At 39.1% G+C, this 72,089-nt stretch overlaps 1 long non-coding RNA gene across 1 annotated transcript; it reads left to right on the top strand.

Annotated features, from left to right (window-relative positions):
- Positions 1-23,155: 23,155 nt before the first annotated feature.
- LOC132658465 (uncharacterized) lies at positions 23,156-29,795 on the top strand. The gene is made up of 2 exons (XR_009598138.1): positions 23,156-23,598; positions 24,464-29,795. It is a non-coding gene; the product is annotated as an uncharacterized LOC132658465 (long non-coding RNA).
- The last annotated feature ends 42,294 nt before the right edge of the window (positions 29,796-72,089 follow it).

Below are 72,089 nucleotides of genomic sequence, written 5' to 3'. Positions count from 1 at the left end.
TGGTGAGACTGGGCACACTTTTCTTCTTCCTGATTTTAGAGGGGATCCTTTCAAATTCTCACAATTGAGAATAGTGTTTGTTGTACATGGCCATTATTATGTTAAGGTAGGTTCCTTCTATGAGCACTTTATGAAGAGTTTTATCATAAATGGGCATTGAATTTTGTCAAAAGATTTTTCTACATCTATTGAGATGATCATATGGTTTTTATCTTTCAATTTGTTAATATGATGTATCAAACCGATTGGTTTATGTATATTGAAGAAATTTTGCATTCCTGGGATACACCTGACTTGATCATGGCGTATGATCTTTTCACGTGCTGTTGAAATCAATTTACTGGAATTTTTTTGAGGATTTAACATCTATGTTCATCAGTTATATTAACATGAAATTTTCTTTTTTTGTGTGTTGCCTTTGTCTGGTTTTGGTGTCAGGGTGCTGGTGGCTCCCTAGAATGAGTTCAGAAGTGTTCCTTCCTCTGCTAAATTTTTTGGTAAATGTTTCAGAAGGATAGGCATTAGCTCTTCTCCAAATATTTGATAGAAGTCCCTTGTGAAGCCGTCTTGCCCTGGGCTTTTTTTTGGGAGAAGTTTTTTTTTTTTTTTTTTTTTTTAATCACATTTGTAATTTCATTGTTTGTAATTGGCTTGTTCATAGTTTATATTTCTTTATGATTTATTCTTGAAAGGTTGAACTTTTCTAAAAATATGTTATCTTCCTCTAGGTTGTCTTTTTATTAACAGATAGTTGCTTGTAATAGTCTCTTATGATCCTTTATTTTTCTGTGTTGTCTGTTGTAATCTCTCCTTTCTCACTCTTAATTTGTTGATTGATTTTTCTCCCTTTTTTTCCTTTATGAGTTTGGCTAATGGTTTGCCATTTTGTTTATCTTCTCAAATAACCAGTTTTCAGTTTTACTAACCTTTTTATTGTTTCCTTCATTTCTTTTCCATTTATTTCTGCTCTGAACTTTATGACTTCTTTCCTTCTACTAACTTTGGGGGTTTTTGTCCCTCTATTTCCAGCTGTTTTAGGTGTACAGTTAGGTTGTCTATTTGATTATTAATTCTTGAGGTAGAATTGTAATGCTGTAAACTTCCCTCATAGAACTGCTTCTCATAGGTTTTGGTTGTCATGTTTTTGTTGTCATTTGTCTCTAGGAAATTTTTGATTTCCCTTCTTATTTCTTCAGTAATCTTTTCATTACTTAGAAATGTATTGTTTAGTCTCTATGTGATTATGTATTTTACATTTTCTTCCTATATTGATATCTACTCTAATAGTGCTTTGGTCAGAAAAGGTGCTTGATATGATTTCAATTTTCTTAACTTTACTGAGGCTTGACTTGTGACCCAAGACATGCTCTATCCTGGAGATTGTTCCATGTGCACTTGAGAAGAAAGTGTATTCTTCCGCATTCAGGTGGAAAGTCCTGAATATCAATCATATCCATCTGTTCTAATATGTCCTTTAAAGTTTGTGTTTTCTTATTTTCTGTTTTGATAATCTGTCCATTGGTGTAAATGTAGTGTTAAAGTCCCCTATCACTATTGTGTTAGTGTCAATTTCCCCTTTTATGTTTGTTAGTGCTTGCCTTTTGTATTGAGGTGTTCTTATGTTTGGTGCATAAATATTTACAATTATTACATCTTCTTCTTGGATTGATCCCTTGATCATTATGTATTGTCCTTATCTATTATAATATTCTTTATTTTAAAGTCTATTTTGTCTGAAATGAGAATGGCCTTTCTGGCTTACCTTTGATTTCCATTTACATGGAATATCTTTTTCAGTCCTTTCGCTTTCAGTTTGTATGTGTCTCTTGTAGTGGGTAGGTCTGAAACCCCTCTCTCATTTTGACCTTTCTCAAATTCTTCTAGTTGGTGGTAGGTTTTTAGTTCTATATTCCTTACCAGGACTCCAGTTATAAGATAAATCATTCAAGTGGTACTATCTTACCTGGCCAGAGAGGGAAGTTTTGGTCAGTGGTTCCCTAACAGAATGTCTTTCAACTGAGCAAAATCTTTCCAGTGTCTTTCAACTGAAGATACCCCAGGCAGCTCTTCTTGAAAGTATGTTTCAAGGAAAATCACTCCTCAAGACAGTAGTTTAACATAACCAAATAAAATTTAGGATTATCAGCCAATAATGGGAGATCCAAGACCCAGAAGACACTCACCCAAATTTGTTTGGACTATCCAAGAAGGTGGACAGGCACAAGAGGCCTCTGCTGATGCTAAAGGTCTGGTTCCTTGTAAAGTTCAGCTGAAGGAGAGAAGTCTGCTCTGGATCTCTTTTTGGCCACCAAAACAATCAACCAGGCAATAAAGTGCAAAAGTTTAGGGTTATGTTTATTCCTGGACCTTACTGAGGACCATAGCCCAGTTTCTCAGATAGCTCTGAGGAATTCTTCCAAAGATGTAAGGGAGATATCAGGATATACAGGAGTTTACTGAAAAAAAAAAAAAAAGTCAAACATGAAAATAATACTGCTAATCAAAAAAAGATAGACATCTCAACTTCATAATTTTAAAGATCCAATATCCTGGGATCATTGAAATTATTCTTTTGATATGCATCTTAACTAGGACTAGTGGTAAAAATCCATCTATTAATGCAGGAGACAAGAGATGTGGGTTTGATTCCTGGGTCAGGAAGATCCCCTGGAGTAGGACATGGCACTCTACTCCAGAATTCTTGCCTGGAAAATTTCATGGATAGAAGAGCCTGGTGGGCTAGAGTCCATGGGGCCACAAAGAGCTGGACATGACTGGACAACTGAGCACAATGCTCACAAATTGTCATTGGTCAAAGCATCTTAACTATCTAGGGCCAGTATCCTGTTTTTCTCCATCTTAAATCCCCCTCATTCCCCTAAGGGTACCATTGGAGTGGCTTCAGGGGCTGATGACTTGGTGGCTGGCAACATCTGCTATTTGCTGTTGAAATGACAGGCAGAAACTTTTTGCCCACCTAAAGATGTTCCTTTGTTTCAGATACAGGGAAGGAGGGTACCTCTCAAATGAGAGTTTTAACAGCTGCTTCAGGTGAAAGTTTGAAACCCCTCCCCACACATGCCATTTCTTAAATTCCTTCAGCCTGAAATATTCAGTATGCCAAGGTACTCTATTTTGGGGTAGCATATTCTGAATCCCATCAAAACAGGTGGTTTTATTTTTGATGGTGTACTGATACTCTGCTAAGACTGCAGGCCAGGTTAGAGTGAACAGACTGAAGTGATGGGCAGAGTTAAGGGGAGACAACCATAGCCTACATCTTGCCCCTTAAATTTTGGTCAGCCTTGTAGCTTCTTTTCTCTTCCACAGATACTTTGACAGGACTGGCTTCACTTCCCCCAGCAAGTATGACTGATTATCCACATCATGACTTCTATCCTTACTGAGATGAGATTAAAAGCTCCTAGGAAAATCCACATTGCAGTCTGCAACCCGTTTGTCTGACTTTGCTGTTTTACTCTGAGTAGATTTTTTTCATATATTCTTTTACTGTGAAGGTGTAAATATTCTTCATTGTTATGGTCTGTGCACATGTTGAAAAATAATTTCCAGACATGAGGGAGAATGACAGGAGAATAAAGTTTATTAGAGTGGTAGATGCTGTTAGAACAATGTACTGGCTCAAGGGAGAGCTGACCACCACTTTCACTGGCTAGGAGCCAATTTTTATAGCTTCGAGACAAAGAAAATTCCTACTGGAAGGACGGATTAGGTGTTTTGTTAGGATGCTATGTGGTGAGAATTTTACCTAATATGGGATCAGGGAAATGGCTTGTTTATATCTGGAGGCTCATGGCAACTTTTGCTCTTGGGCTTGGTCAGTTTGGGAGATTTTTGCCCTGTGACCTTGGTATAGGGCGCCATACTTATCATTCTTGGGGATACAGAGGATCGTTCTACTGTTAAGGTCAGCCAGTTTTCCTACAATTAATTCTCTAATCCCTCTCTTTGAAAGTGTATTGTTATGATCTTTGCAGACCGGGACCTGGGGACGAGAGTTGACGAAAAGAAAGGAACAAAAAGAAGGATGTGGGGGACCCAAGTCTCAAGTGAAACAAGGGTGTTTTATTTGAGGGAGTGTGTGCTTATATATTGTTATACAGGAAGCTTTAGGTAGAAAATAAAGTTGAGCAAAAACACCAATACCAGACTCCTAACTACAGTAACTAAGGAAATATCAATCGTCATAGGGCCATAACAACAGTAACTAGGGGAATAACAATGTCACAGGGCCAGAAGACAAACCATATCTTGAGAAATAGGAACATGATAAGTAGTTTTACAGAAAAGTAAAAGGTTACTGAAAGGAATCCATGTATGTGCTCTGTCTCATGAAATCAGTCCTGAGAACTGCGTGCAGCTCTGCTCATTCCTGTTTTCCAGGAACTGATAAGGAAAAGAGGGCTTTTGAGAAACAGAAAACAACATATAAGATTCCTTAAAATTAAATGTTCCCTGAAAGTGTATCAAGGATTTTTTAAGATTCTCTTATGACTGACTTCGGAATCTTCTAATATGTTAGACACTATCCCAAGTCCCAGCCCATCTAGGGGATTTCTCTACAATTCATGAAACATTCTGACCTTTTACATTTTATTAGGCTCTGGATAACCAAGTTTAATTCTTAGATTTCAAAACCAATAGGGTAAAAATCAACTTTTTAATTGCAACTGTGCTTTGACACTTGAATGAATTCTCACTGCAGGAATACTTTTGAAAAGATATCTGGATCATTATGATTGATATATGGATGGAGCTTCTCAGCCAGCTACTTCCTTCAGATGGTAATAGAAGAACACCTCTCTGAGAATCACTGCCAATAGTTGAGATAATCAGATGTCACAAACATGTCAGCTCTGAAAAAATGAACTCCTGAGTGTGGCAGGGGGCAGTATGTGGCCTTTATATTTGTATTGTGTGATTATGTTCATCAAAACTCTCTCTTCTATTGTAAGACAGAAGAAACTTGACCTCAAAGCTATGAGATTAGATATAAACTATAAGAAAAATATTTTAAGAAACCCAAACATGTGACAGCTAAACAATATGCTACTAAACAACCATTGGATCACTAAAGAAATCAAAGAGGGAAAAAAGATATACCTAGAGGCAAGTGAAAATGAAAGCACAATGGCCCAAAACTTATGGTATGAAGAAAAAGCAGTTCTAAGAGGGAAGTTTAGAACAACACAATCTTACCTCAAGAAACAAGAAAAATCTCAAATAAACCACCTGAAACAACCAGAGGACAAACAAATCCTAAAGTCAGTAGAAGGAAAGAAATCATGAAGATCAGAGAAAAAATAAATGAAGAAGAGACAAAGAAAACAATGACAAAGATCAAGGAAACTAAAAACTGGTTCTTTGGAAAGATAAACAAAACTGATAAACCTTTAGCCAGACTCATCAGGAAAAAAGGGAGAGGACTCAAATCAGTAAAATTAGAAATGAAAAAAAGAGATGTTACAATTAACCCCACCAAAATGCCAAGAATCATAAGAGATTACAATGAACAACTGTATAACAATAAAATGAGTAACCTCAAAGTAATTCATAGAAAGGTACAGTCTCCCTAGACTGAAGTAGGAAGAAAAGAAGATATGTACAGATCAAATGCAAGCACTGAAATAGAAATCTTAATTAAAAATCTCCCAACAAACAAAAGTCCAGGACCTAATGACTTCAAAGGTGAATTTTATTGAACATTTAGAGAAAGTTAATGCCAATACTTCTAAAACTGTTTCAAAATGTCACAGAGGAAAGAAAACTTCCCAGCACATTTTATGAGGCCACCATCACCCTGACACCAAAACCAGTCAGATACCACACACACAAAAAGAGAATTACAAGCCAATATCACTAATGACATAGATGGAAAAATCTTCAACAAAATACCACTACTCTGTATCCAGCAATACATTAGAAAGATCATACACTGTGATCAAGTGAGATTCATCCCAAGGATGCTTCAACATATACAAATCAATGAACGTGATATACCATATCAACAAATTTAAGAATAAAAACCATATAATGATTTCAATAGATGCAGAAAAATCTTTTAACAAAATTCAGCACTCATTAATGGGGGGAAAAATGCTCTTCAGAAAGCGAGCAAAGAGGGTACATACCTAAATATACTAAAGAACATATATGACAAACCAACAACTAGCATCATGCTCACTGATGAAAAGCTGAAAGCATTTCCTGTAAGACCAAGAACAGGATAAGGTAACTACTCTCACCACTTTTATTCAACATAGTTTTGGAAGTCCTAGCTACAGCAATCAGAGAAGAAAAAGAAGTAAAGGGAATCCAAACTGGAGAAGAAGAAGCTAAGCTGTCATTGTTTGAAGATAACAAGATACCACACATGGAAGAACCTAAAGATGACACCAGACAACTCATCAATGAATTTTGTAAAGGTACAGGTTTCAAAATGAATACACAGAAATTGTTGCATTTTTATACACTAACAACAAAAGATCAGAAAGAGAAATTCAAGAAGCAATTCCATTTACCATTGCATTGTAAAAAATAAAATACCTAGAAATTAACCTACGACAGAGGATGAGATGGCTGGATGGCATCAGTGACGCAATGGACGTGAGTCTGAGTGAACTCTGAGAGTTGGTGATGGACAGGGAGGCCTGCCGTGCTACAATTCATGGGATCACAAAGAGTTAGACATGACTGAGCAACTGAACTGAACTGAACTGAATTGAACTGAAGGAAAAAAAGACCCATATTTTTAAAACTATAAGATGTTAATGAAAGAAATTGAAAAAGATATAAACAGATAGAAATGTATACTATGTTTTGGATCAAAAGAATCAACATTGTCAAAATGACTTTACTATCCAAAGCAATCTACAAATTAAATGCAATTCTTATCAAATTACCAATGGTATTTTTCACATAACAAGAACAACAACAACAAAAATCTTAAAATTTCTATGGAGACACAAAAGACCCTGAACAGGTAAAGCAATCTTGAAAAAGAAAAACAGAACTGGAGGGATCAGGCTCCCTGACTTCAGACTATACTGCAAAGCTACAGTCATCAAAACAGCATGATACTCACACAGAAATATAGATCAATGGAACAGAATAGAAAACCCATAAATAAACCCATGCACCTATGGTCAAGTAATCTATGACTAAGAAGGCAAGAATACACAATGTTGGAAAGACAGTCTCTTCAACAAATGGTAATGGGAAAACTGGATAGCCACATATGAAAAACATGAAATTAGATTATTCCTTAACTCCGTACACAAAAATAAGCTCAAAATAGATTCAAGATCTACAAGTGGGACTGGACAATATAAAATTCCTAGAAGAAAACATAGGCAGAACCCTCTTTGACATAAATCATACCAACATTTTATTTTGATCCATCTCCAAGAATAATGGAATAAAAGAATAAATAAATAAATAGACCTAATCCAAGGACTTCCCTGGTGGCTCAGACGGTAAAGCGTCTGTCTACAATGACAGAGATCCGGGTTCAATCCAGGGTCAAGAAGATACCCTGGAGAAGGAAATGGCAACCCACTCCAGTACCATTGCTTGGAAAATCCCGTGGATGGAGGAGCCTGATAGACTACAGTCCATGGGGTCGCAAAGAGTCAGACACAACTGAGTGACTTCACTCACTCACTCACTCCATCTCAAAGCTTTTGCACAGCAAAGGAAACAACAAACAAAACTAAAAGACAATCCAGAAATTGGAAGAAAATATTTGCAAATGATATGACCAATAAGGGATTAATCTCCAAAATTTACAAACAGCTTGTGATGTTTAATAACATCAAAACAAACAGCTCACTCAAAAAATGGGCAGATGGCCAATAGGCACATAAAAATTGTTCAACATCACTGGTTATTAGAGAAATGCAAATCACACTACAATGAGATATCAACTCACACCAGTCAGAATGACTATGCTCAAAAAATCCACAAACAACAAATGCTAGAGAGGGTGTGGAAAGAATGGAATCCCATTGCACTGTTGGTGGGAATGTATATTGGTACAGCCACTATGGAGAACAGTATATTCTTCAACTGGGAAGTTGTCTCTGACTCTTTGCACCCCATGGGCTTTGATTTAGGGGTTTGATTTAGGTCATGCCTGAATGACCTAGTGGTTTTCCCTAATTTCCTCAATTTAAGTCTGAATTTTGCACTAAGGAGTTCATGATCTGAGCCACAGTCAGCTCCTAGTCTAGTTTATGCTGACTGTATAGAACTTCTCCATCTCTGATGGCAAAGAATATAATCAGTCTGATTCTAGTATTGACCATCTGGTGATGTCCATGTGTAGAGTCATCTCCTGTGTTATTGGAACAGGGTGTTTGCTATGACAAACTCTTTCTCTTGAGAAAACTGTTAGCCTTTGTCCTGCTTAATTTTGTATTCCAAAACCAAACTTGATAGAGAACAATATGGGGGTTCCTTAAAAAGCTAAAACAGAGCTACCCTATAACCCTGAAATCCTACTCCTGTGCATGTATCCAGAGAAAAATGTGGTCCAAAAAGACCTATGCACCCCAATGTTCATCACAGCATTGTTTACAGTAGCTAAGACATTAAAGCATCCTAAATGTCCATCAACAGAGGAATAGACAAAGGAGATGTGGTACTTATATACAATGGAATGTTACTCAGCCATCAAAAAGAATGAAGTAATGCCATTTGCAGCAACACAGATGGATCCATAGAGTGTCATACTGAGTGAAGTAAGTCAGACAGAGAAGAAGAAATTTATATGACATTCCTTATATGTGAAATCTGAAAAGAAATGATACAATTGATCTTACAAAGTAGAAAGATACTCACAGGCTTAGAAAACTTATCATTGCCAGGGGGAAGGGATAGGCAGGGACTTCAGGAAGATGATGTATGTGCCATGCTTGCCAAGTTGCTTCAGCCATGTCCGACTCTTTGCGACCGCATGGACTGTAATTCATCAAGCTCCTCTGTCCATGGGATTCTCCAGGCAAGAATACTGGAGTGGATTGCTATGCCCTCCTCCAGGGGATTTTCCTGACACAGGGATTGAACCTGTTACCTCCTGCAGCTCCTCCTTTGCAAGTGGATTCTTTATCAGCTGAGCCACCAGGGAAGCCCTTAGGTGATATACACACTGCTGTATTTAAAATAGATAGCCAACAAAGATTTATTGTGTAGCACATGGAACTCTGCTTAATGCATGTGTCAGTCTGAATGGGAGGGCTCCTTCGGGAGATGGTTACATGTATATGTATGGCTGAGTACCTTCACTGTTCACCTGAAGCTACTACAATAGCATTAATCTGCTATACCACAATACAAAATGTTTTTGGTGTTAAAAAAATAAAATTAAAAAACGATGAAAACAAAGAAGAAACTATCATCAGTAGATAAAGTTGGATTTAGTAGTGGGCCACTACGGGCTCAAAATTTTCTGATTATTTTTCTAAGGATAATGAGAGAAATAAATACATCAAGCTGCTTTTATAGATTTTTTTTAAATTTTTTTTACTATTTTGGAAAGCAGATCTCACAGAACTATCTAGTAAAATGGATTTATTATAGGGGAAACTACTACTAAAAACATCAACCCTAGAATCTTCACTCTTGTCTTAAATTGACCAACTCTTCCCACTGTTTTCCTCATTCCAGATATCTCAGGATTAAGAGCTAAAGAGATTTTTATCATAATGACATTTAATTGCCCTGTTAAATTATTAAATAATTGACTCATGGTAACGAAGATTATGGCATCCGGTCCCATCACTTCATGGGAAATAGATGGGAAACAGTGGAAACACTGTCAGACTTTATTTTTTGGGGGTGGCTCCAAAATCACTGCAGATGGTGACTGCAGCCATGAAATTAAAAGATGCTTACTCCTTGGAAGAAAAGTTATGACCAACCTAGATAGCATATTCAAAAGCAGAGACATTACTTTGCCAACAAAGGTCCATCTAGTCAAGGCTATGGTTTTTCCAGTGGTCATGTATGGATGCGAGATTTGGACTGTGAAGAAAGCTGAGCGCCGAAGAATTGAGCCTTTTGAACTGTGGTGTTGGAGAAAACTCTTAAGAGTCCCTTGGACTGCAAGGAGATCCAACCAGTCCATTATGAAGGAGATCAGCCCTGGGTGTTCTTTGGAAGGAATGATGCTAAAGCTGAAGCTCCAGTACTTTGGCTACCTCATGCGAAGAGTTGACTCTGGAAAAGACTCTGATATGGGGAGGAATTGGGGACAGGAGAAAAAGGGGACGACAGAGGATGAGATGGCTGGATGGCATCACCGACTCGATGGACGTGAGTCAGTGAATTCCAGGAGATGGTGATGGACAGGGAGGCTTGGTGTGCTGTGATTCATGGGGTCGCAAAGAGTCGGACAAGACTGAGCGACTGAACTGAACTGAACTGAAGATGTTTTACAATGGTAATAATTTGGAAGCAGGCAAAAGCAAATATCCCTAACTTGTGGGATAAGTGACTTGTAAACAGCCTTTCTATGAAGTGGAAGTAACAGCAGGAGTGACTATCCCCATTGCAGAAAAGAAACCAGTTCTTACTCCATGTTGGAAACTGTTTCTTTGACTTGCTTTTCATTGCTTCTGTTATTATAATCATACTTAATAGCGACTCAGAGGACCCTACCCCTCTACCTGACTGTAAACTAAAGTGCTTTTGTTCAGTTCATAGAGAGATATTGTGACCCTGCCCACCCGTGAATAGAAGAGATTAACACACACCTTCCCAAGGCTGGCCATTCCCTCAGAGATGTTTTGCAAGATTGAAGACTCTTTTACTTTATTTCTCCCACTGCCTCTTACTCTCTATTCTGCCTTTTGACTTTAGTTCCTCGTTGCTTCTTTCTGACTCTACAAAAGAACTTGGAATCCAGACCCTGACGAGATGGTTACTCCGAGACACCAGTCTGCATCTTCTCAGTCAGCTGACTTTGAATAAAGTCAAATTCCTGGCCTCAACACCTTGCCTCAGATTTATTGGCCTGTTGTGTGGTAAGCAGTGGGAGCTGGGACTCAGTAAACATCCCCTCTTTTCTGTTACAGTAAATGACTTTACACAATATAAATGTTATTCAGGCCCTAATGGTTCAAGGTTTCTTTAAATTCTTTCACAGCTATTTCTAACTCTAGACTCTCCTTTTTAAACATTTGCATATTAGTAGTAAGTATTCCCACACTTCTGGAGGATACAGTATATAAAGATATACTCATATCATAAATTCATTGAAATATTAATCATGAACATAATTACAATTACTATAGCAATCTCACATATGAACAAATTTGTGGCTCAGTCATACTAATTACCTATGTAGCATCAGCCATCTAGTATGTAACTAGGATTCACATGCAGTTCTCTTGGACACAATAGGTTCTTAATTCACTGAACAAGCTTCAATTCTCTAGCAGTATGTTAGTCTCTGTTATAGTGAGAGTTGCTTGATTTTTCTTAATTAATTTAAATCAAAACCACAATGAGGTACCACTTCACACCAGTCAGAATGGCTGCGATCCAAAAATCTGCAAGCAATAAATGCTACTGTTGGTGAATGCCAATGGAGTATTACTCAGCCGTTAAAAGAATTCATTTGAATCAGTTCTGATGAGATGGATGAAACTGGAGCCGATTATACAGAGTGAAGTATACTAACACATATATGGAATTTAGGAAGATAGCAATGACGACCCTGTATGTATACTATCATGTGAATTGAATCGCCAGTCTATGTCCCTGTGATTGCCTTTAAAATCTATGTGTTTAATAATCAACTCTAGATTTTTGCCTGCAGTGGACATTGAGCTCCTTGAAAACAGCTGAGTATCACTATGTTTTCTATCCTGGGATTCATTTGCGAATGTGAATGTCCTGCACATTCTTGTTAGGATGTAGCATTCTTTAGAGCAAAAGACATCAAAGTAGGTGTAGGAATCTCTTTCTTTACCAGTGTTGTCTGATCTTTAGTTAGAGTTGATATCTAGGATTGTAGCACTCCCAGGTATCAGTAGAAACATTACAGGGATTTCTCCATAATTCTCCCAGTGACATTTGACTTGATCAATCTGCTTAAGTTTACATTTAAATTGAATATCAAAAGTAAAGTAAACATAAAATTAGCACTATCTGTCAACTGAAAATTGGCATTTGCCATTGGCACTTGCCATCTACCTCTACAAGGATTAAATCACATGCTGCTGCAGCTGCTGATTTTCAACAAACCCTGAAAGGAGTTCAGGATGGAGAGCAGAAATGAGGCACTGTGTCCTCTGGGGAAAATTGGCAGAACAGGTCTTCAGATAGATATTTTTATGAACTGATTTTATGAGTCCATTTTTTAAAAATCTCATATCCAGAAAAACAATAAAATCCTTCATGACTGTTCCTCATGAATAGCAGAAATCTTCTGGAAAAATAAATGTTTAATTGCATGTACTCCCCCTTCACCAAATTCACATATATGCTGACATTGCCCTGTACCTCTTTGGAGCAGTTTCTTAGAATTATCTGAAATGCTGTCTCTTGGGCAATAGTGCTCATTCTGCCCTCAAATAAAACTTAACTCTCAACTCTCACATTGCACATTTTGTTTTTAAAGTTGGCAATTGATAACAGGTGCATAAAAGCTTATTTAAAAATAATCATGAGCCTGAATATCATTCTTTTTCCACAGGAGCCCTTCCTGAATTAAGACAAGCGCCTTTCTCTTCTGAGCATATTTTTGTTAACAAGGAATGAATGCAATATTCAACGGAATGCATTAATTTTTTTCCCTTCATGTTTGAAATACAAGTTGGAAAGGGCAGCTGTCACAAGAGGACTTTTATTCCCAGGACATTCTCTATGCATTCATCTCAGGAATGTGATGGATCATGTGAAACATTACAGTTTATCTGTGGGATAAGGTCTAGTGGGAATCCACAAAGCAATTCATGCAGTAATGCTCTGGAAAACCTATTTAGGCTAAACTTGAATATATTCTATTTCTTTTGCCTTTGCCAGCTGCTCCTTTCTGAAGCCAGCCTTCTGTTTTCAAAGAGCTTATTATTAAAATGGAGCTAATTACAGCCCAGTTTGTACCATCTGTTAGAAGAAGGATCACTGCCGATGTGTTTACAAACTACCTCATACATTCTTTATCACCAGTATATATTTTAAGAATAATATACATATATCCTTTCTTGATTATTTTTATGAAGCATTTTGGGTAATAATATGACATTTTACTTGGTCAACACTTGGTGTAAAGAAAAAAATATTTAAGTTGTTCCTGGTGGCTGATATATAAGTATTTTTACAATTGTATGCAATAGCCAGACTGAGTGTAATCACAGCACTTTAGCATTTATGTATAGTGTCTGGGTTCTAGGGATCTTTTTGGATCCAACCCTTTGATACCCAGACATCAGTTTGATGAAGAGTCAACCATCAACATCTATATGTTTTCTTATTTTAACAAAAGCATATTAAGAATAGTCAATCTCTATTTTTCCAGAAATGTGTTTACAAAACAATAGTCCAATCACATGAACAATCTGCTTAATCAAAATTAACCATTTTATATTTAGATTATCGGTTTTGGAATCAATGTCCATTAAAATGCTGTGGAATATCATTAACATGTTAAGCAATCTGAAGACCTTTCCAAAGCTTTAGGATCATTCTAAAGATAAATTTAATTACATAGACTATTAGATAGAAATAAGAAACTTGTGGGAGTTGGGTTGTATTTATTTATTTTAGGACATATTCTGAAAGTTTTCTATTTCCCTTATTGCATTTGTCAGATCAAGTTTGGGACTTGACTGTAAAAGCTAAGTTATATAAGAACAAAATCAGATATCTGAACTCTAGTTCAAGTAGATATATCAGTGTAAGAAAAATTCAGATTTATCTTAAGATATAGGTGATTTGGAAGCCCTAAAAAAATATATGAGAAACTGTATTCTTTGATGATCACATGTGTTTATGAAAGATAGTAAACATAAATTTTTCCAAAGACAGAAACCAATGAAAAGAATTGTTGCTGTTTTGTATATTAGTGATAAGGAAGAGAGAGGCCTTTCAACAGGAAATGCTTCTCCTGCTTTCTTCCTGCGTGCCTCATGCAAAAATCAACATTTTCAGGGAACTTATTCAGATACTCAGTTTAAATATAAGTTCTGTATAATGTATTCAAAAGCCTAATATGTCTTTTGGAGTGACCATTCTTTGAATTATTCCAAGTCATTTTACTTCCAACAATGACAATACTTCATTTTAACTTTAGGAGCATTTTCCCATCCTTGCTCTCATGAGGTTTTATAAGATAACTTGAGGTACTGTGGGATACAGTTGTAATTCCCATGCACTGGTGAAAAATCAAACAAACAAACAAAGAGTCTCTAAATTCAGCATAGACAAGAAAGAAGTGTTTAAACATCCACCAGGTGAGAAAAAGGCATGTTTTGGCTAGTGAGAGAGAAATAGTTACAGCATTACCATTTCAAGTGACCTAGAACAATGACATTGGGCATTAAAATGCGTTATTCATGTCTTCTTCTTTAAGTTACATGTTAGGTTTTCTTTATGCTATTATTTTTCAACAACACTTTAATAATTATTATAATTAGTAGTCTCCTCACTGAAATGGCCACTGCCCGTACTGTTCTTCCAAGTGGGAGAGCCCTGCACTGGCAGATCATTTTACTCACAGCAAACAGCATGGAGACACCTCTCCACCAGTGCATTGGAGTCCAAGGTCCCCATTTAAACACTTTTTTTTTTAAAAAAAAAAAAGAGGCTTTATTCTCCCTGTTGTAGATAAGAGTCTTCTCATTCTTCTATTTTATTAGAATATTTACTTTAGAAAACTTGTAAGTTCTTTCACTGTCTCTTTAAAATGTATGTCAATCTTTCTAGAAAATAAATAAGCCTTTTGCCAGCTTCATAACTTAGGGATGCTTTTCTTAAGGGTCTGGGAGATATCTCTTTGAAAAGTAAACATCAATTGAAATAGTACCCCTATTTTGCAGTTTCTGTGGGACAATAAGAGCCTAACTTCAGTGGATTCCTGGCTCCAAGTTGAAAAAATATCTCTTGCCCAAAAGGTATAAAATATTTGTTTTTCCATTGTATAAACCAATTAAATAACATGGGTGGTCACTCCAATTACCATGTAAATTTAGGGTAACCATGTGTGTAATAAATGGTGCTATTGTATTCTCTTATTTGAGGACTGCTGCTGCTAATTTGCTTCAGTCATGTCCGACTCTGTGCAACCCCATGGACAGTAGCCTACCAGGCTCCTTCGTCCATGGGATTTTCCAGGCAAGAGTACTGGAGTAGGTTGACATTCAGTTCAGTTCAGTCGCTCAGTCATGTCCAGATCTTTGTGACCGAATGAACTGCAACACACCAGGCCTCCCTGTCCATCACCATCTCCCGGAGTACACTCAAACTCACGTCCATCGAGTCGGTGATGCCATCCAGTCATCTCATCCTCTGTTGTCCCCTTCGCCTCCTGCCCCCAATCCCTCCCAGCATCAGAGTCTTTTCCAATGAGTCAATTTTTTGTGTGAGGTGGCCAAAGTACTGGAGTTTCAACTTCAGCATCATTTCTTCCAAAGAACACCCAGGACTGATCTCCTTTAGAATGGGCTAGTTGGATGTCCTTGCAGTCCAAGGGACTCTCAAGAGTCTTCTCTAATACCACAGTTCAAAAGCATAAGCTTTCTTCACAGTCCAACTCTCACATCCATACATGATTACTGCAAAAATCATAGCCTTGACTAGACGGACCTTTGTTGGCAAAGTAATGTCTCTGCTTTTGAATATGCCATATAGGTTGGTCATAACTTTTCTTCCAAGGAGTGTCTTTTAATTTCATGCCTGCAGTCACCATCTGCAGTGATTTTGGAGCCCCAAAAAATAAAGTCTGACACTGTTTCCACCATTTCCCCATCTATTTCCAATGAAGTGATGGAACTAGATGCCATGATCTTCATTTTCTGAATGTTGAGCTTTAAGCCAACTTTTTCACTCTCCTCTTTTACTTTCTTCAAGAGGCTTTTTAGCTCATCTTCACTTTTTGCCATAAGGGTGGCATCATCTGCATATCTGAGGTTATTGATATTTCTCCCAGCAATCTTGATTCCAGCTTATGCTTCTTCCAGCCCAGCGTTTCTCATGATGCACTCTGCATATAAGTTAAATAAGCAGGGTGACAATATACAGCCTTGACGTACCCTTTTTCCTATTTGGAACCAGTCTGTTGTTCCATGTCTGGTTCTAACTGTTGCTTCCTGGCCTGTATACAGACTTCTGAAGAGGCAGGTCAGGTGGTCTAGTATTCCCATCTCTTTCAGAATTTTCCACAGTTTATTGTGATCCACACAGTCAAAGGCTTTGGCATAGTCAGTAAAGCAGAAATAGATGTTTTTCTGGAACTCTCTTGTTTTTTCCATGATCCAGCAGATGTTGTCAATTTGATCTCTGGTTCCTCTGCCTTTTCTAAAACAAGCTTGAACATCAGGAAGTTCACGGTTCACGTATTGCTGAAGCCTGGCTTGGAGCATTTTGAGCATTACTTTACTAGCGTGTGAGATGAGTGCAATTGTGTGAAAGTGGAGAGTGAAAAGGTTGGCTTAAAGCTCAACATTCAGAAAACTAAGATCATGGCATCTGGTCTCATCACTTCATTGGAAATAGATGAGGAAACAGTGGAAACGGTGTCAGACTTTATTTTTTGGGGCTCCAAAATCAATGCAGATGGTGACTCAGCCATGAAATTAAAAGATGCTTACTCCTTGGAAGAAAAGTTACAACCAACCTAGATAGCATGTTCAAAAGCAGAGACATTACTTTGCCAACAAAGGTCCGTCTAGTCAAGGCTGTGATTTTTCCAGTGATCATGTACAGATGAGGGAGTTGGACTGTGAAGAAGACTGAGTGCTGAAGAATTGATGCTTTTGAAGTGTGGTGTTGGAGAAGACTCTTGAGAGTCCCTTGGACTGCAAGGAGATCCAACCAGTCCATTCTGAAGGAGATCAGCCCTGGGATTTCTTTGGAGGGAATGATACTGAAGCTGAAGCTCCAGTACTTTGGCCACCTCATGCGAAGAGTTGACTCACTGGAAAAGACTCTGATGCTGGGAGGGATTGGGGGCAGGAGGAGAAGGGGACGACAGAGGATGAGATGGCTGGATGGCATTACTGACTCAATGGATGCAAGTCTGAGTGAACCCTGGGAGTTAGTGATGGACAGGGAGGCCTGGCATGCTGCTATTCATGGGGTCGCAAAGAGTTGGACACGACTGAGCTACTGAATTGAACTGAAGTACTTCACTTCCACTGTTCACTTTTATGCATTGGAGAGGGAAATGGCAACCCACTCCAGTGTTCTTACCTGGAGAGTCCCAGGGACGGTGGAGCCTGGTGGGCTGCTATCTATGGGGTCGCATAGAGTCAGACACGACTGAAGCGACTTAGCAGTAGCAGCAGCAACTGTTTATTTAGAGAACATGTAGGCAGTGGGTATTATCTACCTGGTTATAAATGGATAAGACTTCTCTCTGTTTTGCAATCTCACAGTGAATGACATTCTGGTTTAATGATTATTCAGTAAGTTATTTTCTTTCTCTGGAACTATTCTGGAGAGGTTTTCTGTCTTGGCAGAAAATTTTACTTTTAATTAATAATTTTCCCAGCTATTTAACATGTAACTTTGGGGCTCTGTGAGGAAACATCTTCATTATATGATGAAATAAGGTGATAAGAAACAATTCATTCAGATAGACACTTTTCTTACTCTAACCGAACTGGGAGTCCTGGCTGACTAGTTAAAATTCTGGGTGGAGGCACTAATTGCCACCTAAGTGAAAATGGCAGTACTGACTAGCAAGCTGCCCTCAATTTGATCCCTTCCATGGACATTTTCAAAATGTCCCTTATATGTGACATGGAGAAGGCCCTGGCGACCCACTCCAGTACTCTTGCCTGGAAATTCCCATGGACTGAGAATCCTGGTAGGCTGCAGTCCATGGGATCTCTAAGAGTCGGACACGACTGAGTGACTTCTCTTTCACTTTCATGCATTGGAAAAGGAAATGGCAAGCCACTCCAGTGTTCTTGCCTGGAGAATCCCAGGGATGGAGGAGCCTAGTGGGCTGCTGTCTATGGGGTCGCACAGAATCTGACACGACTAACGTGACTTAGCAGCAGTAGCAGTATATGTGACATCCACTCCATCTACTTGTCTAGGCACTTACCAGGCTGTAGACTTTATTCCAGAACTCTCCTGGATTGGTTTCCAGACTTCTGGATCTTTTCACTCAAGACTAGCACCTGTCTTTATTCCACAAGAGATGTCAAATGACTTCAAAAACAGTTAATAACCAATTAAAACAGAACTCAAACCCTTAGCATCATGATTTTTTGAGGCTTTTCTGTTCAAAATTCAATAGGAATGAAGATAATAAGGTAGTGGTAGCATGTTGGGAAGGTTGGGTGTTTCTCCAAGCACATATACATAATAAACAAAATTAAACAACATTGAAGTGTTTATATTTCAAAAATATTTTAATTTGCCAACACTTTTGCAAATGAATTTAGTTTATTGCCCACTGCTACTGCTAAGTCACTTCAGTTGTGTCCGACTCTGTGCGACCCCATAGACAGCAGCCCACCAGGCTCCCCGGTCCCTAGGATTCTCCAGGCAAGAACACTGGAGTGGGTTGCCATTTCCTTCTCCAGTGCATGAAAGTGAAAAGTGAAAGTGAAATCGCTCAGTCGTGTCCGACTCTTAGCGACCCTATGGACTGCAGCCTACCAAGCTCCTCCGCCCATGGGATTTTCCAGGCAAGAGTACTGGAATGGGGTGCCATTGCCTTTTCCAAGTAACATTACCTGAATTTGCACCTGTCTTTTGGAGCAAATTTGTGCTTCTTAATTCACTTAGTCAAGATACAGTTTCTCCTCTGTAATAGTGCATCTGAATTCAAGTCTTCTCACAGATTTGGGCATTTCCTTGTCTTGATTTTCTATCTTGATGTGTCCCTCCTCTCCCCAAAGTGACATAAACATTAAAAGTCTCTGAATTATTTAAACAATTTGGGTAAAATTTAATTTTATTGAATGTTTTTCAGTGTGTGTGTGTGTGTTGTAATTAACACCTAATAGACAGGAGGTGTAACTTAGCATCTACCTCCAGGCTGCTTGACTTCTCAGTTTTGCTTTGGCGTTTTCCCAACTATAGAATGGCTCATTCTTCTCAGTGATTTCAGGAGCTAGAACCAGAAGAGGTGAGTGATAGTCTTCAGTCATGCCACCACTGAGTATTAACTTGACCATTCTGTGTAATGCTTTTACCTTTTTTTCTACATGCTGTACATGCTATAATAATAACGCTAATGTAATAGGGCACTTTCTGAACTCTAACATCATACAAAGAATTGAAATAATTTTATATACATTATTTGACTCCTAAAACCATATGAAAAAAATTCCTATTTGCATCTCTATTCCTAGAAAAGAAAGAGGGTTAGTGAGTTGAAAGAGCTTAGCCTAGATTACGTTGACACAGAGCTGGACCTTTTAGCCACGTTGCTATGCTTCTATAGAGTTTCTATTTAGTTATTAACCTTATTTTCAAAGGATTCAAAATAGCACAGTTCCACTTTTATGTACAGGAAGCTGAGTCAGTACTGCATGGTAATTAAGAACATAACTTCATTGTCTGAAGGCCTGTGCTTTTTTCTATTACTGTTTGGCTAGTATTAACAAATAATAGAGTTAAAAATACTCCTTAAGTTTGGTAAGGAAATATTTACAGCCCAGGATATGTGTGTTTCTAACATGCCACATTCTTTCTCTGGACTGTTATCACAGAAGGGACCATTTTGTTCTTTACAGACATCCTAACCCACCAGGTCCATCCATGAACTTAAAATCAGTAATTTGAAGAACAAAATGAATTCAGCTTGTCTAAAAAAGAGACCAATTTGAAACTAAAATATGAAATGATTTCAAGACAATATCAATGGAGAAATAAACCTATGATTTTGCAACAGTGAAATTCAACTATTATGTCATTTTAGTTAATCTGTTTTTTGTCACCATAATTTTAGGTTGCCAGAACCTCTTCTAAGGATCTTGGCACTTCTGAATAATAACTGCAAAGAATAAAATGTTTAAATTCCCAGCTATTGAATAATACTGACTAATAATCCTTAGTAGGTTATTATTGGAATCTGACAGATAAGGGATATCAGTCAAAATGAAAAGAAAAAAGAAAATTGGTAAAGTTCATGAAAGCAAGAAGTTGACAGACACTCAGGGCCTTTATCTATCAGCGCTAAGAAAAATAACCCATCTGTTCTGTCTGCCTAATACAATGGCCACCCCTTAGCAAAATGCATTCTGGGTTTGAACTGCGAGGTCTCTTTAATGCTTTATAGAGTTTTTGCTATACTCCATTTATAAACATAAAACAACAAGCATACTGGCCTGGAGAAAAGTTCATTTTTTGCAAAACTGCTTTTTAATTCAGGTATAACACAAAGCCCCAAGACTTCACTTTTCCTGGTAGATATTTTCGGATCTATTTATCATGGTCACAACATGAAGCAGTTTCTGATTTATGTGGTGAGCTTCCGACTTTTGGTATTTTCTTTCTCAACCTCAATCCATCAGGAAGCAGGTCTGAATGACATTTAACACTAATACGGCACTGTCAATAATGCCTAGTACCCAGTATGCATAACAAGAAAGCCTCTGGAAGATATAGAGGGTTCAGGATGTGAGCTGGAAGTCTAAGCAGCCTAAACTGATTTTTCAAGTTTATGGTGTTTTTATATATTTGGAGCAAAATAATGCAAGCTGTTGAATTAGGAAAAAAACAGAGATTTAATGGATAAATGGAGAATTACAGCAAAACTCCATGGTTTTGGTACTGTTTGAGCAAAAGGCTTTTAGGATATTTTGGTGAGAGAGAAGGGCTTCTTCAGAAGTCTGTATCAATCAGACCATTAACCTCAATATTATCATATTCCCATTATCTGGCACAGGTCCTGCATATTAAAGATACTGATAAAAACAGATTGGATATAACTCAAAATCAAGTCCTTCTATAGTTGCTATAACCCCTAGATCCCTACTAGTACTATACCATTATTTCACAGCCACATTTTACTTAAGGTGTCAAACTACTTTCTTGTCTGGTTTCCCATTTTGGGTAGGGGGATTGTGTTATATGCCCAGACTCTAGCTGAGGTTATTTTGGCTGAAGAAAGACATTAAAAAAGTTATATATTTGTGTTTGTGTGTTTAGTTGCTTCCATCTTACCTCTTTTTGACCCTGTGGACTGTAACCCGCCAGGCTTCTCTGTCTATGGGATTCTCCAGGCAAGAATACTGCAGTGGGTTGCCAGTTCCTCCTCCAGGGGATTTTCCGGACCTGGGGATCAAATCTGTATCTCCTGCATTGCAGGCAGATTCTTTAGAGCTGAGCTACTGGGGAAGCCTGTATTTGTAACTGGGTATAAACATATTTCCTGAAACCTAGCTAAATGCTCATGACATTGCACTGTATCTCTGCTCATTCTAGAAACTACATGCTCAGTAAACTTGGTGACAGGTTTAGACAAGCGTAATGAAAAAATAAGTAGGACTGTCATGTAGCTGCTAGAGGGTTTATAACAAACACTGTCCAAAAATCATTTGTTTATTTAACAAATGTTTACTGAAGACATAGTATATGTCAGGCACTAGACTGAAATCTAGTCTCGACACTGGGAGCTCAGTGTATTTATTGCAGTAACATCCAGATTAATAAGTAATTATGACCCAGAATGGTGAAGTTATGCTAAAACATCACAGAAGACAGAGGACAGAGCAAGCAAATGACATGGGAATTTGGAAAGAGTTGTTTAATCTGTCAGTCATGTCCTATTCTTTGCAACCCCATGGGCTGTAGCCTACCAGGCTCCTCTGTCCATGGGATTTCGCAGGCAGGAATACTGGAGCGAGTTGCCATTTCCTTCTCTAGAGGATCTTCCCAATCCAGGGACTGAACGGACATCTCCTGCATTAGCAGGCAGATTCTTTACAGCTGAGCCACCAAGGAAGCCCGATGGAAACAGTCAGTTCAGTTCAGTTCAGTCGCTCAGTCGTGTCCGACTCTTTGCGACCCCATGAATCGCAGCACGCCAGGCCTCCCTGTCCATCACCAACTCCCGGAGTTCACTCAGACTGCCTCCATCCAGTCAGTGATGCCATCCAGCCATCTCATCCTCGGTCGTCCCCTTCTTCTCCTGCCCCCAATCCGTCCCAGCATCAAAGTCTTTTCCAATGAGTCAACTCTTCACATGAGGTGGCCAAAGTACTGGAGTTTCAGCTTTAGCATCATTCCTTCCAAAGAAATCCCAGGGATGATCTCCTTCAGAATGGACTGGTTGGATCTCCTTGCAGATGGAAACATTAGACAAACTCAAATAAAGGGACACTGCAAAATAAATTGATCTGTACTTTTGAAAAATGTCAATGTCATGAAATTCTAAGTCAGACTAAGGTACTGTTCCCTACCAAAGAGAGATGACAACTGAATGTAAAGGTGACAACTGGAGTAAGGCCCAACACCGTATTTTCTGTTGCTTAAAAAAGACACTGGGACAATTGGCAAAATCTGAATTGATAACTGGAGTGTAGCAATAAAAAAGAGAGAATGACTGTTTTTAAAGAGAGACTATAAAGGGGAATAGAAAGGAAAGACTATAAAAGAGTGAGAGGAAGAGTGGGATAAAGTGAGGAAAAGAGAGAGGAAGATTTTTTTTTTAAAAGGAAGACGAGAAGGGAAAATCCTCCAAACAGAGCCAATCCTCCGTACAGGGCATCTAACCAGGGGCCCAGAGCAGGCGCCGCCCGGCGTCTCAGAAAACCGCGGCGAGGGCGGCGTCCACGGGCGGGACCAGTCTCCATTTCGCCTAACGGCGGGAAATACGCATCGCAGACCGCGCTGCCCGGACCTGGGTGAAGCTCTCGTGGGAAGGGGCGGCGGGAGCGCGTGGCGCGGCCCCGCGGCGGGGAGGCGGGGCGGGTCTGCTCTCCGGGCGGGTTGCGGTGGGGCGGCCGCCATCTTGGAGAAGGGCGAAAGGAAGGGCAGTCGCGGCCTCAGGAGTGTGCGGCGCGGTGGCCTGAGAGCTGCGTGTTGCTGGGTATCAGTCTGCAGACTCCAAGGGGAAACTCCTGAAATCTGATTTATCCGTTTATAGTGCGAGACCTTGCACAGGTGGAGACCGCAACAGTCCAAAAGAACAAATGCAAAGAGACCTCAAACTTATCTCTGGGCAAATTTAGAAGGTAACAGTAGTCTTTGGTTTCTGCCCACCTCATCTTTTCTCTTGGTGCCTTTTTTTTTTTTTTGGACGATGGCAACTCTTTTGTTTGGTTTCCTGCTGGAACCCCTATGGAGTGACTTTTCCCTCCACTGGATCAAGTCTTCCCTCTATTTGAGTGGCATCTGCTGGAAAGGAAAAAGAAAAAGAGGGGAGAATGGAGTTTGATAGCCAAGAATAAAGTAAGTAGAGTAAAAGATTAATATTTGAAAGTATTTGAGTGAAGGATATTTTGTACTAGAGAGCTAGCCTTGCTCAAAGAGAGAAACTGTTTTGCCTTCAACCTTGTGGAGGCACCCTGTGTCATACTGTTAGGGGAAGCGCACTGACTGAAACCCCTCATCCTGGCCAGACACCATAGTAACCATTTGCATGAGTTGTTTTAGGACAGGAGGTCCTGGTAAGGAACAGGGAACTAATAAGCCACCACCAACTGAAAGAGTTCAGGAAAGGTCAAAAGGAGATACCACGTGTCTGACCACCTCTCAGAATCCTTCTCACTGGCATCCATCTTGGTTGAGCAAGGTGTGAACCACCAGCAAGGACTCTGAGTCAGAATGATTGGATAAAGACAACCCAGAAACTAATCCCAGCACCATAAACTCGGAAACTGCGAGCCACCTGGCAGAGCAGATCTCCTAGGTTCTCTTACCCTACTGCTCTCTGCTAGGGTGCCATTTCCCAATAAAATCTCTTGCTTTGTCAGTATATGTTTCTCCTTGGACAATTTATTTTGGAGTCTTAGACAAGAGCCCAGTTTTGGGCCCTAGAAGGGGTCCTCCTTCCTGCAACAAATGGCTACTCTGCCGGGTCTCTGATGCAACTGACATCCTGACTACTCGGGGTACTCAGGGACCAGCTTGCCTGCTGATGGACCAGACCCAGCAGCCACAACTGGGATCCTTTTGTCCCTGGTCTCCTCCTGACACAGACAACTGACCAAAGTGCCCTGACAGGGTAAGGAGCAAGAGACTTTATTGACCTCTCTCCCCTTCCCTCTCTCTTTCCCTCTCTCTTTCCTCTCCTATCCTACCCTTTTTTTTCTAGTGCCCTGGTCCTGGACACGGGAATCTGGTTGAAGGGCCTCAGCCTGACCTGAAGATTGGAGACTGAGCACCTCCTCTTGGCAGAGAACTCAAATTTTGGTTCTGGTCTGGTCTGGTCTTGTTTCTGGTAGGGCTGAGTTCAAGTTCTCCCTTCTCTGGAGGCCCAGGTTAAAGTCCTGTAATGCCTGGGTATCTGCAGGTGGCAGGAGATGTCTGTAAGTCTAACCCCTTTGCCCTCCTCATCATTCAACTTGGCTTCCTTTCCTTTCTTTGAAATCTTTGAAGACCTGAGATATTTTCATTTACTCTGTTAGTACTTGAATATGAAGTTCTGTGTCTCTATAGGAAGTTTTCTGAGAAACTGTAACCTTGTATTTAAGGAATGTCTGATGAGGACTGCCAGTCTATGTGTGTGTTTTATACTCTGTGTTCTGTGTAGAGATTTGTGATGGCCATTTTGCTTTGTCTGGCCACCATTTGGTTTAGACCTGCCATCATTTTGTTAGAACTTGATTTTCTTTCTCTATACCTTGAGACCAGGGCTGTGGGAACAGTTATCTAGACCATCTCTAACTCCCAAGGCTGAGAAAAAACAGGACATTTTTATTTATTTTTTTTTAAACTTAAAACATTTGTTTATTTTAAATTTTATTTATTTTAAAATTTTATTTATTGCAACTGTTATTTATAAACTAGTGAATTTTATATTGTTATATCTAATTCATGACTAAGCTTTGAAAATGAAGCTAGATCTTGTGTTGTGTCTGTCTGAATATGCCTCTGTATGTCTTTGCGTTGGATAATATTTTTGAGATTAATTTGTAAATGAGCTCTATTTAATTGGCTTAAAAAAAAGTAAGAACTTACAAATGAAATCATTCTAAATTGAATAATGAATTCCAGGTTCATGTGAACTGGGTTCCTGATATTAATGTTTGTTTGTTGAACTAACTAGTAATGTAGACTAGTCTTAGAGTAACTAACATTAAGTAGAATACTCTCATTGCACCTAGGTTTAATATGTTAAATATTATTATATCTGTTACAAGTTTGTCAACAAGGAAATTATCTCGAGTGAAGAAACTTCTAAAAATTGTAAATGAGATGTGATCTTTTAGATAAGCTCTATTAAGAATAATTATGCTTTAGGAATGTCAATCTAAAATAGTCTCTCCATATTGGAGTAACTTAAATCTCTAAGGGTTGTGCTAAACTAAGTGTTGAAAGTCCATTGAATAGCTAGGTCATTTCCAAATAAAATAAGATTTTGAAAGATTTACTACTAAACACTAATTTTCCTTTACAAAGAAACTACAGAGATTTGGGACTATAAATGAATAATGTTTAGTGCTATCCTAAAATGTTCTAAGAAGGCAAAGGTTTTAGAAAAAAATCACTGATATTTATGCTCACCAATCTATAAAATGCTAATATAAAAATTAGTTCTTGGCTTCTTAAGGAAAGTAGGAAGAGTGTTTTCAGTAAAAGAAGGTATGAAAAAATACTAAAAAGAATTATGCATGATCAGGATTTTCTAAAATTAGATTACAATTAGTTAGATAAATGGATTTTGTTAGGATTGACACAGCCATAGAAAAACTGATTAGAGGCAGCTAGGTCCAAAATGACAGAGTTGACTTTCAGTAGACCTTGAGCCTTGATGTATAGGACCATTGTGATGTATCAACAAGCTAAATGATACAACAGTCAGCATTGACCAAATCTGACCAAATGTTCTAAACCCTTTTATTTATTTATTATTATTTTTTAATATCATATAAAATAGATTTTTGAAAATTTATTTATTTTAATTGGAGGCTAATTACTTTACAATATTGCAGTGATTTTTGCCATACATTCACATGAATCAGCCATGGGTGTACATGTGTTCCCCATCCTGAAACCCCCTCCCATCTCCCTCCCTATCCCATCCCTCAGGGCCACACCAGTGCACCAGCCCTGAGCACCCTGTCTCATACATTGAACCTGGACTGGCAATCTATTTCACATATGATAGTATACATTTTTCAATGCTACTCTCTCAAATCTTCCCACCTTCACCTTCTCCCACAGGGTCCAAAAGTCTATTCTTTACATCTATGTTTCTTTTGCTGTCTCACATATAGAGTCATTTTTACCACCTTTCTAAATTCTATATATATGCATTAATATACTGTACTGGTGTTTTCCTTTCTGACTACTTCATTCTATATAATAGGCTCCAGTTTCATTCACCTCATTAGAACTGATTCAAATGTATTCTTTTTAATAGCTGAGTAATATTCCATTGTGTATACGTACCACAGCTTTCTTATCCATTTGTCTGCCTATGGACATCTAGCTTGCTTCCATGTCTTGGCTATTGTAAACAGCACTACAATGAATATTGGGGTACACAAGTCTCTTTCAATTCTGGTTTCCTCTTCTAAACCCTTTGAATTGATTTTTTTTTTAACAAAACTTCCTAAATCGAATTCTGTTGAAGTTCCTTTGACCTCTAGCTAACTTTGGGGTGCTTCAGAGGGCCTCTGAAACATTTGAAATAGAGATGTTAAACTAATTATGTTTATTTGGTTGGTTAAATTGCATTAAAATATTATCAAATGAGTAATAAATCCTCTCGTGTTATAATGTATGGTAAATATTACCAATGTAGGTATCCTAGAAATTCTGTGGAATTCTTAACACTCTGTTATGCCCCGGTATTCTAATGGAAAACCTGATGACTTCACAAAAGTTAAAGAAAGGACTGAATGAACCAGCGAATATGCTTATAGCTTTTATGGTTTCTATCTGAAAAATTACAGGTTTGAATCTTATGTTTTCTGGGAGTAGGGGAAACCTTCCTCTCAAACTAATTATGACAGTAATTTGGTAAAATTATATGTTATAAACAAAACAATTACATTTTCTCTCTATCGATTCCTCCAGAGATTGGAAACTCTTAGGTTTCCAGTAACTATATCAGATGAGTTAGGAAGGTTATCTCACAAACATGTACAAAAATCTTAAGAAATTTCTGAGACCTTGGAAAGGGAAGAATTCACCTTGATTTGTTAGGCTAAATCTGTGATAAGCCTTTGGTGAATTTCCCAGCCCTGTTTTATTTTAAAATTTCAGTCTGAGACTCTATAAATGTTTCAGCAAAGCAAAAAGTCTATGATCAATTATGTTTATATAAATCATCAGGCCAAAATTACTGAGAACAGACCTATTTTGCAAGCAAACTAGCTTTAATTTGGTTATATTTGATAAAAATGAGGGTAATTTTAGGGAGAAAAAGGTGTTTCATTAAATGTTAAATCCCAGCTTGTTAATGGAAGTCTGCTTCTAGTAAGACTCATTACTTGATAGTTCTTTGCTGTTATGTGATATTAATGTAAAATTTAATTGAATTCTTAAAGACTACCCTAAGTTTGTTTTTGAAGCACATATCAGTCATCTATCTTTGGATAAAGATCAGATGCCTCATGAGCTGCAGCCAGGACTGGAAAAAGACATAATTTAAGAGACTGTCTCCAACCTGGATGGAAGGACCTGTTTATAAGGTATTCTTAACTGGCTCATGCACTGTGAAACTGAAGGGAAACTGACTCTTAGATTCCCACTTCCAAAGGCCCCTACACTGGACTGGTCTATAGAGAGGACAGCTGACCTCACTTTAAAATGATGCTCAAACAGAGAAGAAAGTACACTACACCAGGATGAGAAGAAGATGACATCAGAGGTAAACAGCTTGCCCAAGATGCTGGACCTGATTCATATGATCATTTAAAATGTTTTCTTGACTTCATAGACCTTTGCATATAAATCAAATGCCTGATCATAGACCTGATCCTATGCTAGTTTTAGAAATCAATCCAATTGTTGGGTTTGTGGCCAATTACCTGTGTCTAGTTCTGGGTTACCTTGGTGAATTTCTCTACTCTGAGACTAACTGGTTGGCCCTGAGGAAATTTACTTGAAAAAAAAATATAGTCATATTCAAATCACTATTGATATTGCTAGATGGGATCCCTTCACCCAGCCAATTAACAATGCCTGCTCTGACTCTGGCCATAAATTTGAGTTTTCTTCTATTACTAAAGCTCAATCAGAGCAACAAGCAAAGTTTTAGCAAAGGAAAAAATCTCTCACAATTATGGGATGGATTTATATAGATAACACCAGGGTATGGTAATTTAGATTTAAAGTCTCCTCTGTGTTGGAAGCAATAAAATCAGAGAAAGGATAATCAATCTAGTAACACTAGAAAACTGGGCTGTGTGCCTTATAGACTGTACCAATATATAATTTCCCTGGAAGATAAAGATTCATACAGAGTAGACTGAGTTCAATGACCTGGGATATACTGGGCTATATCTAATGGAAGCTCTTAAGTCTTATGATTTTACTGATACTGCTGACTGTGTTATTTGTATTTCACTTGTTTACAAACTTGCTCTTTCTTACACTACTAAATGTGTGACTGAGGGCTCTGATAAAATAATATATAATTCCATATAAGATTGATGATGGTAACAGTGTAACTCTAAATATGGGAAGAAGCAACAAGAGGGAATGTTTTCCTGGACCAAGAGGCTAGTAAGACAGGTGGTCCAGAGAATTTTGTATATTGTTTTATGGCCTAGTCCAGTAACAGCACATTGAGTGTCCTGTCAACAAAATCTTTGCCAGAACTTGAGAATGGACATTCTCAGCACCATGGGATAAAATGATCATGAAATGCCCCTCTCAAAATCATGGTCAAGTTTATGACCAAGAAGTGGCTCTGCCAACTAAAAACGGACACTTGCCATCTGCCTCTACAAAGATTAAATCATGACCACTGCAGTTGCTAATCTTCAACACCCCCAAAAGGTGTTCAGGATGGAAATCAGGAATGAGGCACTCTGTGCTCTGGGCAAAACTGGCAGAACAGGCCTTCAGGTAGTTAGATCTTTTCAGGAGAAGATTTTATGAGTTCCAATTCTTTCATCTTCTCCTACCTAGAGAAATGCTGACATTGTTAATGGTGACATCTCCTTTAGCTATTAAGGAGAATTTTACAATTAAAAGTCAAAATAGAATAGCTATGGTTCAGATATCCAGGAAAATAACTAGGGGATACTATGGGTGTAATTTCAGGCTAGATTTTGTATTTCTAAACACTTGAGTTTTCTGAGTTGTGTCAGGCTTGGATACCACCAGACATTCTCAAAACAATGTCTGCTGGCAGCTAGCAACTACAACTTTACTTGTTATAAAACTAGAAAACTGGCTACCTGGTTACAAGTCTTCCCAAAGTGCCAGGTCCAGACTGGGTTTCAGGCCTATTCTTCAAAAAAAATAAATGAGATTTATTTTGTCTATTAAAATTTCAGTGGTCACTCCTCCAACTACTTCTAATTGTGTCTGTTACACTAAAATGGCAGACCAAGGCATTGAAACTTTAATCATACAAGACTCAGATCTAGGACTTGGAATTAGAAATACTTGAAATTCAGTGTCTATTCTGCAAGCTGAGGCAGTCCTATGCCCCATTTTGATAGGAAGTTATCAAAGTCATAGTTGCGCAGTTCCTTAAATTAAAACTGAGCAGGACTCCATGGGGTTCTGGCGTACAGATCTCTTCTGTGTTCTCTGTTTCTAGTTCTTGGATAAAAACATTCATCCAGCTTCCTTGACCTTCTGTAAGTCCCACAGTGCATTGAAGTGAATGTTACTTAGTCATGTTTGACTCGTTGCGACCCCATGGACTATACATGGAATTTTCCAGGCCAGAATTCTGGAATGGGTAGCCATTCCCTTCTCCAGGGTATCTTCACAACCCAGGGAATGAACCCAGGTCTCCTACATTGCAGGCAGATTCTTTACCAGCTGAGCCTAAAGGGAAGCCCCAATTGTCTCAAAGAGCAGATTCAAACAGTTGCTAATCAAGGAAGGGAGGGGATACAGAAACAGAGAAACAATCAAATGGTGGTACAGCCTTGAGACAGGGTTCTGGTTCCTACTCCAGTTCAGTTCAGTTCAGTTCAATCGCTCAGTTGTGTCTGACTCTTTGCGATCCCACGAATCACAGAACACCAGGCCTCCCTGTCCATCACCATCTCCCGGAGTTCACTCAGACTGAAGTCTATCGAGTCCGTGATGCCATCCAGGCATCTCATCCTTGGTCGTCACCTTCTCTTCCTCCCCCCAATCCCTCCCAGCATCAAAGTCTTTTCTAATGAGTCAACACTTCACGTGAGGTGGCCAAAGTACTGGAGCTTCAGCTTTAGCATCATTCCTTCCAAAGAAATCCTAGAGCTGATCTTCTTCAGAATGGACTGGTTGGATCTCCTTGCAGTCCAAGGGACTCTCAAGAGTCTTCAACACCACAGTTCAAAAGCATCAATTCTTCATCGCTCAGCCTTCTTCACAGTCCAACTCTCACATCCATACATGACTACTGGAAAAAACCATAGCCTTGACTAGATGGACCTTAGTCGGCAAAGTAATGTCTCTGCTTTTGAATATACTATCTAGGTGGGTCATAACATTTCTTCCAAGGAGTAAGCGTCTTTTAATTTCATGGCTGCAGTCACCATCTGCAGTGATTTTGAAGCCCCCCAAAAATGAAGTCTGACACTGTTTCCACTGTTTCCCATCTATTTCCCATGAAGCGATGGGACCAGATGCCATGATCTTCGTTTCCTGAATGTTGAGCTTTAAGCCAACTTTTCGCTCTCCTCTTTCACTTTCATCAAGAGGCTTTTTAGCTCCTCTTCACTTTCTGCCATAAGGGTGGTGTCATCTACATATCTTAGGTGAGTGATATTTCTCCCGGCAATCTTGATTCCAGCTTGTGTTTCTTCCAATCCAGCGTTTCTCATGATGCACTCTGCATGTAAGTTAAATAAGCAGGGAGACAATATACAGCCTTGACATACTCCTTTCCTATTTGGAACCAGTCTGTTATTCCATGTCCAGTTCTAACTGTTGCTTCCTAACCTGCATACAAATTTCTCAAGAGGCAAGTTAGGTGGTCTGGAATTCCCATCTCTCTCAGAATTTTCCATAGTTTATTGTGATCCACACAGTCAAAGTCTTTGGCATAGTCAATAAAGCAGAAATAGAAGTTTTTCTGGAATTCTCTTGCTTTTCCATGATCCAGCGGATGTTGGCAATTTGACCTCTGGTTCCTCTGCCTTTTCCAAAACCAGCTTGAACATCAAGGAGTTCACAGTTCACGTATTGCTAAAGCCTGGCTTGGAGAATTTTGAGCATTACTTTTCTAGCCTGTGAGATGAGTGCAATTGTGCGGTAGTTTGAGCATTCTTTGGCATTGCCTTTCTTTGGAATTGGAATGAAAACTGACCTTTCCCAGTCCTGTGGCCACTGCTGAGTTTTCCAAATCTGCTGGCATATTGAATGCAGCACTTTCACGGCATCATCTTTCAGGATTTGAAACAGCTCAAATGGAATTCCATCACCTCCACTAGCTTTGTTCAGAGTGATGCTTTCTAAGGCCCACTTGACTTCACATTCCAGGATGCCTGGCTCTAGATTAGTGGTCACATCATCGTGATTATCTGGGTCGTGAAGATCTTTTTTGAACAGTTCTTCCATGTATTCTTGCCACCTCTTCTTAATATCTTCTGCTTCTGTTAGGTCCAGACCATTTGTGTCCTTTATCGAGCCCATCTTTACATGAAATGTTCCCTTGGTATCTCTAATTTTCTTGAAGAGATCTCTAGTCTTTCCCATTCTGTTCTTTTCCTCTCTTTCTTTGCATTGATCACTGAAGAAGGCTTTCTTATCTCTTCTTGCCATTCCTTGGAACTCTGCATTCAGATGCTTTTATCTTTCCTTTTCTCCTTTGCCGTTTGCCTCTCTTCTTTTAACAGCTATTTGTAAGGCTTCCCCAGACAGCCATTTTGCTTTTTTGCATTTCTTTTCCATGGGGATGGTCTTGACCCCAGTCTCCTGTTCAATGTCATGAACCTCATTCCATAGTTCATCAGGCACTCTATCTCTCAGGTCTATACCCATAAATCTATTTCTCACTTCCACTGTATAATCATAAGGGATTTGATTTAGGTCATATCTGAATGGTCTAGCGGTTTTGCCTACTTTCTTCAATTTGAGTCTGAATTTGGGAATAAGGAGTTCATGATCTGAGCCACAGTCAGCTCCCGGTCTTGTCTTTGTTGACTGTATAGAGCTTCTCCATCTTTGACTGCAAAGAATATAATCAGTCTGATTTCAGTGTTGACCATCTGTTGATGTCCATGTGTAGAGTCTTCTCTTGTGTTGTTGGAAGAGGGTGTTTGCTATGACCAGTGCATTTTCTTGGCAAAACTCTATTAGTCTTTGCCCTGCTTCATTCCGCACTCCAAGGCCAAATTTGCCTGTTCCTCCAGGTGTTTCTTGACTTCCTACTTTTGTATTGCAGTCCCGTATAATGAAACGGACATCTTTTTTGGGTGTTACTTCTAAACCATCTTGTAGGTCTTCATAAAACCGTTCAACTTCAGTTTCTTCAGCATTACTGGTTAAGGCATAGACTTGGATAAGTGCGATATTGAATGATTTGCCTTACAGATGAACAGATATCATTTTGTTGTTTTTGAGATTGCATCCAAGTAGTGCATTTCGGACTCTTTTGCTGACCATGATGGCTACTCCATTTCTTCTGAGGGATTCCTGCCCACAGTAGTAGATATAATGGTTATCTGAGGTAAATTCACCCATTTCAGTCCATTTTAGTGTGCTGATTCCTAGAATGTTGACGTTCACCCTTGCCATCTCTTGTCTGACCACTTCCAATTTGCCTTTATTCATGGACCTGACATTCCAGGTTCCTACGCAATATTGCTCTTTACAGCATCGGATCTTGCTTCTATTACCAGTCACATCCACAGCTGGGTATTGTTTTTGCTTTGGCTCCATCCCTTCATTCTTTCTGGAGTTATTTCTCCACTGATCTCCAGTAGCATATGGGGCACCTAATGATTTGGAGAGTTCCTCTTTTGGTATCCTATCATTTTTCCTTTTTATACTGTTCATGGGGTTCTCAAGGCAAGAATACTGAAGTGGCTTGCCATTCCCTTCTCCAGTGGACCACATTCTGTCAGACCTCTCCACCATGACCTGCGCATCTTTGATTGGCTCGTGGACATGGCTTGGTTTCACTGTTAGACAAGGCTGTGGTCTTAGTGTTATTAGATTGACTAGTTTTCTGTGATTATGGTTTCAGTGTGTCTGCCCTCTGATGCCCTCTTGCAATGCCTACCATCTTACTTGGGTTTGTCTTACCTTGGGCGTGGGTTATCTCTTCACAGCTGCTCCAGCATAGCACAGCTGCTGCTCCTTACCTTGGATGAGGGGTATCTCCTTACTGCCACCGTTCCTGACCTTCAATGTGGAATAGCTCCTCTAGGACCTCCTGTGCCTGTGCAGCCACCACTCCTTGGGTGGCTCCTCCCAGCTGCTGCCCCTGGCCTCGGGCTCTGGGGGGCTCCTCAATGTCACTGCCCCTGGCCTTGGGTGTGAGGTGACTTCTCCCAGCCGCCCCTGAGCTAGGATGCGGGGTGTCTCTTCCCAGCCACCACTGGCCTCGGACGCGGGTTAGCTCCTCCCGGCCACTGCCCCTGACCTCGGATGTGGGGTGTCTCCTCCCGGCCACCACTGACCTCGGACTCGGGGTGTCTCCTCCCGGCTGCCGCCCCTGACCTCGGATGCGGGGCAGCTCCTTCCAGCTGCCACTGACCTCGGACGCAGGGTAGCTCCTCTCGGCCATTCCTGCGCCGACACAGCCTGGCACTCTAGGCCACTGCCCCTGACCTCGGACATGGGGAAGCTTCTCTCAGCCACGGCCAAGAGGAGCAATATTGCATAGGAACCTGGAATGTGAGGTCCATGAATCAAAGCACATTGGAAGTGGTCAAACAAGAGATGACAAGAGTGAACATCGACATTCTAGGAATCAGCAAACTAAAATGGACTGGAATGGGTGAATTTAACTCAGATGACCATTATATCTAGTACTGTGGGCAGGAATCCCTCAGAAGAAATGGAGTAAACATCATGGTCAACAAAAGAGTCTGAAATGCAGTACTAGGATGCAATCTCAAAATGACAGAATGATCTCTGTTCGTCTGCAAGGCAAATCATTCAGTATCATAGTTATCCAAGTCTATGCCCCAACCAGTAACACTGAAGAAACTGAAGTTGAATGGTTTTATGAAGACCTACAAGACCTTGTATAACTAACACCCAAAAAGGATGTCCATTTCATTATAGGGGACTGCAATGCAAAAGTAGGAAGTCAAGAAACACCTGGAGGAACAGGCAAATTTGGCCTTGGAGTGCGGAATGAAGCAGGGCAAAGACTAATAGAGTTTTGCCAAGAAAATGCACTGGTCATAGCAAACACCCTCTTCCAACAACACAAGAGAAGACTCTACACATGGACATCAACAGATGGTCAACACCAAAATCAGATTGATCATATTCTTTGCAGTCAAAGACGGAGAAGCTCTATGCAGTCAACAAAAACAAAACCAGGATCTGACTGTGGCTCAGATCATGAACTCCTTATTCCCAAATTCAGACTCAAATTGAAGAAAGTAGGCAAAACCACTAGACCATTCAGGTATGACCTAAAACAAATCCCTTATGATTATACAGTGGAAGTGAGAAATAGATTTAAGGGCCTAGATCTGATAGATAGAGTGCCTGATGAACTATGGAATGAGGTTTGTGACATTGTACAGGAGACAGGGATCAAGACCATCCTCATGGAAAAGAAATGCGAAAAAGCAAAAAGACTGTCTGAGGAGGCCTTACACATAGCTGTGAAAAGAAAAGAGGCAAACGGCAAAGGAGAAAAGGAAAGATAAAAGCATCTGAATGCAGAGTTCCAGAGAATAGCAAGAAGAGATAAGAAAGCCTTCTTCAGTGATCAATGCAAAGAAAGAGAGGAAAAGAACAGAATGGGAAAGACTAGAGATCTCTTCAAGAAAATTAGAGATACCAAGGGAACATTTCATGTAAAGATGGGCTCGATAAAGGACACAAATGGTCTGGACCTAACAGAAGCAGAAGATATTAAGAAGAGGTGGCAAGAATACATGGAAGAACTGTTCAAAAAAGATCTTCACGACCCAGATAATCACGATGTGACCACTAACCTAGAGCCAGGCATCCTGGAATGTGAAGTCAAGTGGGCCTTAGAAAGCATCACTCTGAACAAAGCTAGTGGAGGTGATGGAATTCCATTTGAGCTGTTTCAAATCCTGAAAGATGATGCCGTGAAAGTGCTGCACTCAATATGCCAGCAGATTTGGAAAACTCAGCAGTGGCCACAGGACTGGGAAAGGTCAGTTTTCATTCCAATTCCAAAGAAAGGCAATGCCAAAGAATGCTCAAACTACCGCACAATTGCACTCATCTCACAGGCTAGTAAAGTAATGCTCAAAATTCTCCAAGCCAGGCTTTAGCAATACGTGAACCATGAACTTCTAGATGTTCAAGCTGGTTTTGGAAAAGGCAGAGGAACCAGAGGTCAAATTGCCAACATCCGCTGGATCATGGAAAAAGCAAGAGAATTCCAGAAAAACATCTATTTCTGCTTTATTGACTATGCCAAAGACTTTGACTGTGTGGATCACAATACACTGTGGACAATTCTGAGAGAGATGGGAATTCCAGACCACCTAACCTGCCTCTTGAGAAATCTGTATGCAGGTCAGGAAGCAGCAATTAGAACTGGACATGAAGAAAAGACTGATTCCAATTAGGAAAAGGAGTATGTCAAGGCTGTATATTGTCACCCTGCTAATTTAACTTACATGCAGTTAAGTTTCTCATGCATCATGAGAAATGCTGGACTGGAAGAAACACAAGTTGGAATCAAGATTGCCGGGAGAAATATCACTCACCTCAGATATGCAGATGACACCACCCTTATGACAGAAAGTGAAGAGGAACTTAAAAGCCTCTTGATGAAAATGAAAGAGGAGAGCGAAAAAGTTGGCTTAAAGCTCAACATTCAGAAAACGAAGATCATGGCATCTGGTCCCATCACTTCAAGGGAAATAGATGGGGAAACAGTGGAAACAATGTCAGACTTTATTTTTGGGGGGCTTCAAAATCACTGCAGATGGTGACTGCAGCCATGAAATTAAAAGACGCTTACTCCTTGGAAGAAAAGTTATGACCAATCTAGATAGTATATTCAAAAGCAGAGACATTACTTTGCCAACAAAAGTCCATCTAGTCAAGGCTATGATTTTTCCTGTGGTCTTGTATGGATGTGAGAGTTGGACTGTGAAGAAGGCTGAGTGCCGAAGAATTGATGCTTTTGAACTGTGGTGTTGGAGAAGACTCTTGAGAGTCCCTTGGACTGCAAGGAGATCCAACCAGTCCATTCTGAAGGAGATCAGCCCTGGGATTTCTTTGGAAGGAATGATGCTAAAGCTGAAGCTCCAGTACTTTGGCCACCTCATGCGAAGAGTTGACGCATTGGAAAAGACTGTGATGCTGGGAGGGATTGGGGCAGGAGGAGAAGGGGACGACAGAGGATGAGATAGCTGGATGGCATCACTGACTCGATGGAGGTTAGTCTGAGTGAACTCTGGGAGTTGGTGATGGACAGGGAGGCCTGGCGTGCTGCGATTCATGGGGTCGCAAAGAGTCAGACACGACTGAGCGACTTAACTGACCTGAAGTGGAGATGAAGGAATTCCAGCTGAGCTATTTCTAATCTTAAAAAATGATGCTCTTAAAGTGCTCAACTCAATATGCCAGAAAATTTGGAAAACGCAACAGGCTTTCCTGGTGGCTCAGCAGTAAAGACTCTGCCTGCAATGCAGGAAGCCTTGGTTTGATCCTTGGATTGGGAAGATCCCCTAGAAAATGGCATGGCAAACCAGTATGGTACTATTGCTAGTGAATCCCATGGAGAGAGGAACCTGACAGTGTGCAGTCCAGACGGTCACACAGTCTGACATTACTTAAGCAAATAAGCAGCAGCAGTGTCCACCGGACTGGACAAAATCAATTTTCATTCCAATCCCAAAGAAAGGCTATGTCAAAGAACGTTCAAACTACTGTACAGTTGTGTTTATTTCACATGCAAGCAAGGTAATGGTCAAAATCCTTCAAGCTAGTGTTCAAAATTAAGTGAACTGAGAACTTCCAGATATGTAAGCTGGATTTAGAAAAGGTAGAGAACCCAGAGATTAAATTGCCAGCATCCATTGGATCATAGAAAGAGCAATGGTATTCCAGAAAAGCTTCTGCTTCATTGACTATGCTAAAACCTTTGACTGCATGTATCATAACAAACTGTGAAAAATTCTTAAAGTGTTGGGAATACAGACTAGCTTACTTGTCTCCTGAGAAACCTATATTCAAGTCAAGAAGCCACAGTTAGAACTGGACATGGGACAATGGACTGGTTCAAAATTGGGAAAGGAGTATGTCAAGATTGTGTATTGCCACCCTGCTTATTTAGCTCATATGCAGAGTACATCAGGTAAAATGCCAGGTTGGATAATTACAAGCTGGATTCAAGATTGCCAGGAAAAAATATCAACAACCTCAGATATGTAGATGATATCACTCAATGGCAGAGAGCAAAGAAGAATCAGGGACCCTCTTGATAAAGGTGAAATAAGAAAATTAAAAAGTTTGTTTAAAATTCAACATTCAAAAAAGTATGATCATGGCATCTAGTCCCATCACTTTGTGGCAAATAGGGAAATTGTGGAAATAATGACAAATTTTATTTTCTTGGGCTCCCAAATCACTGTAGATGGTGACTGCAGGCATGAAATTAAAAGACATTTGTCCCTTGCAATAAAAGCTATTACAAACCTAAACTGTGTATTAAAAAGCAGAGACATCACTTTGCCAACAAAGTCCCATCTAGGCAAAGCTCTAGTTCTTTCTGTAGTCATGTATAGGTATGAGAGTTGGACCATAATGAAGGCTGAGTGCTGAAGAATTGATGCTTTTGAACTGTGTTTCTAGAGAAGACTCCAAGAGTTCCTTGGACTGAAAGGGGGCTTCCTTGGTGGCTCCACTGTTAAAGAATCCACTTGCAATGCCAGAGAGCCCAGTTCAATTCCTATTTCAGGAAGATCCCCTGGATAGGGATAGGCTACCCACTCCAGTATTCTTGGGCTTCCCTGGTGGCTCCGATGGTAAAGAATACACCTGCAATGCAGGAGACCTGGGTTGGAAATATCCCCAGGAAGAGGGCATACCAACTACTCCAGTATTCTTGTCTGGAGAATTTTTTTTTTTTTGTGGGGGAGTCGGGGGGGGGTAGTGGGGAAGGTGCTTCCCTGTTAGCTCAATCAGTAAAGAATCTGCCTGCATTGCAGGAGACCCAAATTCAATCCCTGGGTCGGGAAGATCCTCTGGGGGAAGTAAATAGCTACTCTCTTCAGTATTCTTGCCTGGAAAATCTCATGGACAGAAGAGCCTGGTGGGTACAGTCCATGGGGTTGCAAGAGTTGGACTACAAGGAGATCAAACCAGTCAATCCTAAAAAAAAAAAAATAACAATAATAATAATCAACTCTGAATACTAATTGGAAGCACTGATGCTAAAGTTGAAGCTCTAATACTTTGACCATATGATGGGAAGAGCCAATTCATTGGAAAAGACCCTGATGCTGGGAAAGATTGAGGGTGGGAGTAGAAGAGGGTGACCAATGATAAGATGGTTGGATGGTGTCATGGACTCAATGGACATGAGTTTGGGCAAACTGTGGGAGATAGTGAAGGACAGGTAAGACTTCCTTCCCTACAAACTAGAGTGTTGCATTTTGTGGATTCACAAAGTCAAACGTGATTTAAATTCTGAACAATTATAGTAATTTTTTTTTTTTTTTTACAGAAATGTCTGTTTAGGTCTTCTCCTTATTATTTGATTGGGTTGTTTGTTTTTCTGATACTGAGATACATGAGCCACTTGTATATTTGCAAATTAGTCCTGACAAAGCACTACTATTAATCAGTAAATTTCATTTATTTACCAATGGTCAGTGCCTTGCAGGTATATTAGCAAAACAAGCCAATTCCAAACTTACTGGAATTAAACTTGACAGTGTAACATATCAAACAGTTCATAGACTGGCACTGCTTTTCAGGTTATTCTTAGAGTGGCACTAATATATGGACATCTGGATCAAGAACAAGAACATGACCAAATCTATTCTGAATTTATAATTATCACTTTCTTGCATTTCTTTATACTTTTCACATGATTTTTGTTGTTTTGTTTTGGCATATCATTGGGATAATGAAGTCTATGGTTTTATGTCTGCATTCTGTCATACAGCATCATTTTGAGAGATTCACCCATTCTCTTAAATACAGTTGTAATTTCCTCATTTTTCATTGCAGTAGAATCTATGCCCTAAATATCCATTAGAATGTTGATGGACATTTTGGTTATTTTCCATTTTTGACTATTAGAATACTATTGTTCTTATGACTTTTTATGTATGTTTTCACAATTTTCTTGAGCATACAACCAAAGTGAAACTGTGATGTGATGGATTATTCACATTTTAAACTTTGGTGTTTATGGCCAAATATTACATCAAAGTGATTGTACAAATTTACCTTCCACCAGCAGTAGAAAATTCCTTTGCTTCAAATCTTTGCTAATACTAACACTGTTAATGTTTAAGTTTTTCCATCCTGGTGAGTGTGCAGTTGAATTTCACTGTGTTTTTAATTGATGTTTCTCTGATTATGGAGGAGGCTGAATACCTTTGACCGCTGAAATAGAGGACCCATTTCCCATCTTTTAAAGGTTTCTGACATTATCTATCACTACTCACCTTGCCTGTTGAAGTTTAGAGATCCCTATATGCAGGACTTTAGACAGGGATTCAAGTGCAAGTGGTTTATTTTAGAGTTTATATCAGGAGTGAAAAAGTGAAATAAGACTGCTAATCAGAAGTTTCCTATCAATCAAGTTACCTTGAAAGTTTAATCCCACTGAGGAATTAATGAATCAGTGTAGAAAGTGTGCATTAGAGCTATCACATCCAAGGAGTAAGCAAATAAAAGTATTTTTTAAAGTTCTGTACACCCGTGCTTGAGATAACTCCCAGGGGTAAATTAATTTCTAGGAGCAAATTACTTTTAGCCTACCACCTGAGTAGATCAAATAACCCCAACAGTGCAAGAAAACAAAGGAATGAAAGTGCTAGTAGTTGGCTGGTGTTTACTGAAGTGCTAAAAGTGAGATGGTATAGACAAAGTGCCATAGGACTTACAAACTTTCTAACTCTTATAAAGTTTGTTTCTCTTGCTTGAGCATACGAGCTAGAATCTCTAGTTCATATTAGATAAAATAAATGATAGTAGTAGTTATCTTTGCATGGATCTTGGTCTCAAAAAGAACACTTTTACTATTTTACCATTCACTATGATGTTTGCTATATTTATAATAGATTTAGTATAAATACCCTTGATCAAATTAAGGAAGCTCTCTTCTACTCATGATTTTTTAAAAATCAAAAGTTGATATTAAATTATATCAAATTTTTCCTGCATCTAATAAGTTATGACCAACCTAGATAGTATATTCAAGAGCAGAGACATTACTTTGCCGACTAAGGTCCATCTAGTCAAGGCTATGGTTTTTCCTGTGGTCATGTATGGATGTGAGAGTTGGACTGTGAAGAAGGCTGAGCACTGAAGAATTGATGCGTTTGAACTGTGGTGTTGGAGAAGACTCTTGAGGGTCCCTTGGACTGCAAGGAGATCCAACCAGTCCACTCTGAAGGAGATCAACCCTGGAATTTCTTTGGAAGGAATGATGCTAAAGCTGAAGCTCCAGTACTTTGGCCACCTCATGGGAAGAGTTGACTCATTAGAAAAGACTTTGATGCTGGGAGGGATTGGGGGCAGGAGGAGAAGGGGACAACAGAGGATGAGATGGCTGGATGGCACCACGGACTCGATGGAGGTTAGTCTGAGTGAACTCCGGGAGATGGTGATGGACAGGGAGGCCTAGTGTGCTGCGATTCATGGGGTCGCAAAGAGTCGGACACGACTGAGCGACTGAACTGAACTGAATATGATAATAGGGCTTTTCTGATAGCTCACATGGTAAAGAATCCGCCTACAATGCAGGAGACCTGGATTCAATTCCTGGGTCAGAAAATCCCTTGGAGAAGGTAATGGTAACCCATGCCAATGTTCATGCCGGAAAATCCCATGCACAGAGGAGCCTGGTGGGCTATAATCCATGAGGTTGCAAAGAGTCAGGCACAACTGAGTGACTAACACATTAAAATGAATGTGATAATGGTATAATTTTTTCTCATTTTTTTCTGTCAATGTGAACTACATTGATTAATTTTTAAATGCTCCAACTAACCTTGCATTCCTGCAATAAACCTGCCTTATTTGTTTTGGTTACTAAATATTACAGAGCTCATTTTGCTCATATTTAGTTAGGAGTTTTGCATTTGTATTCTATATGAGACTTACTTTTTTTTTTCTTCTTAATTTAACCCAAGTTCTTTTATGAAAGTTGTGATGCTTTTCTTAAGCATTTGGGAAATGTTTCTTCTTTTTGTATTACACTGAAGAATTAGCATTTTTTGCTATTTTTCCTTTCTTAAAAGTTTGGAAGAATCTGTTGTTAAACGCTTCTTGCTCGCAAGGAAAGATAAACTGAGATAAATGAGTTCACCTTGTTTCTAATTGTGATGAGTTAGAACCATATTTCAGAGAAGGCAATGGCAATCCACTCCAGTACTCTTGCCTGGAAAATCCCATGAACGGAGGAGCCTGGTAAACTGCAGTCCATGGGGTCGCTGAGAATCAGGCACGACTGAACAACTTCACTTTCACTTTTTACTTTCATGCATTGGAGAAGGAAATGGCAACCCACTCCAGTGTTCTTGCCTGGAGAATCCCAGGGATGGGGGAGCCTGGTGGGCTGCCGTCTATGGGGTCCCACAGAGTCGGACATGACTGAAGTGACCTAGCAGCAGCAGCAACAGAATCATATTTATGGTAAAACAAAAGACACAATCTATTTCGGAATAAAAGGTAATTGTTTATGAAGTAAACGATAAAATGCTGATCTCCTTTTGAGCTATTAAATATCCTGTTCCCATATTTGTATAACCTACTCATTCTCTAAGATCTAGGTAATTTTATGTCTTGGAAAGACACTTGATTATATCTCCAGTCCATAACTATCTGCTTTGAATTTATGTGCTACTTTAAAAATTAATCAATTTATTTTTATTTTGGCTATGCTGCGTCTTTGTTGATGGCAGTTGGGCTTTCTCTAGTTCCAGTTTGTGGGCTCTAGAGCACCTTGGCTCTCTAGATGTGGGCATGTGAGCTCTAGAGTGCATGAGCTTACCTGCCGTACCCACATCATGTGCATTAAAAGGCAGATTCTTAATCCACTGGACCACCAGGGAAGTCCCTAAACTTATGTGTTAGTGATGGACTTTAACTTAATGACTTTCTCCAATTGTTTTAACTTTTTATATGGGAATATTTTAAATTACAGATTCAATTTCTTTAATATTTGTATGAATATTTGTACTTTTTATTCTTTTTGCATCACCTTCATCAAATGTTACTATTTAAGCAATGTTTTTATTTTATCAAAATTTTTAATTTTATTATCTAAGCAATTCATAAGAACCTTTTTATTTTATTTGTAATAAAAAATATCTCTACACTTCAAACACTGGTTATTTTTGCCCTTTAGTCACCAGGACTCTATCAAATTTGTTGGTCTTTTCAAAGAACCATATATGGCCTTATTGATACCATATTATCTTTTATTTTTTTTTAATTGATACATGCTATCTTTTCATTTTCTTTTGCTTTACTCAGCCCTCAGCCACTCAGGGGAAAAGTGACCATAAATATCAGGCTTTGCATTTGGTCCTAATAATTCTTTACTGTCTTAGCTTTCAAAACCTTTTGGGAAATGTTTGCAAATTTTAAGTGTTTAGTTTTTCCAATTGTCCTCAGAGATAGGATTGGTAAAAATTATCTGATCCACTATTACCAAAAATGGAAGTCCCCAATTATTTATTTTTTTTTTACATTTTTGACATTGCATCATCTTATATTTTGTTTGTTTGTTTCTGAAAACTTTTTCAGTGTCTCTTGGAAAGAAGCAAATTCTACAATTAAAATTGCATTAATCAACAAATCAAATCTCCTAGAGAAAAGTAGGGGAGGGAAAAAAATGACTTAAATTCTCAGGCTGTTAACTCATTTATGGGCTTGCATATGTTCTTATGCTCACCATTAAAGCTCAAGAGTGTATCCAAATGCATCATTAAATAAGTACTCAGTGTGATGGAAGATAAAACATATGGGATGAAATGACATTTTTAAGTGTTCCTTGCTCCCTCTCTACCTTTTCATTAGCATCTCCTGAAGTTCTCTTTTATACATCAGACCAAGTTGTTAGACCTCAGTTACCTTCTATAAACTATAAACAAGAGCTGTAAATCATTCAGTTCAGTTCAGTCGCTCAGTCGTGTCTGACCCTTTGAGACCCCATGGACTGCAGCATGCCAGGCTTCCCTGTGCATCATCAACTCCTGGAACTTCCTCAAACTCATGTCAATTGAGTTGGTGATACCATCCAACCATCTCACCCTCTGTTGTCCCCTTCTCCCCATGCCTTCAATTTTTCCCAGCATCAGGGTCTTTTCCAATGAGTCAGTTCTTCACATCAGATGGCCAAAGTATTGGAGTTTCAGCTTCAGCATCAGTCCTTCCAATGAATATTCAGGACTATTCTCCTTTAGGATGGACTGGTGTGATCTCCTTGCAGTCCAAGGGGCTCTCAAGGGTTTTCTCCAACACCACAGTTCAAAAGCATCAATTCTTTGGTGCTCAGCTTTCTTTTTTCTTTTCTTTTCTTTTTTTTTTTTTTTGAGCACTGAGGTCTTTTTATTTTATTTTTTTAATAAATCTGTAATCGTTAGATGAATATACAGTCTCAATTACAGAATGTGAAATCCTATTAAATTATATCATGTAAGTCAATGCCCAGAGGACCATTTTTGATCAGGGTAGAATAACTCATTTTTGAGGACCTTAAAGAAGGCAAATTTCATGTTTCAATGAAAGGTCACATCATGAATCCTCTTTATTCCTTCACTGTAAAAGACATGATCTGTTATTCTTCTTAACTGAGAGTAAAAATAACTTGAAAAAATAAAAAAAGAATTTTGATTTAGAGATGTGAAAACTTGTGTAATTTGTAGTAGTTATTTTGTCAGTATTTTTACTCATAACTATTAGTAGTAAAAACTCTAGGTGACTTGGGATCTATGTTCCAATCTTTAGTATTAACTAAATGAACTCACTCTTCAAATAACACATCTTTTCCCACAATGCTTTCTTTATAGTCCAACTCTCACATCCATACATGACTCCTGGAGAAACCATAGCTTTGACTAGATGGACCTTTGCTGGTAAAGTAATGTCTCTTCTTTTTAATATGCTGTCTAGGTTGGTCATAGCTTTTCTTCCAAGGAGCAAGCGTCTTTTAATTTCATGACTATAGTCACCATCTGCAGTGATTTTGGAATCCAAAAAAATAAAGTCTCTCACTGTTTCCATTATTTTCCCATCTATTTGCCATGAAGTGATGGGACTGGATGTCATGATCTTAGTTTTCTGAATGTTTACTTTTAAGCCAACGTTTTACTCTCCTCTTTCACTTTCATCAAGAGGCTCTTTAGTTCCTCTTCACTTTCTGCCAAAAGGGTGGTGTTATCTGCATATCTGAGGTTATTGATATTTCTTCCACCAATCTTGCTTCCAGCTTGTAGTTCATCCAGTCCGACATTTCCCATGATGTTCTATGCATTTAAGTTAAATAAGCAGAAAAAAAAAAAAGTTAAATAAGCAGGGTGACAACATAGAGCCTTGATGTACTACTTCCCCTGTTTGGAACCAGCCTGTTGTTCCATGTCCAGTTTTAACTGTTGCTTCCTGACCTGCATACAGATTTCTCAGGAGACAGGTCAGGTGGTCTGGTATTCCCATCTCTTTCAGAATTTTTGGGCTTCCCTCAGCTCAGTTGGTAAAGAAGCCACCTGCATTGCAGGAGACACTGGTTCTATTTCTGGGTCAGGAAGATTCCCTCGAGAAGGATTATGTTACCCACTCCAGTATTCTTGGGCTTTCCTTGGGCTCAGCTGGTAAAGAATCCACCTGCAATGTGGGATAACTGTGTTCAATCCCTGGGTTGAGAAGATCCCCTAGAGATGGGAAAGGCTACCCATTCCAGTATTCTGGCATGGAGCATTACATGGACTAAGTCCTTGGGGTTGCAAAGAGTTATCCATGACTGAGGGACTTTCACTTTAAGAATTTTCCATAGTGTGTTGTGATCCACACAGTCAAAGACTGGCATAGTCAATAAAGCAGAAGTAGATGCTTTTCTGGACCACTCGTGCTTTTTTGATGATCCAATAGATGTTGGAAATTTGATCTCTGGCTCCTCTGCCTTTTCTAAGTCCAGCTTGAACATCTAGAAGTTTACAGTTCACCTACTATTGAAGCCTGACTTGGAGATTTGAGCATTACATTGCTAGCATGTGAGATGAGTACAATTGTGTGGTAGTTTGAACATTCTTTGGCATTCTCTTTCTTTGGGGTTGAAATGTGGCTGGTAGCTTGACAGGGATTGCATTGAATTGAAAGCTGACCCTTTCCAGTCCTGTGGCCACTGATGAGTTTTCCAAATTTGCTGACATGTTGAATGAAGCACTTTCACAGCATCCTCTTTTAGGATTTGAAATAGCTCAACTGGAATTCCAATCACTTCCACTAGCTTTGTTCATATAGGTGCTTCCTAAGGCCCACTTGACTTTGCATTCAAGGATGTCTGGCTCTCGCTGAGTGATCACACAATCTTGGTTTTCTGGTTCATGAAAATCTTTTTTGTATAGTTCTTCTGTGGATTCCTGCCAGCTCATCTTAATATCTTCTGCTTCTGTTAGGTCCATACCATTTCTGTCCTTAATTCTGCCCATCTTTGCATGAAATGTTCCCTTGGTATTTCTAATTTTCTTAAAGAGATCTCTAGACCTATCCATTCTATCGTTTTTCTCTATTTCTTTGCATTGATCACTGAGGAAAGCTTTCTTGTCTCTCCTTGCTATTCTTTGGAACTCTGCATTCAAATGAGTATGTTTCCATTTCTCCTTTGCCTTTAGCTTCTCTTCTTTTCTTAGCTATTTGTAAGGCATCTTCAGAAAACTTTTCCTTTTAACATTTCTTTTTCTTGGAGATGGTTTTGATAACTGCCTCCTGTACAATGTCATGAATCTCTGTCCATAGTTCTTCATGCACTCTTTCTATCAGATCTAATCCGTTGAATTTATTTGTCACTTCGACTGTATAAGGGATTTGATATAGGTCATACCTGAATGGTCTAACTGCTGCTGCTTCCTGACCTGCATACAGATTTCACAAGAGGCAGGTTAGGTGGTTTGGTATTCCCATCTCTTTCAGAATTTTCCACAGTTTATTGTGATCCACACAGTCAAATGTTTTGGCCTAGTCAATAAAGCAGAAATAGAAGTTTTTCTGGAACGCTCTTGCTTTTGCCATGATCCAGCGGATGTCAGCAATTTGATCTCTGGTTCCTCTGCCTTTTCTAAAACCAGCTTGAACATCTAGAAGTTCATGGTTCACGTATTGCTGAAGCCTGGCTTGGAGAATTTTGAGCATTACTTTACTAGCCTGTGAGATGAGTGCAATTAGGTGGTAGTTTGAGCATTCTTTGGCATTGCCTTTCTTTGGAATTGGAATGAAAACTGACCTTTCCCAGTCCTGTGGCCACTGCTGAGTTTTCCAAATCTGCTGGCATATTGAGTGCAGCACTTTCACAGCATCATCTTTCAGGATTTGAAACAGCTCAACTGGAATTCCATCACCTCCACTAGCTTTGTTCAGAGTGATGCTTTCCAAGGCCCACTTGACTTCATATTTCAGGATGCCTGGCTCTAGGTTAGCGATCACAGCATCATGATTATCTAGGTCGTGAAGATCTTTTTGTACAGTTCTTCTGTATATTCTTGCCACCTCTTCTTAATATCTTCTGCTTCTGTTAGGTCCAGACCATTTGTGTCCTTTATCGAACCCATCTTTACATGAAATGTTCCCTTGGTATCTCTAATTTTCTTGAAGAGATCTCTAGTCTTTCCCATTCTGTTCTTTTCCTCTATATCTTTGCATTGATCGCTGAAGAAGGCTTTCTTATCTCTTCTTGCCATTCCTTGGAACTCTGCATTCAGATGCTTATATCTTTCCTTTTTTCCTTTGCCATTTGCCTCTCTTTTTTTCACAGCTATTTGTAAGGCCTCCTCAGACAGCCATTTTGCTTTTTTTGCATTTCTTTTCCATGAGGATGGTCTTGATCCCTGTCTCCTGTACAATGTCACGAACCTCATTCCATAGTTCATCAGGCACTCTATCTATCAGATCTAGGCCCTTAAATCTATTTCTCACTCCTACTGTATAATCATAAGGGATTTGAGTTAGGTCATACTTAAATGGTCTAGCAGTTTTCCCTACTTTCTCCAGTTTGAGTCTCAATTTGGTAATAAGGAGTTCATGATCTGAGTCACAGTCAGCTCCTGGTCTTGTCTTTGTTCAATGTATAGAGCTTCTCCGTCCTTTGCTGCAAAGAATATAATCAATCTGATTTTGGTGTTGACCATCTGTTGATGTCCATGTGTAGAGTCTTCTCTTGTGTTGTTGGAAGAGGGTGTTTGCTATGACCAGTGCATTTTCTTGGCAAAACTATTAGTCTTTGCCCTGCTTCATTCTGCATTCCAAGGCCAAATTTGCCTGTGACTCCAGGTGTTTCTTGACTTCCTACTTTTGCATTCCAGTCCCCTATAATGAAAAGGAACAGATTGGTTCCAAATAGGAAAAGGAGTACATCAAGGCTGTATATTGTACCCTGCTTATTTAACTTATATGCAGAGTACATCATGAGAAACGCTGGACTGGAAGAAACACAAGCTGGAATCAAGATTGACGGGAGAAATATCAATAACCACACATATGCAGATGACACCACCCTTATGGCAGAAAGTGAAGAGGAACTAAAAAGCCTCTTGATGAAAGTGAAAGAGGAGAGTGAAAAAGTTAGCCTAAAGCTCAACATTCAGAAAACAAAGATCATGGCATCCGGTCCCATCACTTCATGGGAAATAGATGGGGAAACAGTGGAAACAGTATCAGACTTTATTTTGGGGGGGCTCCAAAAACACTGCAGCTGGTGATTGCAACCATGAAATTAAAAGACGCTTACTCCTTGGAAGAAAAGTTATGACCAAACTAGATAGCATATTCAAAAGCAGAGACATTACTTTGCCAACAAAGGTCCATCTAGTCAAGGCTATGGTTTTTCCAGTGGTCATGTATCAATGTGAGAGTTGGACTGTGGAGAAAGCTGAGTGCAGAACAATTGATGGTTTTGAACTGTGGTATTGGAGAAGACTCTTGAGAGTCCCTTGGACTGCAAGGAGTTCCAACCAGTCCATTTTGAAAATCAGTCCTGGGATTTCTTTGGAGGCAATGATGACAAAGCTGTACTTTGGCCACCTCATGCGAATAGTTGACTCATGGGAAATGACCCTGATGCTGGGAGGGACTGGGGCAGGAGGAGAAGGGGACGACAGAAGATGAGATGGCTGGATGGCATCACAGACTCGATGGACATGAGTCTGAGTGAACTCTGGGAGTTGGTGATGGACAGGGAGGCCTGGTGTGCTGCGATTCATGGGGTCACAAAGAGTCGGACACAACTGAGCCACTGAATTGAACTGAACTGAATGGTCTAGTGATTTTCCCTACTTTCTTCAACTTAAATCTGAATTTGGCAACAAGGAGTTCATGATCTGAGCCACAGTCAGCTCCCAGCCTTGTTTTTGTTGACTGTATAGAGCTTCTCCATTATTGGCTCCAAAGAATATAATCAATCTGATTTCAGTATTGACCATCTGGTGATGCCCATGTGTCGAGTCTTCTCTTTTGTTGTTGGAAGAGGATGTTTGCTATGACCAGTGCATTCTCTTGGCAAAACTCTAGTAGACTTTTCCCTTTTTCATTCTGTACTCCAATGGTTGAGAGTGCCTATTACCCCAGGTGTTTCTTGACCTCCTACTTTTGCATTCCAGTCCCCTATAATGAAAAGAATATCTTTTTTTTGCATGTTAGTTTTAGAAGGTCTTGTAGGTCTTCATAGAACAATTCAACTTCAGCTTCTTCAGCATTACTGGTCGGGGTTATAGACATGGATTACTGTAGTATTGAGTGATTTGCCTTAGAAATGAATGGAGATCATTCTGTCTTTTATGAGATTGCATCCAAGTACTGCATTTTGGACTCTTTTGGTGACTATGTGTGCTACTTCTCTTCTTCTAAGGGATTCTTGCCCAAAGAGTAGATTTAATGGTCATCTGAGTTAAATTCACCCATTTCAGTCCATTTTAGCTCACTGATTCCTAGAATGTCCACATTCACTCTTGCCATCTCCCGTTTGACCACCAAATTTGCCTTGATTCATGGACTTAACATTCCAGTTTCCTATGCAGTATTGTTTTTTACAGCATTGGATTTTACTTCCATCACCAGTCACATCCACAGCTGTAATACTTTTATATTAAATAAGCCACCTCGGGCCTTAAATATGACAGGAAAACTTCAGACGAGTATTTACCAGAGAAAAAGGCACCAAGACTGAAGTAACAATAAGAGAGCATTTTTTTGTATAGCAGGGGGTGGGATTGAGAAATCTACCTTAGCTTGGTATTCCATAATGATATATCATAAATGGAATATTTTAAACAACAGATGTATGTTTCTTACAGTTCTGGTGTCTGGGAAATCCAAGATCAAGGTGTTAGTTGATTTAATTCCTAGTGATGACACTTTTCTTAACTCTACTTAGCTATCTTCTTGCTGTGCCTCCCATGGTGGAGAGAGAAAGAAAGCACCTTTTGGTGCCTGCTTTTATTTTTTTTTTCCTTTTTCTGGTACCTCTTTTATAAGGGCACTAGTTCTCTGTGGGGCTTCCCTGGGGGCTCAGTTGGAAGATTCCCTGGAGGAGTGCTCCAGTTTTCCTTCCTGAAGAATTCCCATAAACATAGGAGCCTGGTGGGCTACAGTCCATGGAGTCACAAAGAGTCAGACATGACTGAGCAACTAAGCATGCTGCACAGTGTAATCCTCTGTGGGGGCCTTACCTTCATGAATTTCTCAATCTAAATACTTTCCAAATGCCCAACGTCTAAATGTCATGACATTAGGGACCTCAACATATAAATTTGGGTTCGCAAACCCTTCTTTATAACAGAAACTGTAAGATATGCCTAAGTAAGACCTATCTGAGTGAGGGAGCTTCAAAGGAGCCAGGTCAGCATGTCTAGTCTCTACCATTACCATGTAGTAAGACTATCTGGCTACCTTGGGTTTGCATAATGTTTATTGCACTTGAAATAGTGTTATCTTCATTGTATGATTCTGCTTTACTGTGGTGCAGATTCTCTCCTGTGGACACCTCACATTTCTTAGAACAAGCATTTTAAGATACCCCTCCACTTCAAGGTTTTTGGAATCCTTTGATGAGTATTGCTAACACTAAGGTAAAACTCCATTTGTGATCAGATTGTGCCACCAGAATTAATTTGGAAAAAATTGTAATGGTAGCAGCAAAACATACCAACTTGCATTCTATATAAATAAAATTTAGACTTTAGTGTTTATATATATAATATTCTTATATATTCACAACTCAATGTTTTTGCCCTTCCAGAATGGAATAAAGAGGGAAGACATACACACACACACACACACACACACACACACATACACACAGAGGCAGAGAAAGGTCATTGGGTTAAATGTCCATCAGTAGAACAGAAATTCAAAGCAGAGAGGGGTAGAATGGGGTTGTAAGGAAGTGTTTTTGCAAGACATGATTTTATCTAGGTCTTAGGAAGGAGAGTAAGGGAGATTCTCCATATATTTCAATCTCTATCAGAGTGGAATAGATTTCCAAGGAATATCCAGCAGAATTTCTATTAGATATTATTGAGTTACATTCCCTAGCCCTGCTGCCAGGCTTGAAAGCTACCAGCATTTTAATGGATGTAGGCATTTCCATTGTCACTCTGCTTATTTAACGTATATTCAGAGTACACCATGCAAAATACCAGGTTGAATGAAGCACAAACTGGAATCAGGATTGCTGGGAGAAATGTCAATAACCTCACATATGCAGATGACACCACCCTTACTGCAGAAAGTGAAGAGGAACTGAAGAGCCTTTTGATGAAGGGGAAAGAGGAGAGTGAAAAAGTTGGCTTAGAAGTCAACACTCAATAAAACCAAGATCATGGCATGTGGTCCCAACACTTCATGGCAAATAGACGGGGAAACAATGGAAACAGTGAGAGACTGTATTTTCTTGGGCTCCAAAATCACTGCAGATGGTGACTGCAGCCATGAAATTAAAAGATTCTTGCTGCTTGGAAGAAAAGCTATGACCAACCTAGACAGCATATTAAAAAGCAGAGACATTACTTTGCCAGCAAAGGTCTAGTCAAAGCTGTGGTTTTTCCAGTAGTCATGCATGGATGTGAGAGCTGGACTATAAAGAAAGCTGAACATGGAAGAATTGATACTTTTGAACTGTGGTGTTGGAGAAGACTCTTGAAAGTCCCCTGGACTGTAAGGAGATCCAACCAGTCCATCCTAAAGGAAATAAGTCCTGAATGTTCATTGGAAGTACTGATGCTGAAACTGAAACTCCAATATTTTGCCCATCTGATGCAAAGAATTGACTCATTGGAAAAGACTTTGATGCTGGAAAAGATTGAGGGCAGGATGAGAAGGGGACAACAGAGGATGAGACAGTTGGATGGCATCACCAACTCGATGGTCATGAGTTTGAGCAAGCTCCAGGATTTCGTGATGGACAGGGAAGCTTGGCATGCTGCAGTCCCATGGGGTCACAAAAAGTCGGACACAACTGAGTGAACTGAATTGCACTGAGGCATTGCCAATGGGCAAAGAAGGTGAGAGGAATTATGACCAATAACAGAATCAATACATTTACATTTAGCAAGATCGATAAGGAGGTGTCCCAGAAATGCAGAAAGGAGAAATGCTATTAAGCTAAATGTAGAAAATTCCAAAACAGATGTTCTGAATTGCATAGTCATGTGGATGTGACTGTTACTATTCCAATCAGAGTGCAGATTTAGGGCTGTTATACTTCTCTTCACTGTAATGTCAGAAAATGTCCTGTTTCCTACATACATGTTGTGAAATGAAATATTTCCTGTCATCTTCCTGGGCAAGAAATGTCACAGCCACCAGGGATTTTTGGATCTCCAAATGTGAGTGAGGGCTTCCAAAAGGGAACACAAGGCCTGTGATCCAGCAGATACCACCACCCCCTACAGTGATGCTGAGGAGCTCAGGTGGGGAGTGGAATGCTGAAGCAGCCATTCATCACATCTGTCATTCCTTACAGTAAACAAGAAATTAAGGATGTAAGCAATTAAGAAATAAGATTTGGCCCCAGATAGCTGTGGTGCATATGAAAGGAATGAATTCAGGTGGCCCAGAGGCTTGCATACATGGAAGAATGCTAAATTTCTTAACTTGATACCTGGTTTTCCTTACTTAATGATAAGCTTTGATGTTCAATTTGCCTGCCCACTTTGTTGCATACTTGTGTATAGCCTGACTCCCTTTCCTGCCTCCTCAGAGCAGTTTTCTTAGGGCTACTGAGATGCTGTCTTCTGGGCTAAGAATCCTTTACATTCCAACCAAAGAAAATATCTCTCTACTTTCAGGCTGTGATTAATTTATTTAGCCAGCAATGCTAAGTGATTGCATAGATAAGAAAATGGCATAGACACCCAAATATATGTGCAAATGAGTTGACAGATCTGAAATTTTGTAAAAATGAAAAGTATCTTAATACACAACCCAATATTTTAGGGAAGGCCATGATGTGCAATGTCACTTCAGTCGTGTCTGACTATTTGCGACCCTAAGGACTATATAGCCTACCATGTTCCTCTGTCCATGGGATTCTCCAGGCAAGAGTACTAGATGGTTTCCATTTGCTTCTCCAGGGGATCTTCTTAACCCAGGGATCTAATTGACATTTCTTATGTCTCCAGCATTGGCAGGTGGTTTCTGTAAATTTATTTTGAAGTATTTTCCACTACCTTGGCTTCCTTAAAAAAAAAGAGAGAGAGAGAAAGAGAGAATAACAGGAATTGCTTCTCTTCTATTGTTTGCTTTGCTATTTTAATCAGATTTAACATTAACAAAATATAGCATCCTTTGAAAGGAGGAATAATGCGTGCCATCTTTGGTAATTTTAACGACTTTTGAGCTGCTTTCTGAAGAGTCCCATCTGCCCGTCTAGTCCAACTGCTAGTTGTTAACACTTTGTCACTTGAAAAATCCAAAGTCTGAACTGAGATAGGGGCAGGAAAGTGAAATCATGGTTTCTGATAATTAAATGTGATTGACGAGCAGATACACATTGGCACACACACACGCACACAAGATAATTCTATGTCAATTTGACTGGGGCCTGGAACAATTTGGTTCAGGAATATACAGTCAGAATGGCTAAGAGAACATACACTGAGACAGATATTTATGATTTTGCTAGGTATTAATTTGTTTAAAATATCAACTTTTTTAAATCTTAGAATTATTGTTGTTCAAATTATTTAATTGTTAAATCATCATTCAGTCAGTTCAGTCGATCAGTCATGTCCAACTCCTTGCAACCCAATGGACTGCAACACGCCAGGCTTCCCTGTCCATCACCAACTTCTGGAGCTTGCTCAAATTCATGTCCATCAAGTCAGTGATGCCATTCAACCATCTCATCTTTGGTCATCACCTTCTCCTTCTGCCTTCAATCTACCGCAGCACCAGGGTCTTTTCCAATGAGTCAGTTCTTTGTTTCAGGTGGCCAACGTATTGGAGTTTCAGTTTCAGCATCAGTCCTTCCAATTAATATTCAGGATTGATTTTGTTTAGGATGGACTGGCTGAATCTCCTTGCAGTCCAAGGGACTCTCAAGAGTCTTCAGCACCACAGTTCAAAAGTATCAATTCTTCCATGCTCAGCTTCCTTTATGGTCCAACTGTCACATACATATATGACTACTGGAAAAACAATAGCTTTGACTAGACGGACATTTGTTGGCAAAGTAATGTCTCTGCTTTTTAATATGATGTCTAGGTTGGTCATAGCTTTTCTTCCAAGTAGCAAGAACCTTTTAATTTCATGGCTGCAGTCACCATCTGCAGTGATTTTGGAGCCCAAGAAAATAAAGTCTCTCACTGTTTCCATTGTTTCCCCATCAATTTGCCATGTGGTGATGAGACTAGATGCCACCATCTTAGTTTTTTGAATGTTGAGTTTTAAGCCAGCTTTTTCACTCTCCTCTTTCACTTTCATTGAGGCTCCCTAGATCCTTTTTGCTTTAAGCCATAAGGATGGTGTCATCTGCATACCTGAGGTTTCTGATATTTCTCCTGGCAATCTTGATTCCAGCTTGTGCTTCTTCCAGCCCAGCATTTTGCATGATTAACTCTGCATATAAGTTAAATAAACAGGGTGACAACATGTACCCTTGTCGTACTCCTTTCCCAGTTTGGAACCAGACTGTTGTTCTATGTCTGGTTCTAACTGTTGCTTCTTGACCTGCATACGGAACTCAGGGGGTAGATCAGGTGGTCTGGTATTCCCATCTGTTTAATAATTTTCCACAGTTTGTTGTGATCCACGCAGTCAAAGGCTTTGAGATAGTCAATAAAGCAGAAGTAGATGATTTTCTGAAACTCTTGCTTTTTCTATGATCCAATGGATGTTGGCTCCATTGGCAATTTGGATACTTTGACAGTTTGATCTCTGGTTCCTTTGCCTTTTTAAACTCCAACTTGAACATCTGGAAGTTCATAGTTCACATATTGTTGAAACTTTGCTTGGAGAATTTTGAGCATTACTTTGCTTGCATGTCTGATGAGTGCAATTGTGCGGTAGTTTGAAGATTCTGTGGCAATGTCTTTCTTTGAAATTGAAATGAAAACCTATCTTTTCCAGTCTTGTGAACACTGCTGATTTTTCTATATTTATTGGGATTTTGAGTGCAGAATTTTTGCAGCATGATTTTTAGGATTTGAACTATTTTAATTGGAATTCCATAACCTCCACTGGCTTTGTTTGTAGTGATGCTTCCTAACCCCCACTTGACTTCACATTCTTGGAGGTCTGGCTCTAGGTGAGTGATCACATCATTGTGGCTATCTGGGTCATTAAGATCTTTTTTTTTGTACAGTTCTGTGTATTCTTGCTACCTCTTCTTAATATTTTCTGCTTCTGTTAAGTCCATACCATTTCTGTCCTTAATTGTGCCCATCTTTGCATGGAATATTTCCTTAGTTTCTCTAATTTTCTTAAAGGGATCTCTAGTCTATCCCATTCTATTGTTTTCCTATATTACATTGATCACTGAGTAAGGTTTTCTTTTTTCTCCTGGCTATTCTTTGAAACTCTGCATTCAGATGGGTGTATCTTTCCTTTTCTCCTTTGCCTTTAGTTTCTCTTCTTTTCTCAGCTGTTTGTAAGGCCTCCTCAGACAACCAATTTGCCTTTTTGCATTTCTTTTTCTTGGGGATGGTCTTGATCACTGCCTCTGGTATACAGTGTCATGACCCTCTGTCCATAGTACTTCAGGCACTCTATCAGATCTAATCCCTTGAATCTATTTCTCACTTCCACTGTATAATCATAAGGGATTTGATTTAGGTCATACTTGAATGGTCTAGTGGTTTCCCCTACTTTCCTCAATTTCAGTCTGAATTTTCCAATAAGGAGTTAATGATCTGAGCCACAGTCAGCTCCTGATCTTGTTTTTGCTGATTGCATAGAATTTCTCCATCTTTGTCTGCAAAGAATATAATCAATCTGATTTCAGTATTGACCATCAGGTAATGTCCATTTGTAGAGCCGTCTCTTGTATTGTTGGAAGAGGGTGTTTGCTATGACCAGTGTGTTCTCTTGGCAAAACTCTGCCAGCTTTTGCCCTGCTTCATTTTGTATTCCAAGGCCAAACTTGCCTGTTACTCCAGGTATCTCTTGACTTCTTCCTTTTGTATTCCAGGCCCCTGATGAAAGGATCTTTTTTTGGTGTTAGTTCTAGAACGCCTTATAGGTCATTGTATAGCCATTCAATTTCAGCTTTTCCATCACGGCATAATACAGAATAAAAAATAAAATCTGCTCCAGTTTCCCAATGGAGGAAAATTTGGCTATTTTAAACCTTAGACTGATTTATTTAACACCAATATCTATCTGATAGCTTACAGTGAATGGTGTCAGATTCATGATCTCCAAAGAAGAAGATTTAGCTTCAGGGCCAGTGACCATGCTTGATCATTAAGTTGCTTTTGTGTGGCAGAATTTTTATTACAATGAAAACGACAGAGACATCATCTGATATAGACATCAGAAGGGAGACAGAATGTGCCCCACTTAGCAAGGGAGCTATATACATTTTCAGTTGGTTATTACAGTAAATTAAAGAATATCTCAAGGTTGTAAAAGTTATTACCAGACCCACTCTGACAATTTGCATTTTAACAGGATAGAACTAACAATAGAAAGAAAGATATTATGAGAACCAATCCCACAACATACACTTTAAGATGACCGGGATTAGTCAGAAAGTTCTTAAGGAGAAACATGTCCTCAAGCAGGATACATTATTGTTAGATAATCATTGGTATAAAGTTTAAGATGAGTTACATTTTATGTATTGTCACCCTGCTTATTTAACTTATATGCAGAGTACATCATGAGAAAACGCTGGGCTGCAAGAAGCACAAGCTGGAATCAAAATTTCTGGGAAAAATGTCAATAACTTCAGATATGCAGATGACACCACCCTTATGGCAGAAAATGAAGAGGAACTAAACAGCCTCCTGATGAAAGTGAAAGAGGAGAGTGAAAAAGTTGGCTTAAAGCTCAACAGTCAGAAAACTAAGATCACGGCACCTGCTCCCATCACTTCATGGGAAATAGATGGGAAACAGTGGAAACAGTGGCAGACTTTATGTTTTTGGCTTCCAAACTCACTGCAGATGGTTATTGCAGACATAAAATTAAAAGAGGCTTACTCCTTGGAAGGAAAGTTATGACCACCCTAGATAGCATATTCAAAAGCAGAGACATTACTTTGCCAACAAAGGTCCATCTAATCAAGGCTGTGGTTTTTCCAGTGGTCATGTATGGATGTGAGAGTTGGACTGTGAAGAAAGCTGAGCACTGAAGAATTGCTGCTTTGGAACTGTGGTGTTGGAGAAGACTCTTGAGAGTCCCTTGGACTACAAGGAGATCCAAGCTGTTCTTTCTAAAGGAGATCAGTCCCGGGTGTTCATTGGAAGGACTGATGCTGAAGCTGAAACTCCAATACTTTGGCCACCTCATGTGAAGAGTCGACTCATTGGAAAAGACTCTGCTACCTGGAGGGATTGGGGGCAGGAAGAGAAGGGGATGACAGAGGATGAGATGGCTGGAATGAATCACCAACTCAATGGACATGAGTTTGGGTGAACTCCAGGATCGGTGATGAACAAGAAGGCCTGGTGTGCTGCAGTTCATGGGGTCACAAAGAGTCGGACATGACTGAGTGACTGAACTGAACTTTTTGTGTAATCATTATCTCTAGGCTTAAGGGAAAAAACATTTTCTGTGACTAAGATTACTGCTACTGCTAAGTCACTTCAGTTGTGTCCGACTCTGTGTGACCCCATAGACGGCAGCTCACCAGGCTCCCAAGTCCCTGGTATTCTCCAGGAAAGAACACTGGAGTGGGTTGCCATTTCCTTCTTCAATGCATGAAAATGAAGAATGAAAGTGAATTCGCCCAGTCATGTCCGACTCTTAGTGACCCCATGGACTGCAGCCTACCAGGCTCCTCCGTCCATAGGATTTTCCAGGCAAGAGTACTGGAGTGGGGTGCCATTGCCTTCTCCGGACTAAGATTAAAGGAGTGTAAAAAAACAAACAAAACACACAAATGTTTGTCCTTTTCTCCTCTTTGAGGGTCCCAGACCCCTTTCTCCTCCAGAGCTCCAGACTCCTTATCAACCTATCTAAGAATTAACTCTCTCGCATCTATATTCAAAACAAATTCTTTAATGTATCATGTGAATATACTTAGGAAGACTATAGAGTCTTCTATTCAAAAGGAGACATGGTAAGTCTCCAGGCTAGTCTTTCTTATTTTAGAGCCAAGACAGCCAATATCCATCAAGGCAAAATGAGTTACCATGGGCTATTTATAATGATTGTCAGGCACTGATTACACAGTAAGCATATTTTTGTCTGGTGGAGTTCAGTTCAGTTCAGTTGCTCAGTGTCCAACTCTTTGTAACCCCATGGATTGCAGCATTCCAGGCTTCCCTGTCCATCAAACAACTCCCAGAGTTTGCTCAAACTCATGACCATTGAGTTGGTGATGCCATCCAACCATCTCATCCTCTGTCATCCCCTTCTCATCCCACCTTCAATCTTTCCCAGCATCAGAGATTTTCTGAATGAGTTAGTTCTTTTAATCAAGTGGCCAAAGTATTGGAATTTCAGCTTCAGCATCAGTCTTTACAATAAATATTCTGGACTGATTTCCTTTAGGATGGACTGGTTGGATTTCCTTGCAGTCCAAGGGACTCTCAAGAGTCTTCTCCAACACCACAGTTCAAAAGCATCAGTTCTTCGGTGCTCGGCTTTCTTTATAGTCCAACTCTCACATCCATACATGACTCCTGGAAAAACCATAGCTTTGACAAGATGGATCTTTGTGAGCAAAGTAATGTCTCTGCTTTTTAATATGCTATCTAGGTTGGTCATAGCTTTTCTTCCAAGGAGCAATCATCTTTTAATTTCATGGCTACAGTCACCATCCACAGTTATATTGAATCCCAAGAAAAAAATCTCTCACTGTTTCCATTGCTTCCCCATCTATTTGCCATGAAGTGATGGGCCCGGATGCCATGATTTTAGTTTTTTTGAAGGTTGAGTTGTAAGCCAGCTTTTCACTCTCCTCTTTCACTTTCATCAAGAGTATCTTTAGTTCCTCTTTATTTTAAGCCATAAGAGTGGTGTCATCTGCATATCTGAGGTTATTGACATTGAGCATCATTTCAAATTACTTTCAAATCTTCTTGCACTACAAGATTCTGAGGTGTGGGAACTCTACATGGGACTTCCACTTGACAACCTATTGCACTTGACAGATTTCCACTCTAGCTTAAAAGTTTTAGAAAAGGGATGGCTTAAAAATAATCAATGATGAGATAATCTCTTTGAAGGCAACCCATTTTATTGGACAGTTTTAATTGTTAGAATTCATTGATCTTTACAGTAAGTTTTTGCCATTTATATCCAACTAATTTATTATTTGGTTATCTGAGGATACACAGATTAGTTTCTTTTCTAACTGGCAGTTTCTTAGATATATGAGGACAGGTTACAATCATTAGAAGAAAGTCACTACTTCCATATCCACATTTTCCAACAAGTTTCCTCTAAGGAAGAAAAGTCATTTCTAGCTAACAGTATCTCCCCCTTTGAAAGTTTACTGTAAGATTAGGAGTTTAACAGCAACAAACATTCATGCAAGATCAAGATGCAAACACCTTAATAAAGAGTAATTTGCATTAAAATATTTATAGACATTAATTTAAGCCAAGATTATTCTGTGATATTAAAATAAGTAGCATTAACTTAGACTTTGCTACTAGCAATTCAGTGTCAAGATGAAGCAAATCAGGTCTTCTACTGAAATGTACATCAGTGAGATGACAATTAAAGTTTTATGTTTTGGTCTGATGACCACACTAACAGAAAATTTGAAAAATATCTTGGAGTCCAGGATAGGCCAAAAGTATGACTAGGATTTCTGGAAGCTATGTTACATGAAGAATAATATGTAGAATAAGAAGTATTGAGTAGGGAGAAAAACACCTTAAGAAAGAAACATGGTAAATTGACTTCAAGTAAATGCAATAGTATTAATTAAAATGAGTTGGACTTAGTTTCTGTCACTTTAGAGAACAAAACTAAGGCTCTAAGTTGGAAGGGACTGTAAAATAGAATTTTTCTTAGTATAAGTAAGAAATATTTTAAAAAGTGGATTGCCTACAGGAGAATGTTTAAGTGCTTCAAATGAAGGCCAGAATGCCTGGCATGACTGGAGTAATAGAGATGTCTTTTGAGGAAAGGTGTCTTTTACATTTCACCTTAAAATCTTAGATGTTAGAATAAGGATTTACCAAGGATCTACTATGTAAAGTGTTCCAATAGATTGTGTGGAGTTTCAAAAAAGAGTGTACAACAAGCTTTCTGTCTTAAAATTCTTATACTCTGATTCAGCAGTCAACATTTTCATATTTTTATATTTTCATGTTTTTATATATAAACATTTACTGTATTATGAGCATTTTAGAGAATGCATGATATTTGATTAAGAGGTTGGGACAGTCACAAAGAGCAGGACAAGTCAGAAAAAAAGAGGAAAAAATGAATAGTAAGGAAAAGAGAAATGGGAACTATTGGGTAGATTGAGTATGGACATATGAATACAGGTGCTATGATCAGAAGTAAGTTTGTACAGGTCACAGGGTTGTTTTAGGAGAGCTGTTACTATAATATTGGAAAGGTGATTGTAGATAGATTGTGTTATTACTTGAAAGATATATTTTGGAGGATGAATTTTACTTTTACATGGTTAGGAACAATTTTGTGCCTTTGCTTAAACAGATAAATAGTTTGATGAAAATGGTACTGAAATGAGTATATCTGGATGTGCTTGCACAATGAAAATCTGCTGTGAGAACAGAGAAATAGACTGCACTCTTGGGAAGAATGGAAGAGATCTCATGGTGGTCAATATGCCAGTAAGTCACTTCAACTACTCCAGGCATTAACTATTGCCTTAATACTCATTTAGCAACTTATCTATATCAAATAAGGAAAATTACCACTTTCAAGCCTTTAGCAACCTAGCAACCACAGCAACATAGCAATGTTGTTTATCCTCTCTTTATCTAGCCTAGTGATTCATGGTTCTGTTGTTTCTTAAACCGAATTAGGAAAAACAAAACAAAACGAAACAAAAAACTATAGGAAACAGTAATATTACAATTTTTAAACAGAAAAGTTTATTAAATGACTCTTAGAACATATAACTTGTTTTCGTCATTAATCAGTGACTGGAATTGTCAGGAAACATGTGTCTTGTCCCTCCGCTATATTTAGAGACTTGGTAAATGTTATGCATCAGGAGTACACACACACACACACACACACACACACACACACACACATATATATATATATACATATATATATATTTCTTTATACCCATCATAATTTCTTCATAATTTCATAGGTTGATAAATAGGATTTAGTTATATTTACATTTCCTGTGGAGATATAAATGTCAGAAACATTCACATAGTTTTCTAACTTGATCAAATCATACCGTTAACTATGATGCAACTCTTTCTTGCTTAGAAAATATGTTCAGTTCAGTTCAGTTCAGTCACTCAGTTGTGTCCAACTCTTTGTGACCCCATGAATCACAGCATGCCAGGCCTCCCTGTCCATCACCAACTCCCGGAGTTCACTCAGACTCATGTCCATCGAGTCAGTGATGCCATCCAGCCATCTCATCCTCTGTTATCCCCTTCTCCTCCTGCCCCCAATCCCTCCCAGCATTAGAGTCCTTTCCAATGAGTCAACTCTTAGAAAGAAAATATGTTACACTTGTTTAATTTCATGTTAAATTTCCTATATTTATAATTTTCTTTCATAGAGGGTAAATCTGAAATATGATAAATTGTAATGTTTTAGACTCCTGAGCTCTATTTCCCTCTACATGATCTGCTAGTAATATTAATGCCCTATTAAATACATGCCGGTAAGTATTCTGCTTAATCCAAACTAATTTGGTTGTAATGTTTGTTTAATTACAGCACGTAAATTTTATAGTTGGTTCTTCAGAGTGAAAGCTTGTTTGATTTTAATTTAAAAGGGAGAGAGAATATTTATTGTGCAGTTGACTTCTCTTGTAGCAATTGTAATTGCATAGTAAGGCAACTGGTTGATATAATTTCCAGGAAGTTCCAGTTGCCTAACCAGAAATTCCCTTCTACATTGCTTCTTAGGATGACTGAAATGTTAGCATTAATCATCATACATTTTTTTCCATAGTAATTAAATTATTATTTTGGTCATTGTGTGTGCCCAATTCTTTACCAGTAATTTGATACAGTGAGAGTGGAATAGCATACAACATGGATAAGAGAGAAAACTTGACATTGAGCAGTTCAAATCAGATAGCACCATAGAAACACAAATTTCCATTTATCATAGAATGCAATGAGTTTTACAAGAAATTTATGTGATGATTATAATGGTGGTGTAGATGAAGAATTAGGGTTCTCCGGTGGTACAGTGATAAAGAATCCACCTGCTAAGGGAGGAGAAACAAGAGATGCATATTTGATTTCTGGGTTGGGAAGATCCCCTGGAGTTAACCCACTCCAGCATTTTTGCCTGGAAGATTCTCGTGGCCAGCGGAGCCTGGAAGGCTACAGCACATGGAGTTGCAAAGAGTCAGGCATTACTGAGTGACTGAGAACACACTTACAGAGGAAGAATTAGCTCACTTTCCCTAGGAAAGATTAGAAGACTCCTTAGAAAAGGGTGGGGAGTTCAAGGCAAGACAATTCCCTTTAAAGACATCATCAAGGCAAGAGCATGAAGATGTGACACAATTAGGAATACTGCCTTATGACCCAGCAATCCCACTACTGGGCATATACACCGAGGAAACCAGAATCGAAAGAGACACGTGTAACCCAATGTTCATTGCAGCACTGTTTATAATAGTCAGGACATGGAAGCAACCTAGATGTCCATCAGCAGATGAATGGATAAGAAAGCTGTGGTACATATACACAATGGAGTATTACTCAGCCATTAAAAAGAATACATTTGAATCAGTTCTATTGAGGTGGATGAAACTGGAGCCTATTATACAGAGTGAAGTAAGCCAGAAAGAAAAGCACCAATACAGTATACTAACACATATATATGGAATTTAGAAAGATGGTAATGATAACCCTGTATGCAAGACAGCATAAGAGACACAGATGTATAGAACAGTCTTTTGGACTCTGTGGGAGAGGGAGAGGGTGGGATGATTTGGGAGAATGGTATTGAAACATGTATAATTTCAAATATGAAACGAACCACCAGCCCAGGTTCAATGCATGATATAGGATGCTTGGGGCTGGTGCATTGGGATGACTCAGAGAGATGGTATGGGGAGGGAGGTGGGAGGAGGGTTCAGGATGGGGAACATGTGTACACCCGTGGCGGATTCATGTTGATGTATGGCAAAACCATTACAATATTTTAAAGTAATTAGCCTCCAATTAAAGTAAATAAATTTATACTAAAAAAAGGAATATTCAGCAGATGTTGAATGGTCCTTTGTGGAGATGGAAATTAAAGACAATGGGGTGGCGAGCAGGGGAAGTTCACAAAGCAGATAGAGTTCAGCTTGTGCATGATTTGAATATAGTGATTCAACAAGTTTTATTTTTAGCTGAAGGAAGAAAAAGAGGCCTCTAGAAAGAAATGGAGGAATTATAGGTGGGGTATGTGATGAACAAAATTCCTGAGGAGATGCAGTATAGTTCTGCTATGACAATGGAGATGACACAGGAAGGAAAGAGGTGAGGCCAAATAAAGATAAAGATGAATTTTGAGATCATGATAATAGATGTGTTTTTATACTGTTTAGTATCCTTCTGCTGCTACTGCTAAGTCGCTTCAGTCATGTCCGACTCTGCGCGACCCCATAGATGGCAGCCCACCAGGCTCCCTCGTCCCTGGGATTCTCCAGGCAAGAACACTGGAGTGGGTTGCCATTTCCTTCTCCAGTGCATAAAAGTGAAAAGTGAAAGTGAAGTCGCTCAGTTGTGTCCGACTCCTAGTGACCCCATGGACTGCAGCCTACCAGGGTCCTCCATCCATGGGATTTGCCAGGCAAAAGTACTGGAGTGAGTTGCCAGCCAAGAGGCAAATCCTCTTGGGATATAACAGGAAGCTCTTTTTAGCAGCAGTTGAGAACAAAGTTCTTGAGGCTGGTGGGTGGGACAACTAACTCCATGGAGCAGCAAAGGTGACAAGGAACCAGGGCTAGGGGTGTGGCAGGGAGGCTAGAGAGGGAACTAGAAGGAAAACCTGTAGGACTTGAAGGATAAAATTCATCTCTTAAAAGTCTGTTTAAAGAGCTGGTTCGTAAGATGCTACATTGCCTAACAAGTTCTTGAGAAATCTGTATAGTAGTATATTGAATCTTGTCAACTCCTCTGAAGCATGATTGGCCCATTAAGCCTCATGAGATTACCCTACTGGAAGTCCATCATGATGTTTGGGCACTTAGAGAGTACAATGGCCCTGCTGCCGTTAACTGTGATTTCTATTCATACTGGGCCTTAAAGGATTATTTGGGGGTGCTGGTATAACTTACATTTTTATAGAAATATGAGCAAACAGAATTTTAGAATCTCCACATGTACCTTACACTTTGTTGTGAATCCCCAGAACTTCACAAAACTCCTTACTAACTAAACATTAGATTTTTTATGTTATCAAGAGAGAGGAACAAGTTGGTATGAAGAGGTTAATCATGGTGGGATTTTGGAGTGCTCTACATTTGCCGCAAGGTCTGAATTTGTATTATAGTTTTGTCAGTTGCAGTCCTTAAATATTTTATTTAGTAAGAACTAAATAAGACAAGGTCTGCCTCAGCTTTCACCTTCCATGGTGGTGGTGGTCGTGGTTTAGGTGCTAAGGCATGTCTAACTCTTGTGACCACATGGACTGTAGCCTGCCAGGCTCTTCTGTTCATGGGATTCTTCCAGAAAGTATACTGGAGTGGATTGCCATTTCCTTCTCCACACCCTCCATGGTGGGGCTACTTAATGCCCATAGATTTCAGGCTTGACTTTCCTGTATTGTCTGAAAAAACCTTTGTATACATCGAATACTTGTACATGTATAAACACATTAGTATTAGTAATACCATTGTAGTTTGTGAGGACACGTGCCATGTCTAACATGTATGTACTAGACATGATCAGTCTCAGACGTAAATACAAACAGAATTCATTTATATTTCATATTTTAAAAGTCATTAATTTTTATTATAAAAATAATGCCTGCTTATGATAGAGCATTTGCTACATAAAAAAATAGACAAAAAGTCATGTTTCTGTCACTCAAAGCCAACACAGTCTGAGGTGTTTTTCTTCAGAGATTTCCTGTGCAAATGTGTAGTTTGTTTGTTTTACATGGCTGTGATCATACTTTGCATCATGTTTAATTCTGACTTTTTAATTTAACATTGTAACATAAGGATGTTCTTGTATTATCTTAACCTGAAAGAAACAACATTTTTAGTAATTTCATAAAATTTTAACCCTCAAATATGTCATAGTCTACTTAAAAGTCTCATAAAAAAGAAAGGGACTGTGATTGCTGCCATTTTAACTTGCTGTTTTGTGAGCGTATTTTAATTTTTCTTGTGTTACAGTATATCTGACTTCATCAGCACAACAGTTTCCCTGAGGCATATTACAGGTAGAGGTATTCTTCACATAATCATTCTAAAATAGAAAATACTTAAGTGGTCCTTTTTATACGCAGGTACAGTTGTAAGTGGATCAGATATATTTATTCAATGAAACTTCAGTAAAGTATAAATTTTGCCCATTGTTGTTAGGTTCACTCATCTAATCTCCGATTCCTCAAAAATCCTTAATCTCCTGCCTCAGCAGCCAGTGAACTTATTTTATCCTCTTCTTTCAAACTTAGGTTGGGTTAGAGAGGATATTTTAGGTCAACTGTAGTGGTAATACCATCAGGAAATAGTATCTTGTGACATAATTTCCCGCTAATGAGAGATCTAGAACAATATTTCTTTGTCCCCACTTCTCACCTGTAAAATGGAAAACATAATTAGATGAGCATTTTTTATGGCTTACTATGAAACAGAATAACTTTGGGAACTTTTTACATTTCTCTGCTTTTTACATATCATTAGGACTGAGAGCCGGACATTTATGCTTATTAAACTTGGATGAATGTATTCTAATCAAGTGGTCCCAGTGGACCTCAAACTTGTCCCATATTGCAGTCATCTGAGAAACTTTATAGATTCTGAACCTTTAGTCATACCTCTAGAGATTCTCATTTCATTGGTTTGGGATTTTTTCTCTGGGTATCAGTACTTTTTAAATTTTCCCAGGGGATTCTAATCTGTAACTACTGAGCTATATTGAAGCTAACCATATGACCACTGTTTGTGGATAAGTTTGGAAAAATGTCAAGAAATTTTCTTTTTTCATTACTGAGAATTTATAGTTTCACATAATTAACTGAAAATACTACAATGAAATATGACATTTAGATTATGGATGACAGTGGTTGTCCAAGGTCTTCTTCATGTTATTGTTTCTTCTGGACATATCCAAACTTACACAAATCATTTTGAGAATATTACATAATTTCTCAGTGCCTTAAAATTTTATCTGTAATGTATTTGGAGTCTAATAAAATTCATAATTTAACACACTATTATCTCATAAAATCAAAATGTAAATATAGCATATTAAATAATTACATTTTTAGAAAAACTGAAGTAATATCCTGAGATTGCATTTAAGGGCAGAGTCTAGTGCTGCTTATTTAAAACTGAATTCAGTTAGAAGACTTAGGTTTGTGAATTTGAAGCTAGAAGCTTCAATAATCAAACTATCAAGAAACTAATTTATATCCTACATTGGTGTGTAAGAAAGACACTATTCTGTGCTATGGAGAATACCAAACTGAAGAAAATTAAATTCCTGTATTGGAGTAATTTATAATCTTACTTGATGATATACCTTAAACATGAAACATAAGTTAGTAAATGCCAAGTGGCAACTGTTATATAAATTTAGAACAGCAAGGCTAATAGGTGGACAAAAAGTAATTAGAGATGACTTAGAACAGTGCTATCTTATATAGTTCCAGTTACTTGTATAAAAGAACACCTGAAATGCTTGTTAAAAATGTAGATTTTTAAGGCACATCTAGCCCTACTCAATCATTCTCTCTGGACTGGGGCATGAGACTCTGCCTTCAAAAACAAAGTCTTCAACTGTTTATTATGTACACAAAATCTGGGTACTGTTCATATAACAGAATCAATATGAGCTGGGCCTTAAAAGACAGATTGGCGTTATATAATAGCAGTTAAAATTTATTGAATTCTAGATATTGTTTCTAATGATTTAAGAGTATTACCTCACTTAATCACACTCCCTACCTAAAGAATATCAGTTAGGTACTTTTATTATTATCTTTATTTGGCAGATAAGGAAACTGAGGCATAGGGAAACTAAGCAGCTTGTCCAAGATCACATGGCTGGTAAATGTCAGTGTCAAGATCTAGGACTAGGCAGTCTGCTCCAGACCTTACACACTAAACCAATTTTTCTCTAAATAAAAAGGAAGAACACATTGATTCATATGGGCACATGAATGAATTACATGTAAACAAAATTAATGAATGTCCTGAAAAGTAAGCACTTTTATTTGAAAATTATGGTTCAGTCCCTAGATACACAGCTCACCCTGGAGTGTCACTTGAGGATGGAGGAGACATGATTAAAAGTTTAAATTTTATGCCCTGATCCTGAAGTCAAACTTCCCAGGGATGAAGAGGTTAGCAGATCTGTTGTAAAGGATCCCTGAGTCAAAGGAATATTTAACAAGACTATAGATTATCAAGAGGCTGCTATTACCTATATGATCCATAGGACCTATGTGATACTGTTACAGTGGATTCCAGAGGGAGAAACCAGATGTAAGCACAAAAACAGAGCAATGTAATTAACCACACTTTCCTCTCTCTTTTGAGGCTGGAATTAGGTAGACTTTTGGTAAAGAATGCAACCTTTTCTTCAGAGGGCAGAGTTAACATTTTGTAGGTATTTTCGGCTTGAACAAGTATCATACTTTTGTGGAATTCTGGGCAAGATCAGGGGAAATGATGAAAGGCTGGCACATGCAGGGCAGCAGCAGTCTTGAGGATGGTAAGTGGGGCAGAACTAAAGCTGGTGGCAGAAGTGCTGCTGGTACAGAGCCAGCTGGATCAGCCCTGCTTTCTTCCTGTGCTGTGAAGCAGCCTGCAGCACTGGAAGTAATCTCTGAACAGGCAAATGCACCAAAGTGAGACAGAATCAATCAGATGGACAATGTTGCTAGGCACATTGAAACCTCCTTTAATTTGGTGATTAGTGAGGAATATTTCTTTTACTTGGATATTTTCATTGGCCTCTGAAATACACTCTTCTTGACACTGAAAAAAACAACTATTATAAAGTCCATATGAAATATGAAGCACATCAGACAAGAACTAGATAGTTAATGTGACATTTGGCATTGCTATTTATATATATCATATCTAATCTGGACCCATCAACAGGTGCTATCTGCAGTCATATATTGTTTGAAAATATAGGTCTTATTATTATGCTAGTATGGTGAAGCCAACAGATCAGAAGAAAATTGCTATTGAAAAGACAGTTACTCACAGTTTCCAAGAGGAGGGGTTAAACCATACCACATAGGTGGCACTGGAATGGATCAAGAGGCAGGGGAAGCCAGGGGAAATGTGGGTAAGAGTCTTCATGGTGGTTTATGACGGAAGCAATGATTTAGGTCATACCTGATGACCTAAATCAAATCCCTAGTGATTATACAGTGGAAGTGAGATATAGAGTTAAGGGCCTAGATCTGATAGGTAGAGTGCCTGATGAACTATGGATGGAGGTTTGAGACACTGTACAGGAGACAGGGATCAAGACCATCCCCACGGAAAAGAAATTTGAAAAAGCGAAGTGGCTGTCTGGGGAGGTCTTACAAATAGCTGTGAAAAGAAGAGAAGTGAAAAGCAAAGGAGAAAAGGAAAGATATAAGCATCTGAATGCAGAGTTCCAAAGAATAAAAAGAAAAGATAAGAAAGCCTTCCTCAGTGATCAATGCAAAGAAATAGAGGAAAACAACAGAATGGGAAAGACTAGAGATCTCTTCAAGAAAATTAGAGATACCAAGGAAACAACTCATGCAAAGATGGGCACAATAAAGGACAGAAATGGTATGGACCTAACAGAAGCAGAAGATATTAAGAAGAGATGGCAAGAATACACAGAAGAACTGTATAAAAAAGATCTTCACGACCCAGATAATCATGACGGTGTGATCACTCACCTAGAGCCAGACATCCTGGAATGTGAAGTCAAGTAGGCCTTAGAAAGCACCACTATGAACAAAGCTAGTGGAGGTGATGGAATTCCAGTGGAGCTATTTCAAATCCTGAAAGATGATGCTAGGAAAGTGCTGCATTCAATATGCCAGCAAATTTGGAAAACTCAGCAGTGGCCACAGGACTGGAAAAGGTCAGTTTTCATTCCAATCCCCAAGAAAGGCAATGCCAAAGAATGCTCAAACTACCACACAATTGCACTCATCTCACACGCTAGTAAAGTAATGCTCAAAATTCTCCAAGCCAGGTTTCAACAGTATGTGAACTGTGAACTTCCAGATGTTCAAGCTGGTTTTAGAAAAGGCAGAGGAACCAGAGATCAAATTGCCAACATCCACTGGATCATCAAAAAAGTAAGAGAGTTCCAGAAAATACATCTATTTTTGCTTTATTGACTATGCCTTTCACTGTGTGGATCACAATAAACTGTGGAAAATTCTGAAAGAGATGGGAATACCAGACCACCTGACCTGCCTCGTGAAAATGTTGGTTTAAAGCTCAACATTCAGAAAACTAAGATCATGGCATCTGGTCCCATCACTTCAGGGCAAATAGATGGGGAAACAGTGGAAACAGTGTCAGACTACTTTTCTGGGCTCCAAAATCACTGCAGATGGTAATTGCAGCCATGAAATTAAAAGACACTCCTTGGAAGGAAAGTTATGACCAACCTAGATAGCATATTCAAAAGCAGAGAGATTACTTTGCCAACTAAGGTCCGTCTAGTCAAGGCTATGGTTTTTCCAGTGGTCATGTATGGATGTGAGGGTTGGACTGTGAAGAAAGCTGAGTGCCAAAGAATTGCTGCTTTTGAACTGTGGTGTTGGAGAAGACTCTTGAGAGTCCCTTGGACTGCTAGGAGATCCAACCAGTTCATTCTAAAGGAGATCAGTCCTGGGTGTTCTTTGGAAGGGATGATGCTAAAGCTGAAACTCTAGTACTTTGGCCACCTCATGCGAAGAATTGACTCATTGGAAAAGACTTTGATGCTGAGAGGGATTGGAAGCAGGAGGAAAAGGGGACCACAGAGGATGAGATGGCTGGGTGGAATCACTGACTCGATGGACGTGAGTCTGAGTGAACTCCGGGAGTTGATGATGGACAGGGAGGCCTGGTGTGCTGTGATTCATGGGGTTGTAAAGAGTCGGACACAACTGAGCGACTGGACTGAACTGAACTGAATGAGTGAGACAGGTAAGCTGACTGTTTGGGGTTGACTAAATGAATAATTTCATCTGACTCTAGGGCATAGGACATACTCTTGATTGCCTCACACCTGGCACAAGGGTGAGTAGGATGAGACAATATTGGTCTAGCATATAAGAAACCCATAGAGGAAGATGGTGCTAGTTCTGGATTGATTAGTGTGCATATGAAAAGCATGCTCTGAGCACCAGTTTACTACCTCTGGGGATTAATTTGCCCCAGAAGGACCAGTCTCTCCAGCATCATCAGGGCTCCAGATGTCAAAACATCAGAAAATACAAAAATAAAAATGCATAATTATTTTTAGTTTTTTAAGGATCCTCCACACTGTTCTCCATAGTGGCTGTATCAATTTACAGTCCCACCAACAGTGCAAGAGAGTTCCTTTTTCTCAATATACTCTAACTTTTATTGTTTATAGATCTTTTGGAGGTCAACATTCTGAATGATGTGAGGTGATACCTCATTATAGTTTTGACTTGCATTTCTCTAATAATTAGTGATGTTGAGCATATTTTCATGTGTCTCTTGGTCATCTATATGTCTTAGTTGGAGTAATGTCTGATTAGATATTCTGCCCATTTTTTTTTTGATTAGGTTGTTTTTGTTTTGATTTTGATTTGCTTGAGCTGTTTGTACATTTTGGAAATTAATGTTTTGTCAGTTGCTTTGCTTGCAAATATTTTCTCCTATTCTGAGGGTTGTCTATGACCCAGAAATTCCACTTCTTGCCATATACCCTGAGAAAATTATAATGCAAAAAGACATGTGTATCCCAGTGTTCATTGCAACACTGTTTACAATAGCCAGGACATGGACTTGGACTTCTCTGGTGGCTCAGATGGTAAAGAATCTGCCTGCAATGTGAGAGACCAGGGTTCATTGCCTGGGTTGGGAAGATGCCCTGGAG

The sequence above is a fragment of the Ovis aries genome, chromosome 23 (genome assembly GCF_016772045.2).
Source record: "Ovis aries strain OAR_USU_Benz2616 breed Rambouillet chromosome 23, ARS-UI_Ramb_v3.0, whole genome shotgun sequence".
In the NCBI taxonomy this organism is placed as follows: Eukaryota; Metazoa; Chordata; class Mammalia; order Artiodactyla; family Bovidae; genus Ovis; species Ovis aries.
This window is presented reverse-complemented; position numbering and strand designations above follow the sequence as displayed.